Consider the following 72089-nt stretch of genomic DNA (forward strand, 5'->3'; position numbering starts at 1 on the left):
AATGTGAGACTGTAACTCATCTGTGATAAATTTTTGTGTGTACTTTACATGTTGCAGTTACAGATAAACAGCGATTGCCCGCCATTCTTCTTTCTGGTCTGTATGCAGTTTTTGCTCCTTTCATTACTTGTTGCAGGCAAGTATTTTATCTTTTTAATTCCCCCTTAATATCTATGTATGTGTTCAAGTCCTGGAAGAAAGAGCTATAGCTTAAAGTGCAATTCTTCAAGAACTGCTGGTATGCGGAGCAGTGGATGGGTTGGTGGGACTGCAGTGCTCACCTTCTGTTGCAGTGCCGCTGCATACTGGTACAAAGAGATTTGAGGGGACAGTGAGATAAGAGAGACCTCTGCCTTGTTCCTCTGTCCTGGTATGCAGCAGTGACACAACCAGAAGCAGGTGAGGGATGTGGACTCCCCCATGCCATCTGTTACTGTGTATGCGTTATTGCCATTGAGTTATTTTAGCTAGTAGATTACTCGAGAAGCAGTGCCACTTGCCACACCAGGAGGTGGTTACAGTGGTACCTCGGGTTACAAACACTTCCGGTTACAAACTCCGCTAACCCGGAAGTAGTACCTCGGGTTGAGAACTTTGCCCCAGGATGAGAACGGAAAGTGTGCCAGTGGAGCGGCGTCAGCAGGAGGCCCCATTAGCAAAAGCATACCTCAGGTTAAGAACGGTTTCGGGATAAGGATGGACCTCCAGAACAAATTAAGTTTGTAACCTTGAGGTACCACTGTATTTGTAACCTCAAGAGCACACCAGTGTGTTGGCTATTACTGGTCCCTGGATGTCGAAGGACCTGTAGAAGGATGGGTAGCGTTCTGTTTGAATGTACATCTTGGGCAAGTTCTGCCAGTGGTGTGGGGAATTTTGGGTTCCCTTGTTCCTTTGCCTTCTCCACAGGAGGAATCCTGGAGCTTGGTGTACTTAACTCCCCACCACCACTGCTTACAATGGGAGGGCAAGGAAAGACAAACTGCAAACAAAAAGGTACGAAAGAGCTGTCATCCCTCTCTATCCCCATGTGCTAGAAATAAAGTGGTATGAGGCATGACATTATGGAGAGATCCTTTATTGGAAAGGAATGTTCTTCCATTTTAAACTACAAAAAACAGTTTCCATTCATTCTGCCATAAATAAAAACAAAGAATAAGGCAGGACAGACACTAAATGAGCAAACTGAGAACATCTTTGTTTTCCAGAGGTGTGAATTTAAAATATTTCACAATTTTTATGCTATCCAGTTTTTAAAATAAAACTGTCAGGACCCCTGCAAGATTTCAAGTGGTAAGATGGGGATACACATGTGAAGAGCAACCAAATGCAATTCAGACATTCTGCACAAATTGTGTTCAAAACCTGGAGCTCAAATTTGCTTGTTGTAAAATTCACCTGCCCTTTTCTTTTCTGATGAAGAATCAGCTGGTAAAAAAGAGGCACCACAGTAATAAAACAACCTCAGTTGCAAGATGCTTGTTAGAAACTTCAATCCCTTTTAAACATTTGATTTTGTAGAAGGAAAACAATTGTTACAAAGTCCTTTAGTCTTCATCATTGTGACTGCAACATGTCTCATCGGATTCGCTTTTGCTGTCGTGCTCTGTAAATGTCGTGAATTGGAGGAACCACTGATCCTTTTTCTTCATCGTCATCTGAATCTTCATTTGGTCTTTTTACAGATTTATTAAGAAGGGCATTATTTTCCAAAGGTCCATTCCCTTCCATTGTTAAGTCTGGCAGTCCCCCAGTAATGATTCGCACAGCTTCATCCACAGCTTTAGATCAGGGAAGAAAAATAGTTGTTGTTAGAAAGAATTATGTGGGCTGAAGAATTATGACAGTGCCGACCATTATATGCTTCATTAATTTTATTATTTGTGCATTAAATTGTCCATACTAGCCCTCCATTTAATAACTCACAGGGCAATTAAAAAATGTTTAGCAGGAAACAGATGAGAATGGCTTTTGGAAAATATTTCCTTTTGAAATTCTTGTTTCAAATAAGATCACAGAAGAACAAGCCACTGGTGTGCTTTCAAAAAGTACCGTATTTTTCGCCCTATAAGACGCACTTTTCCCCCTCCAAAAATGAAGGGGAAATGTGGGTGCGTCTTATGGGGCGAATGCAGACTCCTTGGCTTCAGCGATAGCAACACGAAGCCTCCGAAGCCTGCGCTCCGGAGGCTTCGCGTTGCTTCCGCTGAAGCCAGGAGAGTCTGCTGTTTGAGGCTGGCGGTGGAGGAAAGCAGCGCTTCCCCCATCGCCAGCCCCAGAGGATGGGGGGCAGCAGGAAGGCGCGCGACGCCTTGCCGCTGCTCTCCAACCCGGGTTTGAGGCTGGCGGTGGGGAAAGCAGCGCTTCCCCCATCGCCAGCCCCAGAGGATGGGGGGCAGCAGGAAGGCGCGCGACGCCTTGCTGCTACTCTCCAACCCGGGTTTGAGGCTGGCGGTGGGGAAAGCAGCGCTTCCCCCATCGCCAGCCCCAGAGGATGGGGAGCAGCAGGAAGGCGCGCGACGCCTTGCCGCTGCTCTCCAACCCGGGTTTGAGGCTGGCGGTGGGGAAAGCAGCGCTTCCCCCATCGCCAGCCCCAGAGGATGGGGGGCAGCAGGAAGGCGCGCGACGCCTTGCCGCTGCTCTCCAACCCGGGTTTGAGGCTGGCGGTGGGGAAAGCAGCGCTTCCCCCATCGCCAGCCCCAGAGGATGGGGGGCAGCAGGAAGGCGCGCGACGCCTTGCCGCTGCTCTCCAACCCGGGTTTGAGGCTGGCGGTGGGGAAAGCAGCGCTTCCCCCATCGCCAGCCCCAGAGGATGGGGAGCAGCAGGAAGGCGCGCGACGCCTTGCCGCTGCTCTCCAACCCAGGTTTGAGGCTGGCGGTGGGGAAAGCAGCGCTTCCCCCATCGCCAGCCCCAGAGGATGGGGGGCAGCGGGAAGGCGCGCGACGCCTTGCCGCTACTCTCCAACCCTCCTTCGGGCTTTTGCGGGAGATGGGGAAATTCCCCCACCTCCCGCAAAAGCAGGCAAAAGCCACGCGCTCTTTAAAGGGGCTCCGCGGCTTCTGCTGGCTTTTCTACGAGGGGGGGAATTCCCCCACCTCCTAGAAAAGCCTGCAGGAGCCGTGCACCCTTTAAAGAGCGCGCCGCTCTTGGGGGCTTTTCCCCGAGGAGGGAGAAGGGACTGACTGGCCGAGTCAGTCCCTTCTCCCTCCTGCAGGCTTTTGCGGGAGATGGGGGAATTCCCCCACCTCCCGCAAAAGCCGTGCGCTCTTTAAAGGGGTTCCCCGGCTTTTCTAGGAGGTGGGGGGATTCCCCCACCTCCTAGAAAAGCCTGCAGGAGCCGTGCACCCTTTAGAGAGCAAGCGGCTCTTGGGGGCTTTTCCCCAAGGAGGGAGAAGGGACTGACTGGCCGAGTCAGTCCCTTCTCCCTCCTGCAGGCTTTTGCGGGAGATGGGGGAATTCCCCCACCTCCCGCAAAAGCCGTGCGCTCTTTAAAGGGGTTCCCCGGCTTTTCTAGGAGGTGGGGGGATTCCCCCACCTCCTAGAAAAGCCTGCAGGAGCCGTGCACCCTTTAGAGAGCAAGCGGCTCTTGGGGGCTTTTCCCCAAGGAGGGAGAAGGGACTGACTAGCCGAATCAGTCCCTTCTCCCTCCTGCAGGCTTTTGCGGGAGATGGGGGAATTCCCCCACCTCCCGCAAAAGCCGTGCGCTCTTTAAAGGGGTTCCCCGGCTTTTCTAGGAGGTGGGGGGATTCCCCCACCTCCTAGAAAAGCCTGCAGGAGCCGTGCACCCTTTAGAGAGCAAGCGGCTCTTGGGGGCTTTTCCCCAAGGAGGGAGAAGGGACTGACTAGCCGAATCAGTCCCTTCTCCCTCCTGCAGGCTTTTGCGGGAGATGGGGGAATTCCCCCACCTCCCGCAAAAGCCGTGCGCTCTTTAAAGGGGTTCCCCGGCTTTTCTAGGAGGTGGGGGGATTCCCCCACCTCCTAGAAAAGCCTGCAGGAGCCGTGCACCCTTTAGAGAGCAAGCGGCTCTTGGGGGCTTTTCCCCAAGGAGGGAGAAGGGACTGACTAGCCGAATCAGTCCCTTCTCCCTCCTGCAGGCTTTTGCGGGAGATGGGGGAATTCCCCCACCTCCCGCAAAAGCCGTGCGCTCTTTAAAGGGGTTCCCCGGCTTTTCTAGGAGGTGGGGGGATTCCCCCACCTCCTAGAAAAGCCTGCAGGAGCCGTGCACCCTTTAGAGAGCAAGCGGCTCTTGGGGGCTTTTCCCCAAGGAGGGAGAAGGGACTGACTAGCCGAATCAGTCCCTTCTCCCTCCTGCAGGCTTTTGCGGGAGATGGGGGAATTCCCCCACCTCCCGCAAAAGCCGTGCGCTCTTTAAAGGGGTTCCCCGGCTTTTCTAGGAGGTGGGGGGATTCCCCCACCTCCTAGAAAAGCCTGCAGGAGCCGTGCACCCTTTAGAGAGCAAGCGGCTCTTGGGGGCTTTTCCCCAAGGAGGGAGAAGGGACTGACTGGCCGAATCAGTCCCTTCTCCCTCCTAGTCGAAAAGCCCGCAGGAGTCAAGTGGGGCTCCTGTGGGCTTTTGCGGGAGGTGGGGGAATTCCGCCACCTCCCGCAAAAGCAGGGAGAAGGTCTTGGAGTAGCGCACAGGCTGCGTGCAGCCTGTCCGCTGCTCCCAGAGCTGCGGGGGGGAAAATCAGATTTTTTTCCTTGATTTCCCCCCCTGAAAACTAGGTGCGTCCTATGGGCCGGTGCGTCTTATAGGGCGAAAAATACGGTATACTCAAATTATGCAAGTGTCATGTTTTTCAAGTACAGCTCTTTACAAAGGCCAAGTACCGATGTAATCTTTTAATATAAGAACTAGAGCAACATCCTCTAGCAAACCAATTAGGTTATGAAATGATATTCCACTGGGGGATTGAATATTGAGGGTTTACATTAGATTTTGCATTGATGAAGAGCTATAATTGAAACACACACATTTGAATATACCTTTGATAATAGTTGTGGTATATAATTATCTGCTATAGCCCTTGCTTGCTGATTTATTCAAAGTATGCCCATCTCTTTGACATTACACACTAAAGCTCAAAGGCACATCTAAAGGCAGTGCTTTCTTTCTAAAAAAAAAAAATGTTTAGGGGTACTCTCATTTTCCTACTCATATTGAAATACTGCTCCTCAATGAGGCCAAACTTAGATTCACAAAATGTTTAGGGGTATGTGTCCCCCCAGAAAAAAGCACTGTCTATAGGGATAACTGGCTTGCATCAAGAAGTTACGTGTGTGTCCATTTTGTGTTGACAAATGTGGGCCTCAACTTCAAATTGTAGTATTTACCCTGCAACAGGTGCCAACCATGCAGAAACACAGTTGCTACTGAAAATGCGAAGTGGTTATTGTTGAAAATAAATAAAAAACAGCACAGTTAACAAAACTGAGTGTTGAATTAATTCCACAAATATCTTCAGTTCTGTTGATTTCAACAGGAGAATATTCCTGTGTCATTATGGGTGCAAAATCCTACTTTTATCTTTTATGGGGTGGTTGTTAGAACCATATAGCCAGCAAGTCACACATGTATTAAAAAAAGCATGGCTTTCTAATTTCAGCTTCCGTCTTACAGCCACTTCCTTTTGCTTTTAATCCTGTGGACTTCAAGACAGAGTTCTCTATTAACAGAAGTTACAGAAGCCGCTAAATATTTACTCACTGTCCTGAAAATAAGAAAAAATACTATACTAATAGTGTGATTGTCAATACCTCAAATAGCCACCCCCAAGACTTCAGAGTTTAAGTGAAGTAGTACAGTCTAGTGATGCAACCATGCATTTAAAAGGACAAAAGCAACTTACTGTCTGGGAGTTTGCATCTCCTGATAATCTCCATGAGTTCATCCACTTGCACAAAGGGGCCCTGCAGGAGAAAAAAAGATGGACCATTTCACAGGAAATGCTATGGTAAAAAACAGTGCAGCTAAAGAAAATGAAATGTTTAATGCATTGAAGCAAAACACAACCAGATTGCAAAGTCATTAAACCATTTCAGGATCTCATGACCAACCTGAAAACACACGGGAGGTGGGAGAAGCTTCATTAGAACTACAGCAGCAGGCGGGACTGGAAAGACACCACCAGGGACTGGATGCAAACCTGGAGCTAGTAAATAATAAAACAAAACACATTTAAGTCTTCTTGGCTCTTACAGCTAAGGAGAGTCAACTGCATGCTGATGGGAGTTCCTTTGGTTGATGTAACTGACCTTACAAGCACTATGCAAGAACAAACAAAAACCTCAAACTTTTGTTTATTGTACTTTGATTCCAATTTAGCAGAGAATTGGAAGGGTATAAAACATTCTAGTTGTGTGCCCAAATGAGAATGAACTGAATGAATTGAAGCTTTTTAAAGAAACAGCCAATCAGAATATGGTAGACTTCTATTTCACATTTACATGACTCGATATTAGCTTACGTGCTAAATGTCTTGGCTGAAATGGAATCATCTGCTGGGTATCTGGTTTTGGATACTCTGGTTTTCTGTCCGCTTCATCTTTTAGCACAGGCACTATTGAAGGAGCCACAACAGGATCTGGAATTATGGTTGACAGCTTTGCCCGAGACACATCCTGGAAGTTCACAGCATGAGAAGAAGCATCAATAGCATGAGAGCAGCTCTGCTGGATCAATCCAAAGGCTGATCTATAGTCCAGCATATTGTTTATCATTTGACCAACTGAGTGCCTATGAGAAGCTCACAAGCAGGAGGGGATCCCATAATGCTCAACATAGACTGGTCCAGAGTAGCATCTCTGTTTGCATAAAGCAACTATGGACACCAGACCAAACCCTGCCCAATTTTATGGAAGAGAAGTTTTCCGTCGGCTCATAATTTTAAAATTTATCAACCGCCTTTGTAATAAAAGTTTGCCTAGAATTATTTACAATAAACAATGCAAAATATTAAAAATACAGGCAATGCATTATTAAATTCCAATTTACAGAATCAAAAACTTGAAACATAACAGATACAGCAAGAAACTAGCTCCATATTGATTTAGGTTCTTGGCTAGGAAACAGTTAAGATCAATGCACCAGCACTTCTTATGTAAAGAGGCAGGCAGGCAACTGATAATCAGCTAAGAGTATTTTAAGCTGGGGTCACATGGGAAGGATGTGGTCAGTGATACTTTTTAAAGCAGGCAGCAGTCTAGAACCTGAATGGAGTAAAACTTGGAATAGATTTAATGCTGGCTTTTTAACATCTTCTGTTGAGCTGGACTTCACCTTACAGGTACCACATGGAGGTGGTTTATATTGTTCCACACAAGCACTGCTATGAAGTGTTAAACCATATACTCGCAACAGCTCACTATGCAGCTGGTGCGATTTTCCAAAATGGCAACCTTTCTCTTCTCGACATGAGAAAGAAAATCGCACCTGCCATGTGGAGAGTGGAACAGACTGCTTCAGGAGGTAGTAGGACTTTCTTGGCTGGAGATTATTTAAGCAGAGGCTGAATGGCCATCTGTCAGGGATGCGGTAGTTGCATCCTACATTGTATACCCATCATCGAGCAGGGGGTTGGACAGCATAATCTTCCAACTCTGTGATTCTGTGATGGGAGCTACTGCCCACAAATAGCTTATCATAGGGTAATAGCCACCAATTTGGAATAATATGAACTGTTTTCTACATGGTGACGAAAACAGTAAAAAAGAAACGGAAATGAATAGTAATTCCAAACAAAGAGAAGGTGTTTTTGCTTGTGCTTGAATGGACATCTAAAGGCTTAGGAGAGTTAAGGGGTTTTAACATTTTTAAAGCAGCACTGAAGGCATGCAAGTAGCAATGCTATGGAACTGCATTCCCTCTCCAACTAAACATCCTGGAATGTCATCATCTCCATACCTTGTAACCAAGAGCTTTGAGTTCACTGGCAGAGCAGGGGTACAGATCCATGAACTTGTATCTGTCTACTAGTAGAGCTGTTTCTTTGCCCTCATATTCTTCCTTGAAGGCTGTAAACCTCCGTTTCTCCACTTTAAGTATGCTAGCCAGGTCACCAATATTACTCTCAAAAGCTAAAAATCGGGCCCATATCTCTCTGTGAAAGAAAAGACAGAAAGAGAACAAATGTTCAAAAGAAAACATGCTCAGCAGACATGGCCGACAATAAGTGCAATCACTTGCAACAGTTACCAGCAACCAGCAGGCCCAATCCACTGCAAGCCAGCTGCTTGCCCACTGACTAAGGAACCCCCTCATCTGCTCTTTCCAGTGGCAAGAAAACCATTCTAGCTGATGGAGAAGGGAATTGTGGGCAGCTGCCAGTCAACTATCATGTCTTTATTCTACAACCAGAAGCCACAGCAGATACACCTGCTTTGTACCCAGAGGGCATCCTAGAAGGCAGCAATGGCCAGTCTGTGTACATCCAGGGCAGCAAACCAGCGACTCATAAGCTGCATGCTGATAGTAGGTAGGGTCTGGACTCCCTCTCTCCTGCTCCCCAATCTTATCCCCACTCATGGACACAGAAACATGCACAGATCTTTCCCCGCTTCCCTGCGCGCTCTCTCTCTCTCTCTCTCTCTCTCTCACACACACACACACACACACACACACACTTCCCCACTTCCTCAGTCACACACACACACACACACACACACTATGCAAGGAGCCCACTGGTTCACTCCTAGGTAGTTTACAGTGCCAAACAGCTGGGAATTGGCAAAGGGGCCTGCAGACCATCTGTATGCATTGTACATGCAGCCCTGGCAAGGAGTGCCAGGCAAAGGAACTGGTTCCCTGTTGCTGGTGCCGCTCACTAGGTGCTTCAGGTTGAAAGCAAGAGGCAACCAGTTGGTGTGCATGCCCCCTCTGCACCAAGGGCACAGGAGAGAGAGTCCTTAGAGGCATAATGTAGAAAGAAAAAAGCTGCATGCAAAAACCGCATGACACTGCACTGTAACTGGAAGCCGTGGTTGCTGGGAGAAACTACTACCTGATACTGACAAACAAAAATGGTAATAGCGGATAAATGTCTAGCTACCACTTACATAATTCCCAAATTCTACTTTTCCTGGAATAGGCTTCAGGCAGCACAGAGTTGGCTATGAGGCTGTGGAGGGCATTTGCCAAAGAGAGACGATCTCCGTGGGTAAACATGGAACGAAAGCAGGAGGGAGGTATAGATCTGAGCCCCTGTGTGTATGCATGCAAGCAAAAATGCCCCAAGTGCTCTGAGTCTATATTCTATATTGGCCAAATCTACTTTCCAACACTCCATATAGCGGTTATCTTCACAATGGAGATGAGAGCACGTTCTGGCATCCAAGGAATGAACTCCATAGAAAATTCTTACAATCTCTGGCTTCTCTCTCTCAGCAGCTGGCTCCTTATTTAGGACGAAAATGGCAGTACAGGCTGCAACAACCATCCCCTCATTAATCTGTGATAATATCTATGTTGTACAAGGGTTGTCACGTACAGCAAAGCAGACGACTTGGAATGGCGCTTTGGCGAAGCTTACCCAGATTTCTCAGGTGGGAGGCTCCCTGAGGTTAATACTCGTTCAAACAGGACTCTTGTATTATTATCCTCTATTTTAAAAAAAGTATTAAAAAAGAAAGATGAAAACAAGCTTTAAATATATATATTTAAAAAAACTGGAAATTAGGGGGGGGGAGAGACAATATCTTGACATAATTTCAATTCCTGTGAAAGATGAAAAACCCAGTTTGCGACCCCAATTTCATTATTGCCAAAGCAATCTCAGGGAGAAGAGACACATGGAGAAAAGGCTTTAGAAAAAGCTACGGAAGTCTCACTTCTACTCTGCAGAAGACACACCCGCAAATTACAACTGCAGCTGAGAGGTAGGTATAAAAACACACACTAAAATGAATTAAAACAACCAGAACCATAAAATAAGAATTAAATACTCTGTTTAAAAATTGATGGCAGCAGCAGCAGCAGCACACTTAAGTACTAAACAAGAAGCAGCTGCTTAGGACAATACTGGCCATTGGTTTTTTGTCCCCTTTGTGTTCTTGCAGGCTGCTGATGTTTCAATCTGAAGTTCTCACTCAAATTAACAGTCTATGGACTGGATCTGAGTTTCCTGCCTGCAAACAGCAAGACTCCATCCATACACAAAATGTTCCTCGAAAGGTGGTGGTGATGATTTTCACCAGTTGCCCCTTTCCCTTTCACCAATTGCCCCATACCTCCTGTGTTCCTCTGGAGGTTGCTACAAACCTCCAGAACAGATTTTCAGAGGGCTGCAGAGGGAAGAAGGAAAGCCCTGGCCACCTTCCCAAAAAGCAAGTGGAACTCCTCACAGCACAAGGCCGAAGCTAACCCAGTTGGAGAACAGTCGTGAGATTTGACTGTTCTCAGGTGTTTGCTTTTAATTTCACCCCCCCCCCCAACCCTCCAGAGGAGAATTTTGATATTGTGGAGGACTTCAGGAAAGAGGAGAGCAAGGGGAGTAGAAATCCACTCATGCAATGTTGGGTGTCTCCCACTATCATCCTGATTTTACTGATGGAGAGAAGAGCTGGGGAAATAGCAGCCTGCCTACAATTACTACTGAGTGGGGAGAAATTTGAATTGAAGGTTCTCGGCTCACATTCTTAGCCACAATTCTATAGAAATTATCTACATATAAGCTATACATTACGATGCATCAACATCCATCTACACACTCTTGAAGTCAGTTTTCCCCAACACATTATTGGCTAAAGACCTGACAAAGCAAGCAGTATGCAAAACAATGAGCAGTGAAGTCCCATCTGCTCACTGATGATAATATATGGAGGGATGCCGCCAATATCAGTGGTAAACGAATTCTGAATTTTCACAGGTCCGTTCCAAACAAACTGCTCAATTTCAGGTAAAGGTTTTTGTCTTGAAAAAAGTTATAATCCCAGAGTCCAGTGTAATGAATTATCCCAGCTCCCAGAACTTACCATTGAGATGAGAAAGATAATCAATATATGCCAAGACGTATTCTGGAATGTCTCCATATTTCTTTAGCCCCAACTCAAAAATCTTAAAGGCCACTGACTTGTCCTGCAGATTTCAAAACGTTATTAGTTGTAGACAGAAGAATCCAGAGGCTGAAGCAAAAGTTTCATTCACTGTGTTGCAATAATACCTTGCTGCAATAATACTCCATCAGAGCAGCCGTAACATAGACATGATGACGGGTCCGGGCATCTTCTCGTGCCTTCTTAAATATCATCCTGCCTGATTTTATGCCCTCTGCTCGCCTTGCAAACTTCATATACTGAATATATACCTGAAACAGATAGGTGGAAAAGGTAAGATCACCTTTTAGAAGTCAACACCATATTAAAGACATGGCTTCTAAACCATAGTTGTGACTCTTGATTTGTTTCAAATGAGACAAAACATGAGCCCAGGTCTGAATACCACCCTAAGCCAAACCATGGTTAGTTCTAAGTAGGGCCACAGCAGCAGAACCAGCGGAGGTGCAAAGAGGCCACACATTCCCCCCTCTAAGCAACAGAATGCTTGCTCATTCCTAAGTTTGGCTTGCTGTTATTTGTGAGCAAGGCCATTCTTATTGTCAACAACAGTTCTGCTCATAATCATTTTCAATTAAGTGGAAGGTTGGAAACAGATTACAACATGAAATCTTTCAAATTTTACCAAGTCACAAATTATACACCTCAGATATGGCAAAACAGCTGAATAATGTACCAAAAAAAATTGGAAGAAAAAAGGCAACTGATAACAAAAATTGAAAATGTGACTGACATTATCTATACGTTTTCAACTGGAATACTTTAGGAACTGACCAAAGAGAAATACACAACTTTTTATCCTATACAGTGGTACCTCAGGTTATATACGCTTCAGGTTACAGACTCCACTAACCCAGAAATATTACCTCAGGTTAAGAACTTTGCTTCAAGATGAGAACAGAAATCGTGCTCCAGCGGCGCAGCAGCAGCGGGAAGCCCCATTAGCTAAAGTGGTGCTTCAGGTTAAGAACAGTTTCAGGTTAAGAACGGACCTCCGGAACGAATTAAGTACTTAACCCGAGGTACCACTGTAGTCATCTCAACAAGGTGAAACAATGAAGACTAAACATACCAAAGTGGGATCAATATCTTCAATAGCTAAGAGCCGATTATATATGCTGTGCACCTTCTCATATTTCATCCGACTCTGAAAAAATACAAAAAAGCCCATGTTTAGTTTAACTAGTTTATGCTCAAAATTATTACCAGACCTGCTTATTTGAATTTGCCAAGATTAAGTTCTCCAATCAAGATTATGCACAAGAAAGAAGAAGCTGGTTGAACTGGAGATTGAAAGAATTTCACCTAAGGACTCACCTCTTCATAATCTGCATATGCAAAATAAAGAAGCATGTTCTTTTTTAGTAAAGTGCTGATTGCTCGTTCATAAATATTTGCAGCTTCATCACTAAACAGTTTAGCATTGTTCATGTCCTGGAATCGAGAAAATATGTGAAAATCAACTAACTGTAGGACTAGTATGAAAAATAAAGAGAGTTTTCAGTTCTGTGCTCATTAACAGCTCTACAGGAATATTGTAAACCCAAGTGGGTTGCCTTGTAGCAAGAACTCAGGAGCTACAATAATGGATCTTATTAGAAACATGCAATTTCACTTCACATGCTAATTGCAAAAATTGAATATAGTTTAGCAACATGGTAAGTTCAGAATACTTAATTACTTTTATGGACTTGGTATTTTTATTTTCTATTTTAAAGATCTCCCACAATTTAAAAATGGGATGATATATTTTTGCTTATGATCCCATACGCCTTTGATAGAATTCACCACTTCATTGTCAAATAACAAGGTCCCACAAAACAAACAAATGAAAACATAGGCTGGATCCAGATTAAATTAGCTGAATTTAGTCGTCACTGAAATTGTGACTTAACTTAATCATGACTAACTTCACACGGATCTCAATGGACCCAAGTTCAACTTACTTAGTTTAGTACCAACTATAGATATGTTTAAATGCTGTACATAAAATGCAGGATTTCTTACTGTCTTCTCTTACCCCTTTCTCAGCTAGTAGTTTGCTGGATTGCTCGAGATATTGTGCAGCTTCATACCAAATATCTGGATGATGTCCCAGCACCAGCAGGCATTGTTCATACGCAAACATCACTATGGGAAGACATTGAAACAAGATAAATTCCCAGTGGGTGGAACCTTACAAATTGAATCACTGATGCATTTCTACCAATGATTCACAAATGTAACCAAAAATGCAGGTCTCTTAAAGAGCCAGCCACATGATCTCAAGAGGCGCCCTCTTCAATTCTATGCCCTATCAACATCTTTAGAGATTTCCAGACATATAATTCCTGACCCCTCTCCAGCTAATAAAATGCTGACTTTGAAACTGTTGGTGGTCAAAAAACGCTGAGGACCAACATGATGTTCTCTTTATAAGATTCCAAATGTTTTTGCACCCTGAGCCATGGGAGCTTATGACTACTGTTTCAAGAGGCACCAACAGGTTCCTTTTGCAAATTGTGTACCTATGGAGTGCTAGGAATATCTAAGTATAAACTTTTCTTTCTGGAGAAAAGCAAAGTGCAACGAAGCCCACTGCAACCAATGGGATTTAAATACACAGTCCAGGCAGCTAGATTTGTGTATTTTGTAAGAGTCCTGCACCCCAAAGTAACATCAGCACAACTTAATTACTATGGTGATCTTTGCACTATTTCTAAGGAGCACAACAAAAATGTACAGTCACCTCTCTTTGTTATAAGGGTTTGGTCTTCAGTACGTAGAGGGTTGCTCTTTTCCCACTGAATATATTTCTTCCACATGTCTACCTGCTGAGCTTCTTGGGGAGTATTTTGGGGTGGGACCGAAGGAGCATTGCGGTCCAGACCTTTCATCACAGTTTCATATTCCTGAAGAGAAAGGAAGAAACAGAGAAGAGGTTTCATTAAGGTGGGCTTCGAAACAAAACTTTATATTTAAAGTTACTCCTTTTATCAACTCAACTTAGTAATCTGCTGCAGCTCAAGCATGCAACAAATATTCATGCTGTATTAAATCAAGACAAAGGGGGAACAAAACAGCCGGGAGCTTGTACCTTAGCCACACGTCTAGCGTTCATATAATCTCTACTGCGATCTTCAATCATTTTCTTAGCTAAGTGGATGTTTATTCCCTGGAAGACAGAAAACAAGAAGTGAAGCCCTGCCCAGAACCACTGTAGGCTTGCAATCCCATGCATGCTTCCTCATTTGTAAGCATCATGGAACTCGCTGAGACTTAGAAAGCATTAATCAACATAGAATTGCACTGGAAAGCTGTCACTTCGTACTTATACCCAAGTAAGTGGTGAAATAAAAGCTGGGCTGCTGTGGGGGTTTCTGAATGCACAGCACCCCTGTGTGGGAAAGGGAGGACTCCCAGGAACATTGAAGGGGGAACTAGCTGCCTGCTGCCCAGGGGGATTCCTGAGCTTTCTTGCCTCTGGAAGCCCTGACTTGGCAGCTCCCAGCAACACCTGAAACTTCACTCCCAGCTGGGCATTTAGCTGGGCTGGTGGAATAAAAGCTGGGCTCCCTTTGGGAAGAGCCACTTCAGTGGGAGAGCAAAGGCAAGGGATGCCCCCTTAACACCGTCTGCTGTGGGGTCGGCCTTACTCTGATTGTTTTTAATTGTTTTATCTTTTAAGTGTTTGGGCTTTTTTATTTACAGCACCAATCCTGGCCTGACCACACTAGCTGCCAATTGGTTTCTGGGCCCAATTCAAAGTGCTTGTTTTGACCTATAAAGCCTTAAATCAGGCTTCCTCAAACTCGGCCCTCCAGATGTTTTTTGGCCTACAACTCCCATGATCCCTAGCTATCAGGACCAGTGGTCAGGGATGACGGGAATTGTAGTCTCAAAAACATCTGGAGGGTCGAGTTTAAGGAAGCCTGCCTTAAATGGCTGAAGACCAGAATACCTCAAGGACTGCCTCTGCCCATATGAACTGACCCAGTCCTTGCAATCATCACCTGAGGCCCTTCTTTGTGTGCTTCCTCCACAAGAGGGCTGGAGGATGGAACTTGAGAACAGGCTTTTTCTGCAGTGGCTCCCTGTTTTTGGGATGCTGTCCCCACGAAGGCTTGCCTGGCACCTTCATTACGTATCTTTAGGCACGTGCCGGAAACATTCTTCTTCTCCCAGGCCTTTGGCTGATTAAGCAATCTATGACCTTTTCAACAATGTGCGTGGAGGGGTTATTGTTATTATGCTATGTACAATTTTATTCTACAATTTTATTCTGCTAGACAAAATGGGAAAACACTTGTCATTTGGATTAGGGTCCTGCTCAAAGAGGGTAAAGTTGCTGTTTCAGTAGGAGACAATCCTATGTTCTGCAGCCCAGTGGTATTAAGCATATACAATCATAGAATTTTATAGTTGGAAGAGATGCCAAGGGTCATCTAGTCCAACCCCCCGCAATGCAGGAATCCCAATTAAAGTATCCATGAAATGATAGGCACAGGTCTCCCAAGTCAGTGAACTGGAGCTCCTCGTTCTCTTGTTCCTGGAACTGGGAGATGGTCCTTCCCACTGTACAAAGAACACCATCAGATGAAGAATCTAAAGATGGCTGGAGGACCCAGCATCCTTAAGGCAATGGGAGTCGCCTCATCCACCTAGAATTGGGGCAAAAGTGTACCGGCAAACAAACAAAAAGTCCCAGCAATTTTGAGAGGCAGGTTTGTGTTGCTTACAGAAGAAGACTTTATTGTCCTGCTCCTTCTGTCCACCCTTCACAATGTTTTTCAGAGGTCTACACTTGCAATAGAAAGGGGCTTGCAGAGAGCCTATTCAAGTAACCTCACTGCTGCAGGTCGAGGAAAATAGCTAAATCTTGTTTGAACACCAGGCATCTTTTTATTTACCTCTTCATATTTGTTATAATCTCGCCAGAGTTGCTCGATGTTGATCATTGGGTTTACACAGCCCCGTTGATATACCCTGCGCACAGCAGTTATCCTCTGGTTTTCTGCATAGGATCCTACTGCTTCACTAAATTGTGAGGCAAGACAGTAACATACCAGCAATTACATACTGCAACCTGTACGAATATTAACACTGCATTAATTAAGAGAGAAGGCAGATTTTTGTACTTACACGCCTTTCAAAAAATTGATGTAATCCACCCAGATCTAATGTAAAAATATACAGAATCAGAGCAGTGAACATTTAGTTTGTAGCTATAATCAAACACCACAAATAAATATTTAATGAGAAAAGAAACATACCTGGTACGACATTATTTCCATGCCAATTTTATCCAGAGCAAAGTCGTATGCCTGAGCCATTTTTTCTCTGGAGGAAAACACATACACTATTAGAGCCACATGGTAAAATTACTATTAAAATTACAAAAAGTACAGTTTTAAACTACAATCTTAATAAGCAGTGCCCAACCTAGTGATAACAGAACAAATTATGCAAGGAGGGAGCTGCAGATAAAAGATAAAAAAGAGGTGGTAAGGGAGCATCTAGCTATTTTAGAGGAATTCAAATCTCCAGGGGTGAGAGAAGACCCAGGTAACTACTGACTGGTCAGCTTGAGGTCCTAGAACAGATAATGGTTGGTCTGTGAGGACTTAGAAAAGGATGCCAGATGAATCTCATTTCACTTGGTGGATCAGGGGAATACTGTGGACGTAATGTACCTTGATTTCAGTAAGGCTTTTGACAGTCCCCCATGATATTTTTGTGGAGAAGCTGGTAAAATGTGGGCTGGATGAGGTAAGTCTTAGGTGGATTTGTAGCTGGTTGACTTACCCAAAGCTCACTAATGGTTCCTTGTCATCCTTTTAATATTTTGAAAGAAATGCAATACATGCCTGTTTATATGAGGGGATACTATCCTGTAAATGTTGCTCTTCTTGTTCTTTCTCTGGGTTTATGCAGTTGGCACAGGATCCTAAATAACTGGTTTTGTTTTTAGTTGTACAACCCTTATTGTTGTTAAGCTTCTTACATGGGATGTGATTGGAAAAAATACTTAAAAGAGTACATAAAAATGGCACCAAGCATGGTTTGTTGCGGCACTGTGTTGCTCTGACTATAGAATTCTGTCCCTGAAAGTGCAGATGGTAAGAACTTAGGTTTCTAGTGCCAAGTGAAAGCATACTTGTATTTCCTGGCTTTGGGAGGAAATTAGCAGAGTTTACCCAAAGTCTCAGGTTTATCCTGCACTGGCTATGTTTTACTGACAATTGGCCTCTTAGTGACTGTATTTTATTGCTGTTTTAGGTTTATGATGTAATTTTATATTATTTGAGAACTTGCCCTGTAATTGCTGTGTGTGATGCAGAGCAGTCTAGAAATTTCGTAACTAAATCAAATAAACAAAACTTGTCAGTGGGAGGGGAATCAGAAACAGCTGTGACAATTACGCCTTCTTTGGATTAGTAGATCAGTGGAAAAAAGCAACAGATCTTTCTGATATCTTGTGTAAGGCTGCTTCAGAAGTGCCACTTTGTTGGCATATCAACTGGAAGGACTCAAGAGGCATATATACAATGACAAAGAATACCATGTAGGAGTCAGTGCTGACCCAAATTTATGGCACTAGGCCATCTAGGACAACATTCTATGTTGGGTGTCCCCACATGACCCCCACTGGAGCCAACACTTTTAAATGTCCTGCTGAACCTTTCAGGCATCAGTTCCTGCCTTTACCAACCCCTGTTTTGGTGGAGGTTGCTTCACCTTGCTACATGGGCAGGTCTACACTGGCAGAAGTTGTCTAATTATTACTTTAAATGAAAAGCTAACTTGGGAGACTGTGATCCTGCTTCAGCATCCTTAACTGAAAAAGGAATTAGATTGCAATAAAAAAAGAAGCTAACACAAACAGCATTTACTTACTTATAACTAGGTAGCTTCCCTTTGGTTTCTCGCACATACGAAAGGTAGCACTTCCATAAGTCAATGTGTAAAACTTTCATAAGGCACCTCTGAAACAGCTATTCACAATGAAGAAAAACAACAACAGGAATCCATGAATAGATATCAGGAGGCACTTTGGAGCTTGAACAAACAAAGGTTCAGTCTGCATTCCTTTTAAGACAGACAGGCACAGTCTCAGGAATAACAGCCAAGTCTTAATGTAAAGGTAAGGATGCTGTCAAAACTCTGAAATGCATCCATCCAGTACGAGAACCTTGCAATACATGCACCCTCTATTTGGCATAGTGGTGTACCTTTGTTTTGACATTGCCACTTTACACATATTGAAGCACAGATAAATTCCCTGAAAACCTCTGAATTACTGTGTGTAGGAGCAGTAAATAAACTTTGGATCACAGCTGAAAAGACTAAGTGGGACTGGGAAATATGAGCATAACAGCAGATGAGCATACAAGGAGGAATGACTTTACTAAGTGGTTCATCCATTTATCTGAGTGGTTTTAAACCTGTTCTGGAGAGAGTTGCACTCCCCCTAAAGCAGGGATTGAGGCAGGTAAAACTGCTGCTGCAAAGGAATGATCAGGAGCCTTAAAAGTGTGCTCCCAATTGTTCTTTGGTAAGTGGTGCTTTAAAAATTTCATAATAAATGCAAGCTCAACTGGGATTGGCTTCACTTGGGAGCTCCTGACTCTGAGTGCAGACAAAGCCTGTGGTAGAAACCTTTACAACCCCATCTTGAACTCAAACCAGGATTGGAATGAAAGAATAGTCCTTTTCAGCTCCATCTTAAGTGAAAGTCAGGCTGCAAAGGAAGAAGGGAAGAATCAGGAGCACACTTCTGAGTCAGCTTTGATTCTTCCTTCGAAATCTGAATCATCCAGTGTCATATATAACATCAGGTGATTGACAGGTAGGCATTCCTTCTACCTGTAAAAAGTGGCCCATGGAGGGCAGACCAAAGCCAGCTTCCGAGGCTTGTAGTTTGGGCTGCTCCTAGATCTATCATGTCACTGAACGCAGAGGTGGCCTCAGTGGCACAGAGTGCCTTTTATCTGCTGAAGGTGACATATCAACTGCAATCTTACCTAGACAGACAGCTGTGCTTTGCTAACCTCCCATTTGGATTACTGCAATATGTGAGGCTGCTTTGAAAAATTCTGCAAGATCACAAACTGGGAATGGTGATTCTGATCATACTATGCCAGTACTTTGCCATCTACACTAGCTTCCAGTCCATTTCCAGGCTTGATTCATAACACTGCTGTAAAACTTTGAGGTCCTAAGTGGCTTGGGGCCTGGTTACCTGAGGGATTCCCTCCACCCATTCTTACCTGCCTGGATCCTATAATCTTCTTCAGAGACTTTTCCCAGAATGCCCCTCGCCAAGTGAGTGAAGCAGCCTCATGTGATATAGTGAATGAAATGGCCTTTTCAAAGGTGGCTTCCCCACTGTGGAATGTCCCTTCCCTTCACGAGGGCAAAAATACAGACTCAATTCATACTTAATGGTAGTTCCCTTATGAGTGCCACAAGAATGTGAGCTTGCAGACTGGCATCACTCACACAGAGGCAGTGTCTGGCATCTCCACGTGGGAAATGTTTGTGTAGTTGCTACAATTTGCATGAGTGTAGTACAGGCACCCCCAACCATCGGCCCTCCAGATGTTTTGGATTACAATTCCCATCATCCCTGACCACTGGTCCTGTTAGTAGGGATCATGGGAGTTGTAGGCCAAAACATCTGGAGGGCTGCAGACTGGGGATGCCTGGTGTAGTATCTTGAAAAAGACTTGCCAGATTGCATTAACTGTGGTGGCCACATAGACAGCACCCATATGGAGGGCAGAGAACCCCATGTGGTTCTCACAAATGGCACCTGCATGTAAGTGGTTTTGAAGTCACAAGGCTAGGGGCGGCCTAACCTCTTTTTGAGGTACTCATGTGGGAGCCGCCACTAGGCCATGGCCCCAAAACCTTCTTGTGGAAAATGGGTCTTCAGGCAGATGTTAGAAATGGGAAGGGGTGTGCGTCTCTTCCTCTTTCCAAGTTTCTTGCCTTTTGCCACAAAGTGGCAGACACTGGAGGCAGTTTATACTTAATTTCCAAGGCAAATGCTAAGACAAATTAGCTGTTTGCAAGCTTAAGACTGACTTCTCCACAAGGGAGAATAGATGATCCATGTATTTATTCTTCCTTTCAAATCTATTTAAAATATAGGCCATACTTATACACTCACCTTTTCTACTTTGTCATAGTTTTTTGCTTTTATCTGTAAAACAAACAAAACTCAAATGGTTAGGTCAATCTTGCACTAAAGAATTAAAATCATTCTACATTATTATTTAAGTCAGGATGGGGAACCTCCAGCTCGTGGTCTCTTAAGACTCCTTTGGGCTCCTCCCTACACAGGCACTGCTCAGCTAACCCTCCTCAACTGGTTTTGTCTGGAATGTGTCATTCAATAGCGACTAATAGTTTAGGCGTGTGTATGCATTCCTGGCTTGTGTGTGGCTGATACGTAGCCTACTGCACCAAGTTAAGAATTTCATTTGTTGCCCCACACTTTTGCCTCTCCCCACTTCCCCTTCGAGCACTGGCCTGCCACCTCCAGAGATGGCCTATGAGAATGTAGTCCTTGGGGTGAGGGTTCTGCACCCTGATCTAGCTTCAGTAGGTTTGGTGTTCTAGGACTTCCATTTCATCATTAACTGCAAAATATTCTTCAAATAGATGAATCCCACACCGCCACCTTTTTAAAGGATAATACTGCTTTCCCTGAAACAACTGGAACTCTTCTTACGAACAAGACATAAAACATTAACATACTAAAAACCCTTTATGTGCATTTCATTCGGTATGGAGTTGGTTTTGATAACATTTATGTATGTCTAGCTATGTGTTTTGATGCAATACTTCTTGCACAAGCAGCCACCGAAGCTTGTCAAAAATGAATGCTTTACCTAAAGCTTACAGGGCACTCTGTCCTCCTGCAGTAGTTTTCAAACTTTGTTTCCAAAGAACAGAGTGATTGTTCTGAATGGTTTCCTTCATGAAGTAGATTTTCCATTACAGGTTTTCCCCAGCTGCAGAGCATAATTTCAGTGGTCATAGAACAACTGTGATTATGTCTAAAAGGCCTAGCTGGTGTTAAGTTTCCAACAGATGGGATTTTCTTAGCAAACAAATGTACATGGAATGGATTCCCTGAAGAAACAAAATTTGAAAGCCACTATTTGGGTGCTTTATTTTTTCTCCAGGTGACACTGTGGTCATATTAGTGATAAGCTTCCAAACAAGGTACATATTATATAGTGAGGGTTGCATGCACCCTGCAGTTGTGGGCTTCCATTCCACAGTGCAGGTGAACAATAACACATTGCTATGCACTGTCCAATTTAGCCACAATTCCAATACTGTCTTCGGAAGAGAGGAATCTCTTCTTATTTGCTTCCAAGCACTAGTTCCTTTTGTAAAGGAATTAAATAATAATAATTTAGAATCAGGACTCAAAAGCAGACCATGGGGACTGAAATCCAGTCAAAGAGCAGCTTGCTTAGGTAAGAATAGGGTGCCCAAGTCTCTGGCATTTGTGCAATGTCACATCTGAAACAAAGGTTCTGCAGTGAAGCCTGTACTATCTGAAGCAAAGGCTACATTGTAGATGGAACACAGCTGTAAATCGGGGTAGTCAACCTTTTTATACCCACCGCCCACTAATGCATCTTTCTTGATGGCAAAATTTCCTTACCGCCCACCAGTGCTCGATGGAAGGAGGATTCAGCTTGTGCCGTAGAACCCCCTACCGCCCACCTAGAATCCTGAAACGCCCACTAGTGGGTGGTAGGGACCAGGTTGATAACCCCTGCTGTAAATGAATATGAAGCACTAGGAACTTATGCAGCCTGCTCCTGATCAGCAATGAAATGTTCAAAGTCACTGTAAGTGCTTGTATTTTTTCACCCATGTCTCTGCATTCCAACTCAGTCTGCAAAGATCCCCATGAGTTGGTAAGTTTATATTGCTTTACATATCTGATTTCTAAAGTACACCTACAGAGCTGCAATATTCAGAATCAGTAGGTGCACTGTTTCAGTTCTTCTGATCATCATAGTCCAGACATGTGGGGTGCTTCTGTCTGTACTACCACTGACGGGCAAAGCTGGCACAAAACCAAGAGGGGCTGCAAAGTCTCTATTGAGCCTTTCCAGACAGTAAGACTTTTTTCTCCCTTAGCACTAAACCATTATTGCATCTGAACACTTCCCTGGCAACCACAGGTGACCAGGAACTGCATACAGGTGAGTTCATCAGTTGAAACAAAGAGTGCTCCATTCGTCCGCTGAGCTCAGTATAGTAGCCAAGTGGGCTGCTAGAGGAGGGAAGCCCCTTCATCCATGCCCAGCATTGACATACAGCTCTCTGCACCTTTTCTGACAGCCTCCCCTAGTAATTTGGGGTGGGGAGCAGGCTACCATCTTCTAGAGGGTATTTACAAGGTAACACTAAACGCTTGCTGCTCCTGATCCAGCACATGAAAGAATATCCCACTTATAATGGAAGGAATTGTTTTAGCTTCACTGTGGGGTGCTGCATAGCATAGCCCTGTTCACTAAATTGCTTACAAGGGTAGATGTCTAATCCAGCATCAGAAGGGAAGAGACAAGGAGAAGAGAAATAGCAAAAGGTTCATTAAATGGAAGGGTGTTGCTGTGGAAGGAAGGAGGAACTTTGATGATTTCTCCAGTTTGCATGTGGGATTAGAGCACAAGAATCTACCCTATACAGAATCAGACCACACATTGACTGGCATTGATTTCCCATGTTTGTTGCAAGACGCTGAAGATGCTTGGGGATTGATCCTGTGACACTTTGCATGTTCTATGTTCTAGACCCATGGTTCCCAACATGGGGCACACGCCCCAAGGAGGGCAATTTGATTTTTAAGGGGGGCAATTCGAGAATGAGTTATTAATAGTGAATGGCCTTTTAGGCTTCCTCCACATGAATAGGAGTTCACTTTTTGAATAAGAATTATATGTCACGGGGGGGGGGGGGAGATCAGAATCTTAGAGATGCTTATGTGGGTCATGGCCAAAAAAAGGTTGGGAACCACTGTTCTAGATGCTAGATGAATGACTCCCTGCTATAGTGATATAGCCACAGAATACTCATCCTCTGCCATTAATCTTTTAAAAACAAAGAATTAAACTTAAAAACAGTTTATAAAATGGTGCATGTAGCAGCACCAGAGATTTCTATCACTCACTGGATAGGTAGGCACTGTTTTGTACCAATGACACCAGTTAAAATATCTTCCACACTATATTCTCAATTTCATTGCTAGCTGGGGGAAGAATAGGCTTTCCCCAGTAACAAGTATTTGTCCACCACACAATCACCAGCTGCACATTTCTTCCTACAAATAAGGAGCTGTAAAGGCCCAAAACTTGCATGTCTTTCCTTGTGACATTTTCCATGCTGAATGTTTTCAACAGAGAAAGTAGAAAAGCCTTAGATTTCAACTGTCCATTTTAAATTAAATCCTTGCTCATTCTTGAGCAAGAGAGGCTGAATTAAGATGTGAAAAAAGAAAATAACTCAAGGAAGCATAAATTCTAACTCTCTTGCATCCAATTTACAGGGGCACAAAAAGATATCATTCACTGTTTTTTTATATATCTCTCTCTCTCTCTGGAACAAGGTGGAAGACAACAGGCCATTGACATGAATGGTAATTGTGCAAGACCATAGCAAGACACTGTTTTAAAACACACAGTGTCTCATATTACAGAAGTCCCTTTGTGTCTAACAGGCTTTGTAAGCCTCAGTGTGATTATACAATATACCCTTATACACCCCAAAATTTTCATTTTACAACCATAGCTGAGGCCAGTACAAATGTACCGTATTTTTCGTCCCATAGGACGCACCTAGTTTTTTGGGGGGGAAATAAAGGGGAAAAAAATTCCCTTTATTTCCCCCACCCCAAAAGCAGGTCGGGGAAACCGAACCAGGTCGAGGAACAGCGGGATGGTGGCGCTGCGCCTCCCTGCTGTCCCCCAAGCTTGTGGGGCTGGCCGATGTCTGCCCGGCGCGAGGGGCGCTCTGTTTCAGGGCGCCCTGCCCGCTGGGCGGCAGGCTGCTATCCGCAGCATGGGGAGCCCTGCGGGGAACTCCTGCAAGGCTCCCCACGCTGCGGATGTCTGCCCGGCGCGAGGGGCGCTCTGCTTCAGGGCACCCCGCCCGCTGGGCGGCAGGCTGCTATCCGCAGCCTAGACATCCCTGCGGGACCTCCCGCAGGGCTGCCTAGGCTGCGGAGGTGTTCCCGAAGCCCCGGGCACTCTGCTTTCAGGGCGCCTGACGCTCCGGGAAGCAGGCTGCTATCCGCAGCCTAGATAGCCCTGCGGGACCTTCCGCAGGGCTGCCTAGCCTGCGGATGTGTTCCTGAAGCCTGGAGAGCAAGAGGGGTTGGTGCGCACCAACCCCTCTCGCTCTCCAAGCTTCAGCAAAAGCCTGCATTCGCCCCATAGGACGCACCCAGATTTCCCCTTCATTTTGGGAGGGGAAAAAGTGCATCCTATAGGGCGAAAAATACGGTATTTCTTATGAACATATATTACACTAATATTTAGTTGAAGCATAAATGAGGGTATGCTATTTTTACCATTGAATTCCTTTGGTCTTTATAAACATGTCAGCTTTTATGTCATTATATATGAAAACTTTTCTATTTCCACTTTCTCATATCTTGTTTCAAACAGTGGAATAAGAAATATGTCGCATTCCACTGTTTAAAAATGCTTGTGGCACAATGACCTGGTTTGGATGACTGAGATTTCTGCCTGTACGTACAATCCTTTTGCAGTGAGCCATGATTAAATCAAGAAGTCTTCAGCCACTGCTTCCCATTTCATCCCAAACAGGAAACTATGGTTACCAGCTTTGGAACAAACCAGGATCATAAACCAATTTTTAACTTGGCTTGCTCCACTGAACACTTCCTGTTAAAAAGCTTTGTGTGTGGGAGAAAAGATTTCTGCATATTACAGCCAATGTAGAACAACCAAATGTAGCCATTTTTTTTTAGTGTTCATTTTTTAATACATCACGAGAGTTAGTGATAGACCTCAGACAGCTTATGAAAAAAGAATGAAGGATGCACCTACCAATGTCATAACTAAACTGAACCATCTTATCTGTCTTCTAATTATCAGATTCTGGGAACAAGAAACAGGAGCAGGACAGCTCTGTCTTGCAATGGCTAGCAGCTGCCTTGTGGATTTTTAGCCCCACCCCCAAACAGTAAAACCTGTATTACAAGCTGCTTTTGAAATTCTTTTCAGCTCCTAAAAAGAGTCTGCCAGGAGGCATGGGAAGCTACTGTTTGAGAAATATGAGACTAAAGTTCACTGACTAGTTTAGATACCTTATTTTAAGCCCTGAAGACAGAGGTGTTGTTTTGCTAACAACACCCCCCTCCCCATGTTATTAAAGCTATTCTGTAAAACTTAAAGGCAGCAGGAGTTTGATTACAAACTAACCAATATCTTAGCACCGAGTCTATAGATCATTGTTAACAAAGAGAAGATGCAGGTTCCTTTTGTTCAACATTATATTGGTTCCATCTCTTTGTTACTACAGAAATGTATTTGAGGCTAGATTTGCCAGACATGGCTTCTAATATTTAGCTAAATAGGTCAGGACTCAAATGGCTGTACCATTTTCTGCTTACACATTGGGGCTTTGTAAATTATATATACTGTACCTCCTTCCCGCACTGTCACCTCCCACCTCCCATGTTGTTCCTGAAGCTGCCCAGAGCAGAAGTCAATGTGGCAAAAAGTAAGAAGCACAAAAAGTAAGAAACAAGAACATATTATTTATATTTAGGAAGGTACTGTGATAGAAAGTCTGCCGTCTCAGGAAACAAAGAATTACTAAAGAGATCATGGCAAATTTTAGTGGAATGACAGTGGTTAGGGAAGAAGGTGGAGAGAGAAAATCCTCCATCAGAGATTTGGATACTTATTATTATTATTATTATTTTAACATGTCAGGAAAGTTATATTTGGATCCTTGAAAAGAAAATGAATTAGCAACTGTATCTGAAGCAACTAAAAAGCTGCTTTATGTAAAAATGAAACGCTATAATTAAAGGTAAACTTGTGGATCTAAATGTAACCAACTTTGCTCCCTGCTCGTAGTCTGAGTTACCTTCTTAATTATTCTTATTGCTTACTAATATTAATCCGGCTAGGAAACAAAGTACTACAGAAAAGCCCCAATAAAATAAATATGATAAATTAAGAATGATCAACACAGCCAGAGAAAAAATTGAAAGCAGTGTTAATCCACAGAAAGAAAATTCAAATACATTTCAGGTATGATTTGCATCCAGGGATAATATTATTAATTATAAGTGCAGGTATTTCCATGTGACCTGCTTGAAACGTATTCAAAATATGCAAGGTTTTCCTGTGCAAGTCTATATGTGTATATTCAGAAACAAGTCCCATAGATCAGGATGCAAAAGATAGCAGCCTCGCAGAACCAATTACAATGCATACATCTCAAGAAAAGCTGAACGAATGTTCTAGTGTTCCTCTTCTTTAGGCTCATGTTGATACTAGAATAAATAAGGATACTATGTAAACTGTGTTCACCTTGTGGCCTGAATCCATTCTTGGCACAGGCATAAAAGCATCTGTTCTGGGGAAAAACCTTATTCTAAAAAAAAAATATAGTTCAGAAATTTGATTACATTTTTTCCCAAACTAACTGCAATTCTGATAAATTATTAGACCTAGTTTTAGACACCTTTTGACAATTCACACTCAATCAGATTCATTGAGTTTATCAATGGAAATCAATTTCAGGCTACATGCAGAGAGAGTCTATTTTGATACACAGAAAATTTGAGGGAAATATAGCATTTCTTCCAACAACAGCCTCTGAGACGTATTAAAGATGACTTCTTTAGGACTTTTTTTAAAAAAGCAATGCAATCCAATAATGTAAGTTGTGAATACAGTGAATGTGTATATCATAAAAGTACACCTGCCACATAGCTGGGATTGCTTTGACTTCCCATTGAGTGGCTGCTACATAAATGGGTGAATTGAGCCTCTATATTTTGTTTTCAAATATTAACGTGTTACTGAAAGTCAGGATCCATAAGACTTGGATATGCCCAGTACAATTTGGCTTCTTCCTTTGAACAGCAGACCTACATTCTATGAAGCTCTTGAAAATCTAGTCATATTTACAGTTTGAAATCAGTTGGCCATGAAGAACAGGCCTATTGGACAAGCAAAAAAAGTGGCAGAGCAAAAATATGGTGGTAAAATCAGCAATCATAAATTTTAAGACAACTGCAACCGTTTGTCAGAGGTTGGCCACTGGCTGTGCTGTGCCATTTGCTTATGTCAAAAAGTTAGGCTCTTTCTCTGCTTCATCTGTAAAATACTTTGAAACGGAAGTTTTGGAAACTGCTTGGAGGTGTTTTAACCATCAAGTGGCATATGAATTTTATGGAATAATAAAAGGTTTAAAGTTAATCCTTGATGAAAATCTTGCTTGCAGCTTACGAAGGATAGTTGGGATGGTAGGACATTTTGGTTCACAGGCTAAGAGAGTAAGAACACAAATATACTTATGTATTACTAGTGTCTCAGTTGTTCCATGCAGAAAATCAAAGCCATGTAAACTGGCTTTCCCAGCATTTGTGCTACCTGGAGGTTCCGCACAGAGCATCACTATAAGGAAACACACAGCACTGTTGCTAGTCTGCGAACATGGCCACTGTTTTACCACCTGAAGAGTTGAGCTTGCACTTGGCCTTTTAAGAGTTTCTTTCTAGCCCTGTCAGAAAACAATGATCTGAAGGCACATGATGCAGAAACCTCACTGAAGCCAAGTCTGTTTGCTTCTGGTCAGCATCTTGAGGAGGAGACGATATAGGAACCCATGTATGGCGAGTTCCATAGTGGGGGAAAAGGGAGGGGGTGATGTAAATAAATTTCTAGCAGATTATTTAAGACTGATATATGATAGTCTGAATAAGCAGTTTTGTTTTCCAGTGAACAGATAAGAAGAGACAGGGGAGTATCCAAAAAGGAGGTTTTGTGTTCCACTGAACAGATGAGGAAGATGAGATGGTTCTATCTCACTAGCACCTACAAAATCCCACAAGTCTTATTGGTCTTCCACAACTTCGCCATGGTACTGCTTTGCAATTTGAAACCCACTAGATCGCTGGATGCAGTACTTCCAAAGCAATGTACTTCCAACTATGTTTAGCTAACAAAGGCAATAGACTAAGTAGATTTTCTGTCCTTGTTAAGACTATCAATCCCTCAGCGCTCATGAACCCAAAAGGATCCCATAAAGCTTTGAAGACAATACTCATCCACTTTGAAAGCTATTCAGTCAATAGCCTAATTGGCTACCAATATAGGAAGTTGGCTTATTAGCCACTGACATGATTTTTGCTATGTGTCCTTCCCCACCATTTTCTGATTAGAATTTCGCAGAGCTGGAGCCAGAAAATGGGAGTAAGAGTACCACTGAGTCTCAATTCATACCAAAGAGCACAGAATTCTGCATAATAATCTCTATAACACTAGCTGTGATAACAGCAACTCCTTCCCAATTGCTGTTGCTTCTCCAAAGCCAGCTGAATTGTTTTTAGTGATGAATGGTTTAATTGACCCAGGATGTCTTCATTCTTAGCAGTTTTCAGCTTTCTGTAATATTGATTTTCATTTGGGAGTTGCAGCTCAACATCAGCACTCTGGTTATGACTCATTGTCTTGAAATATTTTTCAGTCTCTTCACCCATGCACAGTGTAAAAAAATATGTACTTGGCTGTATGACAAGAACCATCTGAAATTTGACTGAATGCCACTTGAGTTTGAGACTTCATTTGGCCTGGCTAGAGTGCTGGCTACAAGCCATGATTTGGCAGAGTGGTTCTTTCATTCCTCTCAATAAGAACCAAGAAACTAAAAACTGTCAACCCACTTGCAATGGTCACTGTAGAATCCTATTTTGTTCCTTATCTTCTTCAATGTGTGTATGACGATTCTGGCCCGCTTTCAAGTGTGGGAAAGATAATCGAGAGCACATTTCACCAGTGCTCCAGTGTCTGAACTACTCTTTTTGGGCACAATCACAATTCAAGCTGATTACTGTCAAGTCTTAAATAATCCAGGACAGCATTTGATTGACTATACTCCCAGATAATTTTGGATGTCTTTCAGTAGCTGGGAATAGGTTGGTATGAGAATCTGCATAAATTTCACAGTAAAATGTGTCTCTTTCAGGGAACAATAGAATTATTATCAAAGGAACAATGATTAGTAGACAGAGATAGGATAGTAGTAGGATAAAGTTATGACAAGTTTCTAAGTACTTTATGGAGAGTTAATGAAAACCAATAATTTTCTCTACTGCAAGTTTTAAAAAGAAAAACCACCAAAAAATTATGCAACTAACATAGCACACTTGTTTATGAACTTGGCAAACAACTGTTATTCTGCATTCTCTACATTATGGTAGAGTAATGGTTATAAGTTACGGTCTGGCTGTTTTGGAAAAGTCTTCTCAGAAGCATTTTCATTGCCAATACTGTATTTCTGTGTGATCTTTTAAGTTTTCCTTGTTTCTTAATGCAACCTTCTATTCATTCTGCCAATTTGGGACACTTTTCCATAATAAGAACATGGTTTTCTTACTATAACTTCACCTACATAGCATCTTGACTTGGATTTCCTTCCAAATTGTGCATGTTATCTCTTCAGTTTTAATGCAAATGTCATTTTCTTTGCAGCATCCAAAACAAGCAAAAAACAAAACACAACAACCTTTTCTTTATCTTTTACTGAACCATGGAGATTAATTTTATAATGGAAACTTCGTCCATTTTTTAAAATCAAGTCTACAGAATTGTGATATGGTCAGATGGCTTGCCCTTCTATCTACCTGAGAACAGCATCAACTTCAATCTCTCTGTTTGGATGGAACACTTATCCTAAAGGTGTCCCAACTCAAGAGCTTAACATCATGTCAATTTGGACATTTTTGAAGTGGCTGACTGTTATTTTCTGGCATTCTCTATTTTTGCTGGAGCCATTTTTTGGAGCCAGGCCAGTTAACTTTCTAGGTCTTCTCTTCCTTTGGCAGTGTTCAACACCACATTGTACAGGCATAAATTTAAGAATTCTGTCACTACAAATAGAATCCAACGTTATCTTACGAACTAGTCAATCGAAAAGGATGGCGGAGATTAGTGTATGAATCTGTATAAATTTCACAGCAGCATGTGTCCCTTTCAGGAAACAAGAGAATGATTATCTAAAGAATAATGTATCTTGGGAAGACCATTTAAGGACTTTAGTCTGATGGCAATAGTCATCTCAAACAATAAGAGAGAGGCTTGACGAGAGGGGGGGGAGAGAATGCTTATCGTTATGATCTGTATCAGAAAATTTCCCACACAAGACTCTGTTTTCAGGCAATTTAGCACTCACTGTAAACAATATTATAATTTAGAGGGTCTGAGCTTCTTATAGATACTCATTTTCAAAAGCATCCAAAAAATAGTCTGCCATTTAAGGAGTTATAGGCTGGCGATAACCCAGTCAGGAATACTGGCCAAGGGAGAAAAGTGAAGGGTAAGTTTTACACACCTAGAGTTTTAAAAAAGCAAAATGACACCAAGAATGACATGCTATTTATTTTGAGGGAACTGTGGAATTGTGTTGTTGTATTCCAAACTATGTGAGTTCAGCACAAGTAAAATTGTTTACCAACATAAAAGCTATTTATGCTTAGGCTCTGCATGTGTAATGTATATGCAGGTTCACAGACTGGTGGGGAAATTGTTACATGTGTTTAGTCCTCTTGTGGTAATTCAGCAGAAGACAAGGGGGCTGCCAACCCAAGCCCGATTCAGAGGCACATATACGTACCCTCAGCAGCCAGGGAAGGCAGGCATGCCACTTACATATTCATGCACTCAACAGGAGATAGACAAGAGCCTGCACACAGAGCAGGGGAAGGGTGGACTCAGCAGGAGACAAAAACACACATTCACTTAGCAGTGCTCTTGCTCTCAAGAAGGGTCTACCCCTGCCCCAGCACTTTCCTGCCTCTTCTTGCCATTGGAGAAAGGCCCCTTCTTTGGTGTGACACCACTGTTAAGTCTTCTTCCTGTTTTCTAGCCTTCTAAGACCTAACAATGGCGACAACCTTTTAAGAACAGTGCCATCCCAGGGGGCAGAAGGGGCCCTTTAGTAAAAAGATAGAGGTGCCACCTTTCTCCGCAATGGGGGGGGGGAGAACAGCACCACCCATTTACTTTTTTAAAACTGCAGCCAGGTTATTGGTGACTTTGGACTACTCAAAATGACTTGGGATGTGTGGATGAGCCATGTGTCAGCCATGGCATGGAAGATCAGAAATGTCTTCTAAATGAGAAGCTTGGAACCCATCTGTCAACACTGGTCAAAGGCTCCACTAATTCAACACAGAGAGACAATAATTTGAGCAAACATTTAAAGGCACACTGAACATTTGTTCTTTTATATTAGTTTTGTTTCTCTTATGAAATGGGCAAAAGGATGAGGTTACTACCTACCTGTAGTGGTTAACAATGCACCTCACATTGGCAAAACACATTTTTGGAGGGTATATGGTAGAACCCATGGTAGAAATCAACATATCAGGGCACCAGGCAGGCAGTGTGATGATTAGATATATGCTATTATTTGTGAAGTGCTATAGCTACAAGAGTTCAAGGTGAACAGAAATTCAGTAGAAATTTGTCTTTGGAGCACAGGAGCAAAAGACACAAACATGCTCTATACCTTTCACAAAGAGATCAAAGAAGATTCAAAACGCTTTTGAGAGAAGGACCAAAAGCAGATGGAGAAGTGAGATGTTGGGAGTCAGGGAGAGAACAAGTTCAGTAGAAACATAAGTCTATAAGTCTATTGTGGCTCTCAGTGTGTGTATTTAGAGCTTGCTATTGGTATAGAATACCTCTCCCAGGTGAAGACATACCCTAGAATTCAGAGGTACACAAAGGGGGTATTCAATCAGGAAAATCTTAGGAATACAAGTAGATATTAAACCAAAGGAAGCAGAAGCCTTCAACATGCTTGGAAATGAAGCAGCTTTAAGCACAGCAATGAAGCTTGGTAAACAGCTTCACATATACAGCCTATTTTATTACTGGGTCAGAAGAAGTAATGATCAATTTACACTTTAGGGGTCTGTATCACATTTCCCCATACACCCTCCCCAATCCTTTCCCCTTTTGGATGCCTTTCTGTATACTGAAAATGATCCTTTCTCCATTTGAAAGCACCAATAGAACTATGTTTCTACCTTTTCCAAAAAACGTCATCGGACATAGGGACTAAACCCCACCCAACTTTCATTTGTATATTAAGGATTCTGGACTTTTATCAGAAATTCACTGCTCCCACTCCCCCATCTTCTATCAAACTTTTATATCTGAAGGAGAATCTCCACCCCCATCGTTCGGCTCAGACACCGAGGTCCAGTTCCGAGAGCTCCCTCACTGCGAGAAGTTACAGGGAACAAGGAAGAGGGCCTTCTTGGTAGTTGTGTCCACTCCGTAGAGCATCCTCCCATCAGATGTCAAACTGATAAACAATTACACAACTTTCTGAAGACATCTGAAGGCAGTCATGTAGCAGGAATTGTTAATGTTTGACGTCTTACTGTTTTTATATTATGTTGGAAGCCACCCAGTCTGGAGCACTCCAGTCTGATGGGTGGAGTGTAATTTTTTATTATATCATCATCATCATCATCATCATCATCATCATCCTCAAGCTGCTATGGGTGTGGGGCTTTTACAGAACTATGAAATGTATTATTTTTGGAAACCACTCTTGAGCTTTTACTACAGCCAAATAAACACAATGGAAATAAATGCTTGCTGCTCACCACTTTGTATTGGCCTTGAAGAAATGCTTTTCCTCCTGTACCTTGTCCCTGCAATCCCTTTCCCTTGTGTCTTCTTAGTTTCTAAGTCCTACAGCAGGACACCCCCCTCTCTATTTGAGGAATACTTACTTAATACTATAAAAACAAAATGATTTAAAAAGCTATTTTGTGTTTACACTTTAAAAAGTTATGCTGTTGAAATTTCATTGACTTCTAAAAACCTTGTTTTAAAAATCACATTTCTGCTTTTTCACAAATAAATATTTGCCTCTATCGCCTTGGCTATTCAGAAAAGCAATACAGCAGGGGTAGGCAACCTAAGGCCCAGGGGCCGGATGCGGCCCAATCACCTTCTCAATCCGGCCTGCAGATGATCCAGGAATCAGCGTGTTTTTACATGAGTAGAATGTGTCCTTTTATTTAAAATGCATCTCTGGGTTATTTATGGGGCACAGGAATTTGTTCATTTATTTTTTCAAAATATAGTCCGGCAACGGTTGAAAAAGGTTGCTGACCCCTGCAATAGAGTTTGGCCAGACTAACAAACCATGCAATTAATTCTCTGTAGCTAATGTGCTTTGTGCATATGCTTTCTGAAAACGGCATGGTGAATGAGTGCATATGCTTTCTGAAAACAGCTCCATGGTGAATGAGTTAAAAGCTCCATGGTGAATGAGTTTTAAGTACCAAGGGGCCTTCCCAAAGCAATTTGTAATTTGCCACTTGGGGGAGTGGGGGGTACTGTTAAAAAAAAAATCCACCAGTGTGTGCAAACCCTTGCACTCACCTGTAAGCAGTTCTTTGGGTCCTGCTTCTTCCCTGAAATATTACACATATGCACTGATTTTCAGTTGGACATACAATATAGAACTTTGCAAAATTGCAGTCCCCATTTCCTGCAAGTGTGTTAAATGTAATGTCCTCTTTTCAATGTGGCTGGGATTCAACTAACTAGTCCCATCAGCAAAATTCTGTGCAAAGACTTCCACCAGCACAACGGGCTTTTTTCTCTTTCTCCTCTTCCTGTGTGCCCTGAAATTTGCAGGGGAGGAGGGGAAGAATTGGGCGAATCTCCAGAACAGCGTACAGGGGGAAAGGGGGAGTGTGGATGTTCCATCTGCAAGCTGAAAATCTTGGGCTGACAGGATTGCCATAGCACTATGCTGAATTTCTCTCCCCATTTCAAAGCACAGCTGTACTCCTGAACTAAAGCAACTTCACATTTGGGCATTATGCAAAACAAGTTAAACCACCTGGCTTCTGAAAATACTATTATTTTGATGGCTAGATCCCTTTCCGAGCTAGCCTTCTCTTCTCCCATTTCTGGCCTTCTCCTTCTCTTCTGGGTACACGCTCCGCACAAATTCCAAGTTTATTGTTCTTATATTTAACTTTATCTACCCTTCTGAACTAGGCTACACCTGTTGTGGATTCTTCCTCATGCACATTACTTTTCTGCTGTAGTTTTCATCAAATATCAGATTTCTCCCCTGCCGTTACAATTCCTGTGCCTTATGCTATACCACTGTCCCAAGTCTGTAAAATCTCCTCTTTATAACTCTGTTAGAGATAGCGCAGGATAGTACGCACCCCAGAAATTATCTCTTTCAGCTTCTGCGTTCTGGAAGAAGGTATAGGGTTATAAAGGCCAGGACTAGCTGCCTGAGAAACAGTTTCTACGCAAATGCAATTCTGGTTCTAAACGCAGCATAAGGGGTCTTTATAGTATAGTGTATTTTAAAATAGGGTTCAGAGTTTTTAGGGGGTTTTGAATGTTTTATGTAGTTTTTCAATTTCATTGTTCTGCAAGGGACAATGACAATAAAGATATCGTATATATCTTATATCGTTGCCCTCTCTTCTGTCCACACTTCTTACTGCAACCTGCTTCAAGTTCAAAACATTAAGAGGAGAAAAAAACAACTTTCCTCCCCCCATGTGAATGCAGTGTAAAAGATGAATTTGCTGCTTATGCCATTTTATTATTACTTTATTAATAATAATTATTATTGTTCTTATTATTTTGCTTTTATCATTGATTTGTTTTTATAATCTTGTAAACCACCCAGGTAAGATTTACTGAAGTCAAGTTTATAGAATAACAAACACACACATCCCACTTTCACTCCATTAAGCAGATTTTGTATTGTTTCAAAAGCCTGCTAATCTAGTTTTACCAGCTGCGATAACAGGGCTGAAGAAATGTGGGCCGAGCATGTACTAAAGGAGGAAAAGATGACTGCAGAGAAATTGAATGAATTATTTGCATCTACTTTCGCTACAGAACATGTTGGGCAGATAGCTGTTTGTCTAAAGAACTGAGGAACGTGATGGCAAGAAATGAAGTTATACGCCAAGAATTCTTAAAAGAATCCAAATGTGGAATTGCTGATCATCTAACCAAAATAAATTGGTGCCAAGATTGAGCAGTTTCTAGTCCTCAAATACGGAGACCAATTATTAGCAATACTAACAATAAACATCTTTTTTTAAAAAAGAAAAAGCAGGGACAAGGAAGAATTTTAGGCCACTTAACTTAATGTTGGTCACTCCGGGGCAAACTGATGGAAAGCATTAAAATGACCAAATGTACAGAACAGGGGTGGGGGAAACCTCCAAGCTCATGGGCCAATCTTGGTCCACCCTTGAATGCTCTTCAAAAAGTCTGTGGACAACGTGGAGTCAAGAATCCCAGATGGTTTTAATATTTGATAGATTTACTGCAGATTAACCAGAGATTTTAAAGGCAACACACAAACCTTCCTCAGGGAATTTTTTAAATATTATCATTGAATGGATGGGGAGATTGATAAACATAAAGACAACTGACATGATACCCAAAATATATTTTTTCATGTTAGAGAAAATGTTGTAAATTCAAATATACAAGCAGAAATTGATGGGAAGGAGACTAGAAAAAGAAAGAAACCTGACTGGCTCAGAGTTTTAAAAACCGGAAGAGTTGAAATTCCAAAGGCAATCAGCAGAAAAATTTAGCAGGCACTTTTTTCTAGAAGAAGTGAGACAAGCGATAAACAATTTAGAAAATGTATATGTATTTATATGAAATGCAAATGTTTGTGTTGGGAGAAGATGTGGCCAAAACCAAGATTATGCTCATGTGGAATGCAGAAAAGTATACAGGGAGAATTTTTGTAGCAAAGAGTAAAAACAGAATACTCTATGGACACAATAGTTCTTAATGTAATATTGAGGAAGCAGGGAGAGAAACCAAGGAATTGATTAGAAACAGACTGACAAGACATTAGAAGGGTTACTTTCTCTCCCATTTCTCTTTCAGCTCCAATTCTGGCAAACTACACTGACTTCCAATTAATTTCCAGGCTAAAATTCAAGGTGCTGGCTTTGACCTATAAAGACTTTTTGTGTCTCAGGATCCCAATACTCCAAGGACTGACTCTTTGCAACATAAACCAACCCATACCCTTGGTCCTTCTTCATATACCCACTCCAAGGAAGGTGCAGGAGGTGTAAAAACAAGAGAAGGCCTTTCCAGTGATGGTTCTCCACTTATGGGCTGCTTTCCCCAAGGAGCTATGCCTGGTGCCATCATTATGTATCTTTAGGTGCCGGAGGAGGGGATTATTTCTTGTCAGGCCTTTGGTTTTGATTATATGTGGCCTTTTCTGTGTGAGATATGTTAGTCCTACTCTCTTATACCATGGTACCTCTAGTTACGAACTTAATTCATTCTGGAGGTCCGTTCTTAACCTGAAACTGTTCGTAACTAGAGGCATTCTTTCACTAATGGGGCCTCTTGCTGCTGCTGCGTCGCCAGCACATGATTTCTGTTCTCATCCTGTGGCAAAGTTCTCAACTCGAGGTAACTCTTCCAGGTTACTGGAGTTTGTAACCTGAAGCGTTTGTAACCTGAGGCATTTGTAACTCAAGGTACCACTGTAAATATAATATTCGGCTTTTACTGTTTGAATTTTATACTGTTTTCATGCTGTTTTATTTTTTACAAGTCTCTTAGAGTTACCTTCTTCTTTAAAAATGCAAGTAGTAAGTTCAAATAATGAGAAGAGCTTTTCAAAGCTCAAATTAATTCCACTGGACTTTTACAAAGATCCCCTGGAAAAGCAAAGTGTGCATTCAAGTTGCCACTTTCACTGACTTTTGGGGGTGGGGGAACAACCGATCTAGGGAGAGGAGTGTGAAGTAACCAGAGAGAGGGGTGCCTATGGCGTTTGCTCAAAAATACAAATGTGCCCACAGGCCAAACAAGGTTGATGTCTCCAACACAGACCACTGTTTCTAAATCTGGACCAACTAATTTCTTATTATACCGTATTTTTCGCACCATAGGACGCACTTTTTCCCCTTCAAAAATGAAGGGGGGTGCATGTGCTTCCTATGGAGTGAAGACAGCATAGCCCCGCGACCCTCTGCTGGCTGGAGGTGACGCGCGGCTATGGCAGGAGCCTCTATAGCCGCGCGCCACCTCTCCAGCCGGGAGAGCGCGCTCGGGGCTAAAGAAGCCCCGCTTACCCTCTCCCAGCTGCAGAGGTGACACGCAGCAATTGCAGCAGCCTCTTTAGCCGCATGCCATCTCTCCAGCTGGGAGAGCGCGCACGGGACTAAAGAAGCCCCCCGCGACCCTCTCCTGGCTGGAGAGGTGACATGCGGCTACGGCAGGAGTCTCTATAGCCGCGCGCCTTTGCGCTGCTCCCCGACCTGCTCTTTGGGGCTGCTGGTGGGCTTCCCCCCGCCAGCCCCAAAGAGCAGGTTGAAAGGAACCTGAAGACTGGAGAGTGAGAGGGGTCGGTGCGCACCGACCCCTCTCACTCTCCAGGCTTCCAAGGTAGCCGCCTGAAGGCGTCTGAACGCACCTTAAACGGCACCTTGTTTTAGAGGGGGAAAACAAGAGGGGGGAAATTCTCCCCCTCTCTGCACAGCGCCTTCTGCCGCTTCGCTGAAGGGGCGCTGGGCAGAGGGAGAGAATTTTTTTTTCTTGTTCTCACCCCTCTAAAACAAGGTGCGTCCTATTGTCTGGTGCGTCCTATGGTGCAAAAAATACGGTAATTAAGTTTATTTTTTATTGTATTTTATGTAAAAATGAATATATTTGAAGTCTCTTTCCAGCCATGCCACACAAGGAACTTGTTTTAGAAAGTGGTTAAAAGGATTCAATTATTTTGATTACATATAATATTAAGTTTAGAACACTAATAATTGCAATGGTGGTTGACAAAGAAAAAATAAGGATTTGAACAAAAAACTACTTTGGTATTAAAGTCATTTCTGACAAGAGCTTTTTCTGAAAATATATCCACACACTCTCTCATCAACCTTTATCTGAAGTAATTTATTTGGAGCCTATTTTCAGATTTTGAAAATACACTGGACAAGGTGCTACATGGACTTTCTACATGTGAATACACACACACACACACACACACACACAGAGAGAGAGAGAGAGAGAGAGAGAGAGAGAGAGAGAGATATAAAAGTATGCATACACACACACACACACACACACACACACACACACACACACACAAATGGTCTGACTAGCACCTCTGAGGTTTTATGATAGATGTTGATAGCAGCCAAGCCTACAGATAAAAACAAAATGATGTAATGGAGCCAGTATATGGTTTAGTCATCAACTGAGGGGGGGGAGGTGTAGGAAAGGAAATTGGAGGGAGGAAGAAATGGATCTCCTTGAACGCATACAGCTAATATTGAGTATCCTAGAAGAAGAGGAGGATGGAATATATGCTATGAAATTAAAGGAAGAATAGGAAAAAAATGACACCTTTTCCCATTTCTTCTCTCCAGAACTCCTTTCCCCCCAGAAAAAACCCTCCTTGCTTATGTAGCCATCAAGTGTTAAGGTTCAGGTCTAGCAGCCCAAGGCAAAGTTCTTGGAGCAAAGAAGTCTAAGCTGATGAGGCAGGAGAGAAAAAATTACGAATGACAAATTATTTACAAATAGTTTATGTAAACAAAACTCACAAGCCACTACAGTCATACCTCGTTGCAAATTTGATCCGTTCTGGAGGCACGTTCGCAACCCACAGCGTTCGCAGCCTGAAGCGCTGCGTCTGCGCACGCGCGATGCAATTCGGCGCGTCTGCGCCGAAACCCAGAAGTAACCTGTTCCGGTACTTCTGGGGTTCGGCGAGGTCCACAACCCGGAAATGCGCAATCCGCAGCGTTCGTAACCCGAGGTATGACTGTATCTGTACTTAGAAAAAATAACAATATCCTAACTATTTCTGGAGACTTCTACTCTGCACCATAACAAGCAACTCATAGGGAGCAGTGCAGCTATAAGCCCCTAAATGAATTGTGTGGCATGGGAAGATGAGAAATTTCATTTGCTCCTCTCTGGATAGAATCACATGACCAGCAGCTGAAAACAGGATAAAGACAAAAAAGTGGGGGGGGGCGCTTTGGACTCAGAACAATTCTACTATTTTGGTAAGGAGTGTTCAAGGGACACAGACAATCTGAAGGCACTGGATAAAACGAAGCAAGCTGGAGCCCAAATGAAAGGCCACTTAAGAACACAGCGTACGAAAAAGAAAGTTTAGTTTCCCTTCCCCATGTACAACTGAAGAGCTTTTCAATTTTCATTTTTCACATTGCTTTTAAAGCTCTGCAAGTTTAAATGAAAAGCCAATAGGCCACTTCTCATTTATGTGTTTAGGTATCATACATGTAAGAAGTAGCAGTGCAAAGGGTGAAATTAAAAATGAGTTATAATTTCAGCCCCATCCTTTAACTAGGTATTATTCCAGATATGCTTAGCTCAGAAGAGTTGGTCTCCAATACTGAATATTATTAGCTATTAGCTTTTAGCTCTCTACCTTTAGTGGCAAAGTATATTGCAAAGATATATTATATTGGAGTCCAATGACAGGGTATTTGTTTTCAGAAATATTGGGTTGAGGGGGGTCATCTTCTCACATAAATTTCCCTAAGGGAGTAATTACAGACACGTGTGGTTGTTTTGTATGGCTTGGTTCATTGTTTGAGCTAACAGCATCCCTTTCGTGTTGTGGACTATTTCCACTTGTCACATACAAAGTGAATTATGTGGGTCTATAGAATAGCTTTTTGGATTAGGGGAGGGTTTTGATTGGAAGACAGATTCATTTCAAGCCAATGAATAACTACTGTGAAAAGAGTGGATACAGAAAATAATAATTGTTCTTTTAAAAATGCCTCTTTATTCTGTATTTTTGTGAAAGGAGAGTTCAGTCGCATTCACAACATTAAGTATACTTTGTACAGCTAAATAAGGCATACAAAATCAAATATACATATGGAGGAAAGGAAGAACTTTAATTATGCTCTAACTGGTATTTCATGACAAGACATGCATTTTGTGAATGTAAAAGGGCACTGGAACAGTAAAACAAACAAACAAACAAACAAACAAACAAACAAACAAACAAACAAGCATTAAGTATTTCAAAGGTTTATCATTAAAAGGTACTTTAGAACTTCCATTCCTTGCCCATGTATACCTCCAATATGTGCTCTGGAAGGTTGTGAGCCTCCAGAGCAGATTTGAGGGTGGGGAGGAAAGGAGGGGAAGTGGACTTGCACAAGCAGAACTTGGCTCATGCAATGCTGGGATTCAACCCAGTTGCCCAGGTCCATACATTTTCCAATACTTTTAGGAAATCCTAGAGAAGGCTAGGAAATATTATGATGTTAGAACACCCTGGAAAGGGGAAGGATAAAAGGGCTGGCTGGCTGGCTGTAACATTTGGCTGCCCAATATTAGAACACATTACCAATTGCCTCATAACATAACCATTATTTTCCAAAAATGAATTGTGCAATAATTACCTTGCTGGATCAGACCAAGGACTCAAATATTTAATTTTGAATATTGGCCAGCTAGATGTTTCTGGGAAACACAGAGGATATAATAATAATGGGCCAACAGTCCATCCCAGAATCTCCTACACTATGGCAAAATGACTTATTGCTACAAAACTATCACATACACATATTCTAAGCTGAAAGATTTGCACAGAGTGAACATGCATTACCTTAATAAAGGTAATTTGTTATGATGGGTATAACCATTTGCAAGAATGTTAAATAACAGCACGAAACACAATTGTCCAATCTCATATACTGTAAACTATTTCCCTCAAGCTGGGGGTTCAAATTTAACAGTCTGTCGTGGCAATCTTTTAAAATTATAACTACTTACTTGAAGTAGCACCTATTGTATTTTTTCTTGCAAGGGAGCATGTTGCAAGATCTCAGGAGAAGGCAGTTAATTACTTGGGTTTAAAGGTTTTAATTAGTTATGCATTTTGCTTCATCTTTGGCCAAACAGGAGCTCACAACAACGGTCTCATTGTTTCCAAGGTATATTTTCCTTTAATCTGGAAGGAACATATCTCTAAATATGCATGAACCTGCTAGTTACATATGAATTCATCTCATCTCTATCGTATGTCAATGATACAGCATTAGGAAAACATTTTTTCTATGTCCACCCATTTATTTTGCAGATCTTAACTCTCCTCTGTTGCCCTTTTAAGCTTGTTTAAGTCTTCCTTTTATAATGGAACTCTCTCTTTAAAGAAAACATTTGGAGGATAGCTTTGCCATCATGCTTTTTCATTTGATCTTAATTCTAAATTCACTGCAAATGGAATCAATGGAAGAAGACACTCCCCTAAGTATCTTCATATGACTATTTAAGGGCCGGCACATTGAACTGATCATGGCAACAGACTGGCAACCCTATAACTCAGACAGGGAAGTACCTGGGTTATAGGACGTTCCATACTAAAGCAAAGTTAGCATATTCTGAACCAGCTAAGTTTCCAAGCTGCTTTTCAAGAGTTACACCATACTACAGTAACCAAGTTTAGAGGTTAGCAGCTCGTGAAAAGGACTGCCAGACCTCTAGTTTATGTAAGGGTTGAAGCTGCAATCAAGCAAAGCTGAGAAACATGGTCTAGGCCAGAGATAGCAGAACTGGGTGCAGCAGCATGGTTAAATTGAGTCCACTACTTAAGGGGTATAACCCCATGAACAGCACTTGAGAACTTAAGGCATAACCTAAAGCTTAGAACATGAAAATGAAATGCAATTATACTCCCCAGTAAAAGTATTTCTGGACTGTGTCCATTCCATAGCTGTGTGCAAGTCCCAAATTTAGCATTTTGACCATTTTTCTATACCTCCATTCCTACCACCACCACTTCTAAAGATTCTAACCCCTGCATATTGAAAATATGTGAACATGCTTAGTGACATCTCAGAAAGCTGGACCAGGGTAAAGTATGATTTCCAGTGAACAATGTGTTGTACTCCACAGATCCTTTGCCTCCCCATGACTAGCTTGAATAATTATGCAAAATGTGAATGTGTGTAATTTCAGTTTGTATATGTAGTAAAACTTGTTACCTCGACAGAATCTGACTATTACATGCAGGGTATAAAGTACACAATACTGCGTATAGCAAATAGAACTTTTTGCATTTCTGCAGCCAAAGAACTTGACCCCCTCCCAAATATTTTCTAGTTATTTAACACATGACACAGAATGCAGGCTCCTGAACTAAGATTGTGTACTTAATACCATAAATTCTGAAAATAAGCCTTAGTGTGCTTTGCAGACTGTATGGAGACACACACAAGCATGCTTACATTACATTTTACATTACATTTAGCAGCTACGTTCTTCAATAACAGCCTTAGGCTTCTGAAATAGCTCAGGAAGAAGAAAGTGAATAGCAGCCTCCTTTAGCAAATCATATGACCCCTCTGCAAGTATTTTTGTTCCAAGTTTAAATACCTAGAGAAGGGGGCCGGGGAGAAGCTTCTAATTTTATTTTATTGTATCGTAAGTTTTTAATTTGCTTTTTCTTTGACATCTGAAAACTTTTTGTTATTCAACAGTTGACAAAACAAAAGAAACAAAATGATAAGCCATGATAAGCAAAAAGGAAACCATGCCATTCTTGTACTTGGTGAAAATAATTCTACCATGGGTGATACCCAGAAGAATTATATGTGACATCTTATTGTGTCAGCCTGTTTGCTTCCCTTTCCACCTTCCTGCAACTGCCCATTACTCCCAAAAACATCTGCTCCAGAGGGTCTCCCAAACTTCCAGAGCAGATTTTGGAAGCACACTAAGGCCTGCAGGGAGGAGAGATGAAGAGCGCCTTCCTGACCCAAGCTGGGGTTGGATGTCACTCAATATGATTCTGTACTCCAAAAATAATTGAAAATAATTGTTTTGCCTTGTTTATGTCCAATGTTCCCGAATGACTTTAGGAATAAGTCTCTTGCATTACCTACAAAAATCTAATATTTAGGGGGGAAATACAAGTGTATGTGAGCACACATAAGAGAAAGAATGACGCTTTTTAAAAACTATGTACAGCCACTATACTAGAAAGCTCGTATTTCAAATCCTAACTTCTTTTTGCCTTGTATACCAGGTTATTGGAATTGCTTATTATATAAACTCATGACATACGTGGGAAATCCCAGCTATGTAGTGTGTTTCAAAGGCAAGAAAGTAACATCTTCTGTGTTTAAGTTGCTGGTAATTCCATTGACTGTTACACTTGTACTACAATAAATGATGGGCCAAAAATCACAGACACAATTGCATCTGATTTCTGATGCAAAGCTACAACAAGCATATAGAAATTAATATTTATTAACAGGTAAGGAGCAGTATACAAGTACATTTCTTAAAAAGGTACGAGATTCATGAGGTGTTTCAAAGTCTAGTATAAACAATTGCTTTACAGAAAACCACATGCAACTTTGTAAAAAATTACCGTAGTAGGGTATTACATAACTGTAGCAATAGCATCAGATTAATTTCAGAGGAAATTTTAGTAATATGTAGGTATTTCACATTAAAGAACTCCAAGCACATTCTCAAACAATTATATTTTCAACCATATATTTCTAAATATGTCTCTCAGAATGTTTGTATCAAAATAGATTTAAAAATCCTATAAGAAAAAGATTTATAATCCTGAAATCCTACATTTTCTGTAGCCTCTATACCTTTTGAAAAAATCCTTCTTAGTCTATGCTAAAGTGCAACAAAGCCAACACGTTAGTTAGAGTTACACTCTCAAATATAATGGAAATTCAAATTTCCAATACTAGTTTTTAAAAAGAAAAGCGCCGATTTTCATATCAAATTTTATATTAAGTTTTTGGAGCCTAAGAAGAGCTTTGTTTATGAATCTTTGACAAATTGGAGGGGGGATTACACACTGCATTGTTACTTAATGCTTGTTTAGCGTTAGTTTAATGAAAAGCAGCTCAATGATCCCACTTCAATGTGAAAACAAGACCCTGATAATTTGTTCCCTCATAAGCCTTCGTAGTCTACAGTCTGCTTCTTAACACTGAGCAGCTTTCCTGACATGTTTTTAAGGAAAAGTGTGGAAACCTCTTTATCCCGGCTGGTTTTGTTTTGTTGTGGGGGGCTGGGCAGTGGTGGAGAGATCATTGAATTTTAATTATAAATAGTCTGTTTTCTCAATTCTTTCAGTGTGTGAAAAAGTGACCTTCAACAGGCAACTGTCAAAATTTTGGACTCGTATATGGAATTGTCTGCATGAAGTACACAGCCCAGTGGGTCATGTTGAAGCCCATGTTTCCACTTTCCTTCCCCATCCCCTTCTTTGAATGTATAATAATGTATTAAAGTTGTTTTTAATGAATGTTGTGTAGTACACATAAAAAACTATGTGTTTTGACTTGAGGAATGTTTTTAGACATTTTTTAAAATTCGTTTAGGGTTTTGGGCTTAGCTCCTTTTTTTGCTTTTATTCTAAGTTGCTTATTATTTGATAATTTGTAACTCATTCTGGGTCCTGTATACAGCTACAGCAATAGGATTAAAATGCCTAAGTAAAACTTCCTTCTTAGTTATCTACAACTGTACTATACTGGAACACTCAAGCATATTATTATGAAGCTAGATTTTTTAAAAATACAAACTGCAGTGGTGTGGGACATTATTCGAGAATGAAAATGTAAATTCCCTATTTTCTATTATTTTATTTATGGTGTTTGATAACATGAAGTTCTAAGTATCAAAATTGTTAAACTTTAACACACGACTGAATTCTGTTTATTTGGAAGGAAGTCTCTCAGGCCGAGTTAACAGAAGCCATAGTTCCCCACTATGTTAACAGATCAAGGAATTCCCTGCTCTCTTTCCTTCATGGCTGCAAGGATACCTGAAACTTCCACTTTTAACTACAGTTCTCCACAAGATCAAAATCTAGCACAATGTGGTTTGCGTAAGCTAGGGGTGGGGAATATGTGGCCCTCCAGGTGTTGCAGCATCCAACTGTCAACAGCCACAGCCAACATGGCCAACCTTCCGGGATGATGCAAATTTAGCATAACATCTGTAGGCCCGCAGGGTTGCTATCCTTTGTTTAAACTAAGCAGCCAAATTTCAGGGCAAATCTCTTCCTTATGGCTTTAGAAGGCTTACTACAGTTCATTCACATAGCAGAAAACAAATTTATCTAGTAGGTGTGTTTAGAATTGTAGCCTTTGCCACTCAACTGCTCGTTCCAGAAAATTAAATCAAAGGGATATATTTTGTCAATTTATGTTGTTGTTGTCGTCCCTTGTGTAGTACATTCCTAGAATAGTACTTTGTAACATTTCCACACTATTATTGGACCTAAAACATTTAATTAAGCCTCACAACAACCCTGTGAGGTAGGTAACAGTATAGCTATTGGATGGGAAGCTGTTTAATTAAACTTACCAAAAATGGCCCAGGATATCAGAAGAGGTAAGAAGAGAAAGCTCAGATCTAGTCATCGGTATGTGCCATGAGGATTCACCAAGATTCTGTGTTTCTTTAGCTGTGGCATAGTACTATTTGTAGAATTTGGCAGCAATCATTAATTTTTATCATGTTCACTTAGCTGTTCATGTTAGATATTCTCAAGTTAAATTGTATCACCATCCTTGTGCCATAACTTTTTCCATAGCTAAGCCTCTGTACAACTTTGTACGTTATAAAAGCATGTTACTGCATAATTGTATCCATATGCATGGCACTGTCATAAGAGCTGACGCTCAAATTTTCAGATTCGCTAGCATTCAAAACTTATTCTGTCTTCTAGCCCAGCACCATCCACATGCTCACTACTGAGAAAGACCAGATGAATAATCTGGGCTCCTGTTCTATTTCCTCCAATCTACTCCCTGACACAGTATCCTGAACACTGATCAGCTAACCAATACAGTATTATGCCTCGCTCTGTGGAGATGCAGAATCCAGGTGAGTGAATGTTAAGAAACCACAAAGAAGGATGATCAAACATGGGATGAAGATAAATAAGGCTGCAATAAAAATGCATCTGTACCTTGCACTATGATGTGCAAGATGATGTGGCAAGAGAATAAAATATGGCAACAAAAAGACTGTAAGGAAGGGTATTTTCTGGATGAAGAGGTGGAAGTAAAGACTCTTACGTTTGAATGAGTATAGGAGCAATACAAACACCTTACTACATTTTAGAAGCAAAGGATTGCCAGGCAACAGGTAATGCACCGAGGTAAGCATTGCTGGGACACAATCCAGGCAAAACGGGATAAGATGGAAGAAGAGGAATCTTCCATGGCCTAGCTCTGTCCTGGATTCTCTCTATACCTAGCCGATGCTGCTTCATGGACAATAGACATAGATGGAGCTAGATGTTCCCATCTCATTTGTCCCATAGCAGTAGCCTTGAAAGTTATAGTCTCTATCTACCTTCAAGCTGGCACAAACTATCCCTGGTTATGCAGGAACACATTTTAACTACCTTGGTGTCAAACAACCAATTTTTAATTGGACGGAGATTGGCACAGCCCAATATTCATGTTCCTTCCCAATCAAATACATCATCACTCCTCAACTCACACACACAACTTTTCATAGATGCAAAATCTGTTAAATACACATAGGAAGAACTCTATCAAGCAGTAGTGACAGAAAAGGGAATGCCATGTACCTATTTCCTGACAAGACAAAGGCAGAATGACAAACAAAAATTTTGTTTGTGTGCAAAGTTTTGGAGTTGACTTACAAGAAATTAATTATTTCTTTTCATAATGTTAGAAAATCAGAATATTAAAAGCAATTTTTCCAACAGTAAATGATACTACGAGTAGTAATATAAAGCTTTAGGGGACGAAGACAGTGCCTGTTTCCTACCTACATCCTAATACAACTTATAACCACTGAGTGACACAGGTAGGACTAAATAAGCCCAGAGTGTATTTTTCATTTCGGAATTGACACATCACATAATTTTTAACATAATCCTTCTAGTGTCACTGGCACAGCAGAAAACAATGTGCCCAAAATTCAGTCCTTTACATGGTGACATCCAGCAAGAACCATTCACCAGTGGAAACAACTTCCACTTATGCAATGGGAATACTAACCCTCTGGAGTAGATGTGGAGGTCAACAAGGGGGTGGGGGAGCACTCCTGAGGTGGAGGAGAGGAAGGATATATCCTACTGCATTAAGTCAATTGCATACTGTTGGGTATCACCATTTTTAATGTGACTAGCGAAGTAATTGGGCCAAAAGGTATCTCAAGAAATCTGCTGATTTTTGCCTGGAAAGTACTGAAATAAAAATATCCTATGGGTTTTTCAAATTAAAACTGATTAAGGACATTTTTAAAGGATTCATTAAAAGCAGTAAGGCTTACTGTCACACAATGTGTTTAAGACTATAAACAGAAAGATAGTAACAGTATAGGAGTTAGAGGCGCGAAATCAGCAGAATAAGACACACAATATTTCTTATAGTCTTAAAATTTAAAGATATTTACAATCTGCATATGAACTAAATTTGACAAATTCCATTACTTCTTTTAAAATACTAATTCATTAACATGTAACCCATTATAATTCTACGGCAGAAAAAAGGACCAGGGCAAGGTAATATTTGTGGATAAGAAGTTTGTCAGACTTAACTATCATTTTTCTCTGTAATTATATGCTTATGAGTGAGTGGACAAGACAATGCTTTAGTGGCTTGGACAATGCTTCTGTAGTCATAGGCATGGGAGTCAAAAGAAGATTTCCACAACCTTAATTCATATGGAGGCCGGCACTAATGGCTCAAGAAAACTGGGGACATACAAAATACTTGTAAAGTCAAAATCCACTATGTAAACCAACAGCTTATAAATCCTATTTTCAAGTACAAACATAGTGAGTACTTTCTAGCCAGTTCCCCTCTGAAGAAAAGACAGAATATACATTTTATTATTATTGGGTGTACCTTTGGTCTGACATGCATCCATGGGTTGAGCATCCAAAGGGGCCCAAGAATGAAAAAATGTCCTGTCTTCTTTTCCATTGCCAGTCTCCCAAGTCTCATGGGAAGTGATATGGGACGGAATTTTTTGTTTTGTGGGTTCATTAGTAAAAATGTACCAATTACAAATATAATATTAAGGAAGCATGGGAGTTTCAAAGGTTTTAGCTTTATTTACTAAATACAAGTAAAACAAGTATGCTCTCTAGGGAAACTAAACATTTTCTGATACAAATTACCCATCTCATTGCTCATGGGTGTTGCTTTTAAAAGGCATTCAGCCCACTGAAGGGAGATTTGGGGGGGTCACAGGGGGTTGGAAGGAGAGAGCTGAAATGCATATGAAGACAGTGATGGCACACTGGAAGGAATTCAATGCTGTGCATTTTAAAACATTCTATCAGTAGAAGCATTTTTCTTCCCCAAGGAAACAATCTCTTTTCTCCTCCCGTCTGCTATTCAGAGGCGGGGCATCTTTCACACACCCCCAAGCCAATTTGAAGGGGGTTGTGTGGCACGTTGGGGAAGGAGAGGGTTAAAGTTTTGAGTTGCTAGCAGACGTCCCTATGCAGATTTTCGCTAATAGGCCCTGGTAGTTCAATCAGGCCATTGGATCCTGGATATTGTCCAAATACTAAAGGTGAATGTTCCAGCTTATTCTACCATAAACTATTATCTACAACTAGGGTTGCCAATGTTGGGCAGTATCCAACTACAGTGGTGCCCCGCAAGACGAATGCCTCGCAAGACGGAAAACTCGCTAGACGAAAGAGTTTTCCGTTTTGGAGGTGCTTCGCAAAACGAATTTCCTATGGGCTTGCTTCGCAAGACGAAAATGTCTTGCGAGTTCCTGCGGGGGTTTTTTCCTCCCCCCCTTTTTCTAAGCAGCTAAGCTGCTTATCAGCTGATCCGATAAGCCGCTAAAAGCGCTAATCCGCTAATCCGTCAATGGGCTTGCTTCGCAAGACGAAAAAAACGCTAGATGAAGAGAATCACAGAACGGATTATTTTCGTCTTGCGAGGCACCACTGTAAATAGTTCTGCCAGTGCAAGGACTTTTAGGTGCACAATAAAACTTCACTACCTTGTCCTCTCCTTGCCTACTCCTAATAATGTTCCGGGGTGGGTGGATGGGAGGGGTTGTCCCACAACACGTCAAAACAAATTTACAAAATGAGCAGGGAGTGTGCAGGGAGATGAGAGGGCAGGAATGTTCCAAGATTCCAGAAGAAATTATAATAGTATTACTGAAGATTAAGACTTTAACAATGCATGGGATCCCTATCTACTTTTGCCCTTCACAGTTATGTCTAACAGTTTACAATGTGTGAGTACTGGCCACTAAGAAAGGACAATATTGCCTACTGGATGCACACAGGCAAGTGTACTATTATAATGAAGTTTTAAATCCAGGGTTCAAGGGTTCTTAAACCAACAGCTCTTCAAGCCTTCTGAAGACAAGTAGAAGAACTGGGACAGTCCACAGCCTAAAGCTATGACCAAGCACATCACATAAAAACAAGAAAAATAGGGTGGCATTCAATGTTTTTGCTCTGTTAACAGAATAAACAAGAGTAGCATTCATGGCACAGATCTTTCCATGAACGCTCCTTTCATTTGTGGAACAAACATGTCAGATACTACCTGTGGATAAATCAGCACAGATAAAAAGAGAAGCTAATCATCAGTATGGATGATCAATATCCCCACTGCCTCTGGTATGGATCAGGACATGCTGCTGGCAGGGTGTAGAGAATACATCTCTAAAAAGGCTGCCTTACATTTGAGAACCTGCATTAGCAGAGAGGGTGCTTAAGGTCTGTTCTGAGAGACTAATCTCTCAACATTTAACACACTTAACATTCAACTGCATATAGTCTGTGCAGTCTTACAATAGTTATATACTTGAGACTCTCTTGCTAATATTATATGCCGCATACAACACCTTATTTTACAACTTATTTTACTTACCATTTTAGATAAAGAGTTAAGTTTACTCTAATTTAACATAAATACTATAGTTATTATAGTTAAAAACCTATGACATCCATCTCCACATGCCAGGGAAAGTCATATTTATATAAAGTATTATTATGAAGATGTTTTTCTGAGAATGCATGCTATCTATAATTTCAGCTCATCCTTTGCACTTTTAACAGAGCAGGATAAAAAGCTTATTCATTTTGGTTATGAAATATTTTGTTAGGTACTTGAAAATGTGACTTGCATAATTCACATTTATGTTTTACCGCATTCAGTGATTTTCAAATAAAAATATACATTTCCAACCCCCCTCTAGCAAACATTTCAAAAACTGAAACAGCCTAGGAATAATAATAAAAATGTTAGAGCCCAACAAATCACAAAGCCATTTGTTAATTTTTATGGGGGAAAAGGAGCTCTAAATAAATGACACAGGAGGCAATAAATTGACACGACAAGTAAATAAAAGGCTAAAGCACTCCAATACCATTGAAACGGTTTTAATGTTGTTGCAAGTCCATAATGCAACAATCATCAGATCAAAGAGAGACCCAAATATTTAGAAATAATTTTAATTACCCCCTTTCACCTGTTATACAGAATTAAGAAATGCTCAATCCCTCCTTTACCTGAGTTTGTGTATGTGCCTAACAAGTTATGTTTCAGTGCCAACTTAAATTCCTATTATATGTTTAAGAAAGAAAATGAAAATATTAACCTCAGCTTCAATGTACAGTTTCCAGAATCTGCCAGAACTTGGGAACTGGGCAACAAGGCGTTCATAGGTCTTCCGTGCTTTGTCTATAGGTTGATTCTAAAAATTGAAAACCAATAAATATTTACAATATTTATAATGTAAAAATGTATTGACATTTACTTCAGAACCAATCACTGTGAGTGGACCCATTGATAAGGAAATGTAATCCTATGTCACTAAACCTGTGCCTCTCGAATGAGAATGCTCCAAGCGTCAAGGTCATATGGATTCTCTTCTAGTTTCTTTTCAGCTTTCTTTACTTTTTCTGGGACATATTCAGCAGCCTAGAAAACACAAAGTAGTTGGTTAAAAGGGTATATAAATATGTTAATAAAATCAATGCCATCTGCTAGCTATATCATCAATGTTCACATATCCATAGCAATCATTAGATTAATATATGCCAGCCTACAAGTTTTTCCATAGTAGTACTTTTATGCGTATGCACAAGAATCACACATCAAGTCCACAGAAAAGCTCTCCATTGCAATGTAAAAAAATGGCTCAAAATGTTAGGTTTAAAATAACAGAGTAAATTGAAGGTTATTGTAATAGGCATCAACAGTCTTCTGCATTAGTACCAAGAATAATACATGCATGTTTGATTCAGTCTTGGAATACAAAACATTTGAATAGCTCCTTCCCTTCTCCCGAACAACAACAAAAACAGAGTATCACTAGTTAAAAATTATTTTAACAAGTTTCTAGTCTTTGAGAGAAACTTTTTAAACTGTTGGTCTACAATGCAAACTGAGGAGGAAAGGAGGAAGAAGACAAATAAAAATACAATTTAAATGAAATATCTGCAATTCTACACTATTTTATTATTTTCTGCTTTACATAAAGCTGTTGCCCATCTTGCTGCCTGGCAGTACTCTCTTAATGGTACAGTAATTCCTTCTATAGCCTCAAAATAATTTAGGATAACAATAGATTTTCACCCTGACACTGGATTCCAAAGATTTAAGAGTGCTCTTCTTATAAATAAAGTAACAAATTATCATCAAATAAATAAATAAATTCTGATTTCAAAGAGCTTGCGTAAGGTGACTGGACTGGACTTCCTCCCAATCCCATGAATCTAGGATCTTCTGAATAAGCTATGACAGAAGGTAAGTTTGAAGACACGGGACTTATTAGTTGTAGTAATAACTCCCCGTTCTTTTAAAGAATGCAGCCCATTATTGTGTAACTAAAAAAATAAAAATAAAAATGCAACACTTCAGATACTACACACAAGCAACCCATATTAAACAAATGAGAAAGCTTCCTTCTTCATATGCCTAGATATTTTTTGAAATTAGTATTTTATTTTATAATCTAAAATATTAAGCAAGTAAAAGAGTTTGTCTACACTAGCTGTTACACAGTGTGTATGTAAGTGCCAGGTTCAGTCATTTGGGAAGACTCCAAACCTTTGCATATTTATAGTTGTCTAGCTATATATGGAATTTTGAAAAACTAATAGTGATAGTTAAAGACTGAGTTGAATCTAACTTTGGAAAGGGTGCAGTATACTGATACATCAAGTAGCGCTAAGATTTGGCAACACTCAAGAATGCTAGCAACTGTGGTTGCAGTATAACCTTAAGGCTGAGCTACACAACAAGAATGAAAAACTAACATTCTAGTTGAGCCTATTTATCTTACATTGTGTATTAGAGGACTGCAGTCTTGCAGGCCAGTATCTATGAGGTAGTTGACAGTTTCCCATCATCATTATTATTTGCCTAAAATACAAAGAGCTGCTCAAAGGCAATAAAATCAACACAAGGCTGTGTCTCCAGGATTACAAAACATGGCAGTACCTTTTCTCAAAAGATGAGAGCAAAAGAATCATGGGCTGCCATTGGCTTAATCTAGCAGGCTCTTCTTGCCTTCTCCCAACTCCTACTTTTTCACATTCCATTCCATTCAAAGCAAAAGGGTTCAAATGAGCAAAACTACTAAGAAGAATAATGTAAGTATGAGCATAGTTGGTTTGCAGGACTGTGTCATGACTTAGTCCTCTGGCTTTTAGCTTTTATTCAGCAGACCATTATACCAGGATGTTCGAATAGGTAGAGCATTCAAACAGGTAGAGAAATCCATGAACGGGACTTAATACTTTACTAAAATAATAATAATAATAATTAACACCCCCACCCTTAAACTTGAAATAATCAGTTTATTAAATTTATTGATTTCTGCAAAAATATGGGGTCTACGTTGTTTGCGCATGTAATTCATGAGTGGTTAATGTTGTTGTTGTTTAGTCGTTTAGTCGTGTCCGACTCTTCGTGACCCCATGGACCAGAGAACGCCAGGTTAATGTACAGTGGTTAGTTAATGTACAGTGTACAGTGGTTAATGTACAGTGTATCTATTTTTTTGCATGGTTTATCTCATTCTATATAAAGGTATCTTTGCAAAATAGTAACTACTACAACAACCAGTCTGACTTGACTTCAGCAGAGGTAATGAAGGTAAATGCAACTTTGGCATAAAACAGAATCCCAATGTCACAATGTACTGAGCTTATGAGACTCAGCTACAAAAAATCAATATGGACTCATTCACATAAGCTCAAACAGTCCTATGGCTAAGATTTCTAACAGTATCCATTTATTAATTAGATTTATTATATTGTTAACTATTATTATATCCCTAACACATGCAGTGACAACCATTAAGTTAAACAAAATAACAATAAATTTAGATTTACAGCATGTAATACTTTATCTGTTCCTGCCACAATACACCGCTAAACTCACCTTCACTAACAAAGCCCTGGATGAAAAAGTATTAATTAGCATCTAAAACAAAGCAGAGTTGGTGTCAATTGCAATTTTGTGGCAGGGCATTCATTCTAAAGGCCCTCTCCCAAAGGAGTCTACATGGAATAGCAAGGGCATCTCCAGTAGATCTTGCAGCCAAGGTAGGATGAAATGTTGCAGCTGCCTTGGGAACCTTCAAGTTGAAGGGAAAGGTTTGTTACCCAATGCTGTCTGTGGCTGAACAGAACAGCAATGGAAAGTGAAGTCCTGTTGTCTGAGCAGAGGTCTATTGGCACAACACTAGCTGCCATCCAGAACAAATAACACAACCACCTTGAATAGGGCTTGGTGGCATATAGGCAGCCAGTGCAGGCTGGCGTTACTTTGTTCTACTTGGCTGAACTAGTCAAAACTGTGGCAGGAATGGTCTGAACCAGTTACAACTTTCAAACCATTTCCAGTCCAACCTAGAGTACGTTACAGTAATCTGATAATTGTGTGGGTATCCCAATTGTGCAGAGCCACAAAATCAGGTACTTTCACACTGAAATTCCTCTACAAACAGACACCATACAGCTGTTACAGAAAGTGGTAGTAACATCAAGGGTGGGACTAAAAGCAGGGCCTCTCCTATATTCACATGCCTACGGGCTACAAATGAAAATGCATGATCTAACATGCAATGCTTATTACAGCACTCTCTGACTAGGGAACCTGCATTTCATTTTCAGATTTGTAGTAAGAAAGAAAAAAAGATGACAGGCATGACAAACTTCATGGGGAGAGGCATGTGATATGTGGAGCTGAACAGTGCAGGGTGGTTAAAATAATTCTAATTAAACTTTATTTGTAACATGCGGCGTAAAAAAATAATAACCTGCCTAAAAAGAAATTTGATTTAACACCCATATGTCTACACTTACTCTGAAAACTGAATCATGACCAACTATCAAAAACAAAATTCAAGGTCCTTAAAAATGAATAAAAGATAAAGCACTGGGAGGGGTCCACTGAGGATAGATATATAATAATAACAACAACAGATTAATAGTGTTGTATTCTATTAAAAGTACTGTATATTTATAACTGTGGATTTCCTAATGGACCCAGTATAGCAAGTTGTTATGTGTACTAGAATTCAAGAGTTGTCATAATGAATCCCAACTTAATCATCCACTACATGCTATTGTATCTCTATTATGCCTCCCACTATTTCAGTTTGCATTTTTTTCAGTTCTTTAGTTATGAATATATGAATACCAAAAATGAGAAACAATTTACATCTATGATTTAAATTGGTCTTTTTTACAATTTAAATCAATCAACCCTATGATAATTTAAGTGTGAATAGCATGAAGCAAAAGAATCTCACTGAAAGAGGTGCAGTAAGCTACTTCTTATTATGAAAGAACAAATCTCTATCTGCCCTTCCAAGCCTAAGAAAGCGATCAACAGATATGAGTTCTCAATCTCAGCTGCACATTGCTGCCTCCCATTGCAATACATGTGTGGCTGGAGGACTGCCCTTGTATTCATTCTACAGGACAGCAAAACTACTTGGACATTCACTATTGGTCTTTCTTCTCAGTCAAGAAAGACAGCTCCCTGTCTACTGTCCTAGTTAATGAACACTGTAGTAAAATAGAACAAGGTTAAGCAACCAATGATGCACGCACAGACATTTTCCAAACTGGGGAATATGTGAGAAGTAGAAGTGGGTGTGTTTGAAATATGAAGCTTCAATGAACCAACTGATTCAAGATATGGTAGAGAAGGGACAGTTATACAATTAACAAAAAGATGCAGTCATAAAACCTCTTGTGTAATTTCTGAGCTTCAGATATTTTATACAATTCTCCATTTCCTTAGAAATGGGAGCAGCACATACTGGGACTGATGAAATTAGCTGTCTGGAACAACACAATAAGGAAATGGTACACATAGCATGTTCTTACATTAATCTACCTTAACTAAGCACATTATGAAACCTTCCTTGACTGGTTAACTGTTGCTGCTGGGTTGAGAGAACGGATAGTATTCAAACACAGGCTCAAGAATTGAGTTTTAAACAAGTCATAAATGTATTACAGCTGATGAAAATGCAAAATGTTAAACCCAGCCAGGTGACAAAAATTATGTCGAGTGTTACCATTCTTAAAATTTATGTGGGAATGAGGTAAAAAATGACTGTGCTTTGCTGTAAGATCAATTAACAACATTTATTTGATGGCAGTGAAAACCAGTGAATGAGCCATTTACCGTCTTCCTTCTTTCCTCTGATGTTGTACTGTTGAACTGGTCATAAGCAGGGAGGAGAGCAGAGCACTGATAAAGTGTGATGTATACTAATACTCCTTCCACTTGCCTACGGGACCATATTAAAAAGTTTGAAAACCACTCGGTTACAGAGTGGCAATCTTCACCTAAGTCTTTCCTCATTTATTGTCTGTCAAGGAACCTATACACATTGCAGAGGATTCAGACAATAGTCAGATGCAAACTCAATTAACATTGAGGTCTGTTGGGCTATTGCCACTGCCTTACATGAACTGTACTTTAGAATGCATCCCAAACTCCCATGCATTCCCATGAGTGATCCACTCTGACTGAATTGAGTCTGAGGTCAGGAGCCATGCCCCTTGATGTGAGCCCATAGATGGTTGGGAAGGACACCTGTCCAAATTCTAGCCTAGATAGAGAACTTTCATTTCAATGGTCCGTTCAACCCAGAGTGATATGTGAAACCACATATAGTGCTAAGAATACCAATGCTGGAACACCAGTGCATGTTTGCCTTATTGCACTGATTTATGGCAGACCTACGATGGAGATTATGAGCCTGAGGCCTATGTAGCAAACATGCTATCCAACATACACGAACAGTTTTTGGCTGGTGAACATTGCTTTGGATTAGACAAAACTGTAGTGTTTATGTTTATATTAAGCAGATTCCACACTCATGCAAGTTCTGAGACAGATAGCCTGATAAGTTCTCCTTTTTATTATAAATTCTGCAGCAACTAAAATCATTTGCACATTTATTAGCAAGGAAGTTCCACTGGACTCAGTAGGACATGCATCTTCATATAATTATTCTTAACTTTTTTCTTCCTAAACTGAAATACAACCAAGACATTTGGAATCCTTTTCCATGTAAAGGTATTGCTAGCAACTACCGTTTCACTTCAGTTTCCCAAGCCTGTGATACTATGACCAGGGATTTTAAACAGTTGCCTGTATTTTTACAGCAGAGCTTTCCAAACTGTCACAAAAAATTACGTGTGTCGGCTGCAGTGTGTAGGTGTGTTATGTGAATATTCTTATAAGGGATTAGTTTAACCTCTGGTTTGCTAGTAAAATTGAATTACTGTGTTGCAAAATGATGCATGTTTAAAAAGTGTGTCACCAATGTGCAAAGTTTGGAAAGCTCTGCTCTACAGAAAAGAACTTCAACAAGATTTGAAATTGTCTTCCAACACTTTGGTTGGCAACTTCTGTCTCTTAAAGCAAAAGCAACAGTGTGCTCCAATATTTGCACACATTTATTCCTTGAATGGTTTTAAGAATGTTCAAGTTATACTCAACTTCACTCCTGCCCCTGCTTAATCACGAGGCCTACCCCTCCCATGCTAGTGAAAAAAATAAAAAAAATAAAAAAACTGTGGCTGGAATAAATAACTGCACAACAGGAAGACATCCCAACATAGCTCCTTCTGTTATCCAGGCTGCAGCAGTCTAAGCCATGTCTCCAGCTTCACTTCTCAGCTTGTACTACTGAGGCAGCAGGTTGGATAAAATGAGGTTCAGATGGCTTAAAAGATAATCCCCCCCCTTTAACAATCCTTCATCCAGACTACTGCATCCAAAGATACTTGGATTTGTTTTTATTTGTTGCAACAGTAAGTGAAAACCAGGGATCCTTCCAGTTTGGAGGCAGTATGTTCTGTGGGAAATGCAATGGACTTTCAAGTAACAGAAGGAGGGTTCTTCTTATGTTTGTATTATATAAGAGCAGGTATGCCTCTCCAGAAACTCTGTCACCTTCGCAGAAGCAAAGCAAACTATAGTACCATCTACCATCCTGGTTTCATGCACTCTGCCAAAATAATTTACTTCCTCCTATAGGAGACTAGACTAGTGAAATTTAGCCTGCCATGTCCAATATTACGATACCTTGATGTACCCAAACCCAACCAAAGAGCACTACTAACAAGAAGGAACATAAGCAAAATTTCACAGGCAGAATAGTTGGTGGAGAAAGATTTAGTTTTTCCCCAGCTGACAAAAAAGGAAGCATTCAGGAAGGACTATCCATATGCACATACAAAACTTTTATATCTGATCACCAGAAATAAATCCAACAGGAAGCAATCCTTGGCATCCACTTGGTTCCACAGAAACCAGTGGCATATGTTATTTAAAATGTATTGAAGGAATTATTAACTGCAATCCTAACTTTAAAAGCAGAGTTATGTTTGTTTTGTGATCTGCAAATTTAATGTGAATACCAAATAAATAAAAATAAGCCAAAGGGCTTGTGGAACCTCCTTCACTTGAAAAGCTGTGTTCTATTTGTTTTATATCGTATGTTTCTAACCTCAACAGTAATTTGCCACACAGTTGGGAGGCGGCTTCTGTTTTAAGAAACACAAACTGGCCTCACAACTTCAGTGCATGTGATGTTTGGATTCTGGCTAGTGCCTTCAGTATATGTCTACCTTGGATACAATTATAACCTTAAAGATACCCCCCACACACAAAAGTAGTGTCTTTCACAAAGCACACCATAATATAATATTTCTGTAATATTAAACTCTTTTATTAAAAATAAATTTTAAAGCAGTTTCATTCAACTTTTGAGCACATCCACACCCACTTTACTTTGAATACACAAAATCGGGTACATAGAACTCAACAGTTTTTTGCTAAAACAAAACCTGTACAAATCTTTAAACCTATCTTCATGAAACCGCAGTGCGTTAAATAACGCTTTCCTGCCTTCTAGTAATTTAAAGTTGTAAGCATTCGCCTATTATCTCACACGTGGAAATTTGAATGGGAAGACGCCCCCTCAGCGTCCGAGCAATTAAGTCCACGAGGGAAAATACATTAAGGCCTCAACGCTATACACATTCTCGTAAGGGCCGCTGAACAAAGCGGAGCTTGCTCCCGACTAAGTGCACACTGGATCAGCTTTAAATTAAGGCCTTAATACTAGGATAAATCTCAATCTTAAATACCCTTACCGGGCACAGGGACCTCGAAAGGGCTGGGTTCTAAACAAGCATTTTCGGTCATGGTTCCAGCCAGCTACTGAGTTGAATGGGGAGAAATAACTGGGGCGAGTTGGAAGATAGGGAAATATTAAATTCTGAAACTCAACAGGCTCTACGAACTGGGGGAGCAGGGCTGAAAACTGAGAAGAGGCCGCAGCACAAAGGCGCGCACGTTACACAGGCCCGACCCCGCACCACCCTGAAAATCGCCATTTTCACCTCTTCCAGGCCTCGGTCGTCCTACCAGGCCCAACCCTATTCCCCCCGCCCTCGAAACAAGTCCCCCGCCAAGTGAGACTGGCTCAGCTCGGGAGGGCCCTGGTCGCTCACCTGGTCGCCGGCGGGAGCTTCTCCAGACATGGCAGGCTAAAACAGGGGTGGGAAGAAGCGGCCTCGGGTATTTAACGTGTGCACTTGACCCACGCCTCTTTCCTCCTTCCCCTCCCCAAACCCCCGCACACCTAGCAAGCTAGCCGGCCGGCCAGGCAGCCCACCAAATTGCCCCCTGCGTGCCGCTCCTGCCTAGTTCCGAGGAACAAAATGGCGGCCCAACCGCCCCACAACTCTTGTCTTCCTCAGTAAAGGGTGGAGGCGGGGCCAACCGGGAAAGCGCGATGGCGCAAGGGCTGCTGGGAAAAGGAAGGAAGGAAGGAATTCGCGGCACAGTACGATAAAGGGGGCGGGGGACAGCGGCGCGCGAAGGGTTAAGCCAACAAACAGACCAGAACTTGAGCGAAGAGCGGGCGAAGAGGATGCTGGGAAAGAAGGCGGGGGAAAAAAGAGGCAGCAAGGAAAGCGCCCACAAGTTGAAAGGATGGTTAATCGTGGGGGAAGGAAGCCGCTGGCGCTATTTGACGCCTCGGCATACCGTAGGCGGAGGGGAGCCGGATGTTGTTGAACTACAACTCCCATCAGCCCCGGGAAGCGTGGCCAACGGCCCGCGTTGATGTAAGGTGTAGTTCATCAGCATCTGGCCAAAGGTTTTCTACACCTACCATGTAGTACCTGCGAGAGGTGGTAGGCTGGCGTGGTCTGCGCCTTTCTTCCTCCTCATGGGCGTAGCCAGGATTCTTGGGGGGGGGGGTGCAGAACCTCAGTTTGCTATGTGTTTTTAATGATGGGAGGCAGCTACGCCCATGTTGCTCCTCTTTTTTTTAAGAGACCCCCCAAGCCGGATCCTGGTACATGAGGCATGGACTTACTTAAAAGCACGCTGAGCGCAGGAGTTGGCTTTGACCGAATGGAACAGAGCTTACAGTTCGTTCTCTCAGTCGCCGATTCAGTCCGTTTTCACAACCTCAACCAATTGGGAGCCTCGCTTCCTTGCCAAGCATCTCTCTTCTTCCCACCCCCCGCTCGCTCGCTGGGTAGACCTGGACGCCGGGAATTCCAATGCTTTCCAACGAGTAGACTAGGAATCCCCCACACGCTACGTTTGCAGACACAGCTAGTTTCAGGGTATTGAAACTCCATCCCAGAATAGATGTGTACGTGATGGTGACAGGTGTGTGTGCACGTGTGCCTGCACGTAGAAATTTTGTGTTTCCAATTTCTAGAATGGAGCTGGGTTCAAGGACACATTCCAGCAAGGCAAAGGCATTCAGGAGGGATGCTGAGCAGGCCCTATGAGGGTCATGACCTGGTGAGAGAAGGGGATACCTTGGGGAGAATCCCAAAGGACAAATACAGAGGACTGGAAGTCTGCATTCAGTATTTCTTTTGTTGTAAGACTTATAATGCTTGAGTAATACTTAGGATTACCTGAAATGTAACTGCTGGCACTGCATGCTTTTCTGAATACAGTACTGTATTATCTTCTACGCAGTTCTCAATCTGTGCCAGGATAGGTGTGCGGTACATTTGAGCTATCTGAAATGTGATTGGCACCAACACTGAGCTTTTGGTGTGAGGCAAAAGCTTGATTATTCACCCAGGCTATTACTGAAGTGTAACGTTTGAATTAGATGGTGGGGCAGGGAGAGGTTGTAACTTATCTGCCTAAATATTCATGTTGTTTTATGTTAATATGTATATCATTGTTTTATTTATATGTTATTATTACTCGCTCTAGAAGTCCTTTTTTAAAAAACAAAAACAATGAAGAGCAGAATAGCAATAAATAACAAAGCGGAAAACACCAAGCTTTCATCTCAAGCATACTGCTATATGACAGGTGGTTGGGCTGAATGTTCTTTGAGTGCTTTAATAGGGAGGGGCTTCTAAGTAGGGAGGGATGAATCTGTCAATTTCGGTTTCTCACAGTCTCATTTTTAAAATCTTAAGCTCAGTTCCCCAAAATTCCATATCATTTATGATTTGTTCTTGTTTTTTATATAATTAAAATTCATTAGCAATTGAGTGCCAATATCTGCTTATACAAACATAATTTTTTTATTATGTCCATGACAGGAAGGACACCCTTCCTATACAAACATTTCTAATGCAATTTTGATTAATACACGCACATCTTTGGAAAGCAATTATCCCTATCAAAAAGCATTTTTGTATGTTATTTTTACACACATTTTACTTCATTACATGTATTTTTGTACATCTTACTTGTGTGGTGAACTGCATTGTAAAATTCCAGAGATGTGAAAATTTTATAAGACAACTTTGTTTCAGTTTTTGTGTTGTTTCAGAAAGCAAACTTAATCACATTTCTCCAGCATCCCTACTTCCAGCCCAGTGATTCTTGACACTTAAGATGCCTGCAAATGGGTTTTATTATCACTGCAGGCTGCCTGAAGCATACCTTGGACTTTAGTAGTTCTGGCAAAGTTGTCCACCACCTTCCTTCTTTCAGTTAGGAGGATTAGGCTGCTTTTGCCCTCTGAGAACCCACGAACAATTAAAGGTAAAGGGACCCCTGACCATTAGGTCCAGTCGTGACCGACTCTGGGGTTGTGGCGCTCATCTCGCATTATTGGCCGAGGGAGCCGGCGTACAGCTTCCGAGTCATGTGGCCAGCATGACTAAGCCGCTTCTGGTGAACCAGAGCAGCACACGGAAACACCATTTACCTTCCCGCCGGAGCAGTACCTATTTATCTACTTGCACTTTGACGTGCTTTTGAACTGCTAGGTTAGCAGGAGCAGGGACCGAGCAACGGGAGCTCACCCCATTGCGGGGATTTGAACCGCCGACCTTCTGATCGGCAAGTTCTAGGCTCTGTGGTTTAACCCACAGCGCCACCTGCGCCGCTCACAAACAATTAAGGAATGACTATTTTTGTATAAAAGACACAAAAGTTTGTTGGACTTGATTCTGGAATGGCAATTGTCTGAACAGTTCTGTTTTCTTCTGTTACCTAAAAATCAGTAAAAATAAATTCTTTTGGGAAAAGATATTAAGTCAACGGCTGCAGTAGATGGGCTAACAATTGTCCAAGTCTGCTCTGCAAAGGGGAATATCTCTTATCTTCCCTGCCCAGCTAAGGAATTTTATTTATTTATTTATTTATTTATTTATTTATTTATTTATTTATATGCTGCCAATTTGACTGGGTTAGTCCAGCTACTCTGGGTGGCTTCCAACAAATTGAAATACAATACAACATCAAATATTAGAAACTTCCCTGAAACTTAAGATGTCTTCTTAAAAGTCAGATAGTTGTTTATTTCCTTGGCATCTGATGAGAGGGCATTCCACAGGGCAGGTGGAATGACCCATTCACAGCCTTTTCCTGAGAAAAGGACATTTGCTGGGATTTGGAGGGATCGGAATGTGCTATTGGGCTTAGTTAATTTTGTGGGGCATTGTACCTCATCTATGCTCAAGTAGTAAATGACTGCATATGTTACAAAATGGCAATAAAGCCTCCAGTGATGTCCTTCCAGAGGAAACCGGACCCGAGGAGTAACTGCACCCCTGAAATGTATCCCCATTTGGAGAAGTGGGACAAGCATACCAACGTAATGGACTCCTGTGTAAGGAAATGAGGAAGGAGGGACTGTTGGAGTCAGAAGTGTTCATGCTATGCTACTAATCTACGGCCACATATGAGATGGGAAAACCAAGTACAGAGTCAAAACTGGAGCAAGCTTCAATATAAAGTGACAAGTTTGGGGGACTTTTAAGAGACTCAACATAAGTGAATTCTTGGCTCTCCACAGGTTTGGTTTTTTTAAGATCATCCTGCAGGCTTTGTACTAGATCTGCTCCACTAGATGGCAGACTGACACAAATCCAGCAAGCTTTCGCTTACTGGACATGGAAGCAACAACTTCTTCCGTTGTTTGTAGGCAGCTCTTAGGTAAAGGTAAAGGGACCCCTGACCATTAGGTCTAGTCGTGATCGACTCTGGGGTTGCGACACTCATCTCACTTTATTGGCCGAGGGAGCCGGCGTACAACTTCCGGGTCATGTGGCCAGCATGACTAAGCCACTTCTGGCGAACCAGAGCAGCGCACGGAAACGCTGTTTACCTTCCTGCCGGAGTGGTACCTATTGATCTGCTTGCACTTTGACATGCTTTTGAACTGCTAGGTTGGCAGGAGCAGGGACCGAGCAACGGGAGCTCACCCCGTCGCGGGGATTCGAACCACCAACCTTCTGATCAGCAAGTCCTAGGCTCTGTGGTTTAACCCACAGCACCACCCGCGTCCCAGGCAGCTCTTAATAGTTCCTAATATCATAAGATGCACTCTAATCGAGCTGGAGTCTGAATTGCAAGTTGTGGTTGTTGGGTTTTGCTTTTTTTACACAAATGTTTGCAGAGCTCAAGAGGCTACTTTATGACTGCCAGCTTTATGCTTCTGATGACCCCAGCATATTGTGTATATCTCGAAAAGGATATTGCCAAGCTGAAAAAGGGCAATGGAAATTATGGAGGAAAGGCTACAGAGTTTGGATGTTTTCTTTTGCTTTTTAGGGCAGCTAAGTGTGAGGAACAGGATGGAGGTTCAAACAATTTTGCAGGGGGTGGAGAAGCTGGAATTGAGAACAGAAGCAACAGCACAATACTAACCCCAGTCCCCTTTGAGTCAGCTGAAAACAATGGGGATTATTCCCAGGAAAGTGTGGCTAGGATTGTAGCCTACTTTATGGAATTCTTTGCCTCAAGAGGTGGTAATCACTCCTTACCTAGATGGATTCAAAAGAGGATTAGACAGATTCACAGGGGATAAATCTGTTATTGCCTGTTAGTTAAAACAAGTTGGGGCCCTCAACAAAATGTTGTGTATGTGTGTTGGATGTATGTTTTGCATCCTGCTAGCACATCTATGTAGTTGAATCCAGCCTTAAATAACTAAGACTGCAATCCTAACTTCACCTATCTGGGACTCTTTATAGGATTGCATAAATGGGTTCAGGATCATCATGGCTGGGTAGCCCTGGCAGCTAAAAACAATTGCACTGGCTGCCAATTAGCTACTGGGCTAAGTTCAAGATGCTGATACTAGTATACAAATCCCATTATAGCTTGGTACCTTTGGAACTCCCTCATGGTGTATATCTGTCTATTGGCAGCTTGTATTTTCAGCACCTATTGAAGACCTTCCTTTTTCAGCAAGCCATTTAATTAAAAATGGTTATCCTAGTTTGCGTCTGTATTTGACTTGACATGGTTTTTAATGTATGTTTTTATTGTTTATGTTTTATTATTAATCACTTTGGGGTGTTTTATGAGAAGTGATTCATAAACGAAAGAAATAAGCGGCAGACCCAGCCGAATTCTCTCACACGATCAGATCAGCTGTTGTCTGCTTTTTCCCAGCTGTCTGTCAGAGTTGCTATTGTAACATTTTCCAAAGGAACTAGTGAATGGTTGCTTTTTTTGTTTTGTTTTTGTATTTAATGTCAGTTTCCTTCGCCAAGTAACACTCTCCAGAGCCAGCTGATTCCACAATCTTTTGGGTCTTGGATGTAGACAAAGCTAAGTCTGAGCATTTGTCAGGGCTACTAAAACCAAAGCATCTATATATAATGCAGTCCACGAGATGGATGAAATGTCTTTTGCTGAAGGTCACTGGCTAATTTTTAAATGTGCCTGTTCGCATTTAGGGTAAAAGCAAGTGGCTATTTGCATTTAAATCTTGCTACCTGAATTTCTTTCATTCTCTTCTTATATTTAGCCATTTTCAGAAAAGCTACATACCATAGCTGTGCAAGGAGGGCTGTGTCTCGCCAAGAGGGGTGTATCTAAATTTTTCTAAAAGGCTTGCATGGTATGCTTGTGGAAATATAAAAGGCTGGCTCTAAATCTTCAGCTTTAGTTGTCAAAAAATGCTGCGATTTTAAAATAGCCTTTAAAGCATTGCGAGGGTCGAAAATATGTGATCAGACAACCCTGTGCTCTGAAATCAGGGGTGGAGAACTCTCCCACACACCCCACCAGAGCTAAATTCCCTTGGGGGGAAATGGTCTGGGGGCACATGTCAAAAGAGGGCAGGCCCAAAACAAACATGTCCCCTATTCTCCCTCTCACACACTCGCATCATGTAGACACCCACACACCCTCTTCTGACGTCGGCTTACGCACATTGAGAAGGGGCTCTTCTGTTCTTCACACAGTGAGAGGGCTTCTTTCTCAGCACACAGAAAATAAACAGAGCAAGCTGGCCATGCTAGAAGAGGTCTCTTTCTGCATAGGCAGCTCACAACATAATGAGACAGTTGGAGGAGGGGCATGACCTGGGGGAAAGGGGTGAGGGCTTAGGGAGAGAGCTGAGAGTCAGATGAAAAAGCCTTGTGGTCAGATTAGATCCCAAGTCTGGAAGTTCCCCATGTCTGTCTTACATACTTGAAGCAAGTCCTGAAGCTGCTCCTAGTTCTGAAATATAAATATATTTTTGCCTGCAACTGGTTCCACAACAAATTTAAAATAATGGGCCAGATTCAGCTAAATTGTGGCAATAGTGGAAGCCAGTGCAAGGTGTCCTGCTAATGCCATGGGACTTTCCCTCCTTTTCTAACCAATATATTCAGCTCTTTCCCTCTCACATCAGCCAAGGCATTTCTGACCTGAGTCCATGGCAAACTATAAAGCTTGATGAGAGAGTGTAAGCTAGAACAAATCATCCGTTTCTCCTGACCCCTGGGATATAATGTGGGCATGACTGGCCTCTCCAAAATTACAAAACTGGATGTCCCAGTCACTGAGTCTGGTTCCTTTTAAAAAATAATAAACTCATGAATGTATTCATGTATACAGCTGCTTATGACACTGAAACAAGATATAACGCTCTATAATCTCCACTGGAGTTGCTATTTACAGTGGGATGTCTAAGGTGCCTTTTGCCCTACATGTCTTTCCAGATGATTCATTGCTTGGTTTTTCAAATATATGTTTAATTTTTACTGCTCTCAATATCCTCTTGCTCACTTTATAGGCAGCAGTGCTCTAGAAAGGAAACTAATGAAATACTCTCTTCTAGACCCACTTGTTGGCAAGGCAAAAAATACCAGGCTTTTAGATGTGATTCTGTGCTGTACATGGAAGATTTCTCAAAATTGCAGTTTGTGTGAGTTTTTGTCACAACCACCACAAAACAACTGAATGCAATATTGAATGCCCACACAATCATTTTGAAGGCACTCTGCCACTTGATCCAGTGCATCTCCCTACCACTACACAAACACACACACAATTTTCATGTGGTTGCGCTAGCATAGCCTAACTGCCAAAGCAACATGAGAATGAAGAACCATTTCATTCAGATAACTTCCCATGTGATATGGCAGTTCCACATTTTCCTTTTTCTTCATGGTGGCCATAGACATTATAAGTTATTATGCATCAGTCCCTAGAGTGGCCACATGCCCTATTTCACAGAGGATTTGCCGTCCTCTGTTTGAAGGGTTGTCTGGTCCAAGTCTAGTTTAAATATAAAAATTCTGAGAACAGAGGCTATGAAGCTGCTCATCAGTGGTTTTCCACTTTTCTTTCTTTCTCCTTTTCTTTTATCAGTTTATTCCTTTATAAATGAAAATCTTTCAGTATAATGTCAATCAATCAATTAAAAAATTGATGATTAGAACCTGGACAGCACACTGAGCAGATACACAAGCCACCTAAGTCACATGGGTTTCCACTATTTGTATTTCTTTTTAAATGATGCTAATGGGCATAAGTATGAGGTAGTTTTAAGTTTTTCAGAGCCAAACTGCACATTACAAGCAGCCCAAAGCTGTCTCTTAAATTGTGATTTCCAGTGGACGGGTTGCTAGAAGGAGGGCTTCTTAACCCTCTCCCCACTCAAAATTACCTGCTTTTGCTGTTGTTTGCTCTGGTGGAGAGAAAATGAAATGGGGTACCTGTGTCCTGGATACCTGCAAAGTGAAACACATATTGGGAGCGCAGATGAGAGAGCTGTGTTCATGACTCCACTGTCTCACAATTCATTTATATGAAATATTTTCACTCCACTCTTTGGCCAAAAGAAGACTGCCAGAACGGCATGCAAATATTATGAATAAGATAGTTCCTGCCCTCAGACTTACAATCAAAAGGACCTCACACAAAAGGAAAAATAATTAGGAGGAAGAAGAAAAAAAATCTTGGGCACTAGTTACAGAGTTACACATAACACAGATGGTTTTCCAACCTTCCATGTTGCACATTGTGTGTTGAATTGATTTGTCTTCGTTTCTCATAGTGCAAAGAGAGAGTAGCTTGATCGGATGTAACAACATATCGCTGTGCCCATTAACACTGCCCAGTGTTTCCAGCACTGTCCTGTTGTTTCCGTTTAATTACTTTTATAGCATAGCAATTAGTATATCCGAAGGTTAGAGTTCCTAGATCTGATTACCGTAGTGGAAGTGACTGCTAGTTAGATGCACCAAGGAGAGCACTGGGTTGCTATATATAGCACCATCTACGTACATGGTGCTTGATAAATCCCTACCCAAGGGACGTGTTTTACCATCTAAAAATAAAGAAGAAAAACAAGAGAGGAAGGGAAACAGAAGCAGGAGTCAATGGGGAAAATACATAATTATTTCTTATACACGTACTTCAGCTTTTTTGTAGTGGGACTAAAAGGTCGCTCTAATGGCTTCCTAGAAAAGGCAAATGTTAAAGTGGGATTTGAAGGTGGTATAGGATAAGTTCTCACAAAGACCTTCTAGTAGGGCAGTCCCAGGGAAATGCAGGAGAAAGGGCAAAGGAGAAAGGGTAGAGCTGCATAAAAGAGCATGAGATCTTTGGAGTCGTGGAGCTGGACAAGCAAAGGTTATTAGATAGGTTGTGTCGATATATAAAGCTGAGAATTTAAATTATTATTAACACTAAAATTTGTTATTGCTGTTATTAAAAAGAAAACAGATTAGACGAATTTAAAAGAAATAAGGGGAGTGCAAGCTCGTGAAGGGATTTTGAAAATCAGGAAGAGAAGCTTGTGCAAGGCACAAGAGAAGAAAGGAAGCCAATGTAGGGATTTAAGAAGGAGAAAATTGCATCATCAAGTTATGAGAAAGCGGTAAAGAATTTTGGCAGAAGAGTAGTGGATGGGCATGTGTAAGATTAAGGTGGAAGACCAGAGAGAAGAGAGGAGGAAGGCAGGGAAGGACAGACCTGAGGCTTGCGGAATCAGCATGGAGATTGTCAACTGAAGCCAAGTTCAAAAGACATACGCTTAAAGAACATGGTGCCACTGAGCAAAGGACTGGGTTACAGTACCAGATCAGTGAAGACAGCGACCCTCACCTCGAGAACCTTCATGCTGAGGTTGGTGATAATATGGTTAGAGGCAGCCAAACTTGTGCCAAAAAAGGCAAATTCACACCAAAGTCACATTTGAATCAAATGATACCCAGCATCCAAACATTGATGACAACCGTCACTCCCACATTGGGAACCCCCATGCCACGTTTGGTAATGATATATTGAGAGGCAGCTGAACCTATGCCAAAAAAGTCACATCCAAGTCATGATTTGGTCCACCATCTTGATTCACGATTGCACCTGCCATCCAAATGGTGACAAAGTTTGCTGCTCCCACCTTGAGATCCCTTGTGCCAAGTTTGGTGATGATATCTTGAAAGGTAGATGAACCTAGGCCAAAAAATGGGCAAAGCCACACCAAACTCACATTTTGGCTTGCCATCTTGTGTGAAAATGGTGTCCTGCACCCAAACTTTGATGATGACCACCTGCTCCTGGTCAGGAACCCAAGTTTGGTGGGGATATCTCAAGATGTGGCCAAACCTATGGACAACCACGTCTATGATTCTATTATTCTGTGAAATGGACAAACCACTTTCCAAAATCTACAGTAGAAGATAGTTATTTCCAAATGGAGATACTCAGTGGCTAATAAAAATATAAAAAATATTAATAGTAGTAGTAGTAGTAGTAACAATAATGATCACTGTTTTTCAAGGTTTCTTTCAACTTTCCTACTAACCTTGCATACATAGATTTTAATTCACTAGTATGTATAATTTTAAATATTCGGGTATAGAAACCCAAAACCTTCCCAGGAGAAAAACTCAGCCAAAAACTTCATTTGGCCAAGAATAAAGTACCCTGCTGATGACTCCAACACAGTTTTAATTGGACAAGAAATAGGAATTAACTGGGTCTGTTAACTCTCCTGAAGGTGGTATGATAAGTAATCTTGTCAATTCTAAAAATAGAGCCAAGTGGTGGTTAATCTGAAACACAGGATGAATACAAATTGTGATGAAATAGATTCTGAGAGAAGAAAAATGCAGGAAAGTCAAGAGAGAACAAGGGGAAATGCCGATCATAATCTTAAACAAATACCAATTTGAAAATGAATAACATTTTGATTTATTTTTTAAACAGTAAGGCAATCCAGAAAGGGGTGGCAACTAAAAAAATAACCAAATCCCTAATCTTTCTTGCAAGTTTACGTGGGGGAAATATATGGAGAAGGAAGGCAGGTAAAATAAAAATAAAAATTATTTTCTCTGTGTTTTTATTCCTCCTTTACATCTTCATTTATGCTTCCTTACTCCTCAGAGCAGCTTTAGGTAGCTGCATCCATATCAGTCTCTGCTTTAGGTTGGAAATGTATGACACCCCCCACCTCCCCGCACTTACGACTTGTGGAGAAGCAGATGTCAGGTTGCTTCCCACCTCTCCTCACTGTTTCAAAGCACTCTGAGACTGGATCCTTTTAACTGTGAAGCACCACAGGATCTAAAGTTAGCACTGCAGCCCCATCTACTCTCTACCCCCCTCCCTTTTGTTATTTCCCTTCACTGTTGGCCCAAAGCTTTTCCTGTACATGTGCACATCTCCAAAGTAGAAAGCTATCCTCTCCTTCCATTGTGGGATACAAGGGACCAAGTACCTGGCATATAGCTTGTTCTGTGCGGGGTTGGATTCACCCTGAATGATAAGGTATGTAGCCTTCAGTTACATCTAACCCTACAGAGGGATGCCTGAAGGTCACACTTGAACCTGCATCAGTTGGTAGTAAACCACCAGTGGCTCTTCCTGGGTAAACATGAGTTTGCCACAAGTATTCATGCCCTGTTAACACCCAGTTAGCAGCCTGTGCATTAGAATACCTGTGTAAACCTTCAGGAAAGCAGTCCCATACACACTTTTAGGGACGCGGGTGGAGCTGTGGTCTAAACCACTGAGCCTCTTGGGCTTGCCGATCGGGAGGTCAGCGGTTTGAATCCCCGCGATGGAGTGAGCTCCTGTTGCTCTGTCCCAGCTCCTGCCAACCTAGCCATTTGAAAGCACACCAGCGCAGGTAAATAAATAGGTACTGCTGTGGCAAGAAGGCAAATGGCATTTCCGTGCGCTCTGGTTTCTGTCACGGTGTTCCTTTGTGCCAGAAGCGGTTTAGTCATGCTGGCCATATGACCTGGACAGCTGTCTGTGGACAAACGCCGGCTTCCTCGGCCTGAAAGTGAGATGAGTACCACAACCCCATAGTTGCTTTGGACAGGACTTACTGGTAACTGTCCAGGGGTCATTTACCTTACCTTTTATATGTATTTTCTGGGAATGAGTCTCACTGAACTCAATGAGTAGGGGGGGAGTAGACACAGAATCGTAGTGCAGGGATGGGGAAGCTGTGGTTCTCCAGATGTTGCTGAACTACAACTCGTATCAGCTTCAGCCAGTATGTCCAATGGTCAGGAATAATGGGCACTGGAGTACTGTGCTGATGCAGCGTGTTAACTATTATATTGTATTTTAACTGTTGCAGACCTATAATTAAGCACATGTAGCATACAAATATTTTCAGTGAAGAAAATTAAGAAGTGAATGTGGCCCTTGAGATACTCTGTTGTGTGTATCAACTATTATTTTTAATTAATTTGGGAAAGCACTGCTGCCCATTATTCAGTACAATGTCCCCCCCCCCTTTTTTTGTAGATTAAGGTTGATTTATTTGCAAGAGGGAGCCATCAGAGAGTCTTCTCACATTCCCAGCTGTGAGGCTGATTTTAAACTGGGTGAGCTCTGTAGTTGAGTGGCAAAAAACGATTGGGTGGTAGACGTGTGCAGGGTGGCTTCAAATTATTGGGCAGTGACTTCATATCTGTCACCCACTTTATTTTTACATTTGTCCACGTGTTTATCCTACTGGATATATACAATTAATCCTATAATGGACTCCTGTTGACTGTGGTTTGGATGACTTTCCCTAAGCAGAAAGATAGCAAAATAAATAAGCAACACAAATGATGGTGCTGGAAAGCACAGCTAGACAGAGAGCACTTTGCTGGGCTGCCAGAGTGAGTAAAGAGATTTTGTGTTTAAAGAAGGAAGGCCATCTGTGCATATCTGCCAACTCTTCCTGTTTACATAGAAGACCCCAGATCTTAAGGCTAATCTTCATCCCTTTGCACAATGACCACCTGCTTGCATTATTTTGCTTCCCCTCCCCACCTGTCTGTGGAAAGCTTTGACTAGAATGTCCTACTGATTAAGAATGTCCCACTTTAGCTTCTTGTACCAGATAACATGCACAGGGGATGGCATTCCAGTAAAATACATTCTCCCAATGAAACATTAACTTGGGTATGGAAGTGCTGTGGAAGGAACATGCACAATGGTCTGCGCAAACAAATGTGTGGGTGTTTTTCTTTTAGCACA

The 72089-nt window shown here is 41.5% G+C and overlaps 2 protein-coding genes and 2 long non-coding RNA genes across 7 annotated transcripts in view; 3 read left to right on the forward strand and 1 right to left on the reverse strand.

Moving 5' to 3' along the window:
• TCP11L1 (t-complex 11 like 1) overlaps window positions 1–84 on the forward strand; it is a 22031-nt gene extending 21947 nt beyond the window's left edge. For 3 of the 4 annotated variants that reach the window (XM_081198587.1, XM_081198588.1, XM_081198589.1), the window contains exon 11: window positions 1–84. This exon is cut by the window's left edge and continues 5813 nt beyond it. Coding sequence is in view for 1 of the 4 variants with exons in the window: in XM_081198590.1 (XP_081054716.1) it covers window positions 58–67 (10 nt within the window). In the remaining 3 variants the exon portion in view is untranslated. The other variant, XM_081198590.1, reaches the window with a different exon arrangement.
• Window positions 85–1062: 978 nt separating this feature from the next.
• Window positions 1063–59699, reverse strand: CSTF3 (cleavage stimulation factor subunit 3). The gene is made up of 21 exons (XM_081198326.1): window positions 59387–59699; window positions 51207–51308; window positions 50986–51081; window positions 20205–20237; window positions 17927–18024; window positions 16303–16369; window positions 16172–16206; window positions 15940–16066; window positions 14127–14204; window positions 13779–13941; window positions 13071–13180; window positions 12368–12484; window positions 12123–12197; window positions 11158–11301; window positions 10970–11072; window positions 9529–9598; window positions 7905–8100; window positions 6469–6622; window positions 6059–6153; window positions 5851–5911; window positions 1063–1781 (listed from the first exon to the last, which is right to left on the reverse strand). Exons 1-21 carry the CDS (start codon window positions 59414–59416, stop codon window positions 1579–1581), a joined length of 2157 nt encoding a protein of 718 aa, XP_081054452.1. The 5' UTR covers window positions 59417–59699; the 3' UTR covers window positions 1063–1578.
• On the forward strand, window positions 30676–35452 carry LOC308589587. The gene is made up of 2 exons (XR_014009396.1): window positions 30676–33555; window positions 33603–35452. It is a non-coding gene; the product is annotated as an uncharacterized lncRNA (long non-coding RNA).
• On the forward strand, window positions 48101–49611 carry LOC308589548. The gene is made up of 2 exons (XR_014009376.1): window positions 48101–49004; window positions 49323–49611. It is a non-coding gene; the product is annotated as an uncharacterized lncRNA (long non-coding RNA).
• Window positions 59700–72089: the final 12390 nt, after the last annotated feature.

This window comes from Podarcis bocagei, assembly GCF_964188305.1.
Source record: "Podarcis bocagei genome assembly, chromosome: 1".
In the NCBI taxonomy this organism is placed as follows: Eukaryota; Metazoa; Chordata; class Lepidosauria; order Squamata; family Lacertidae; genus Podarcis; species Podarcis bocagei.

What these genes read in the sequence shown, in the direction of transcription:
- CSTF3 (XM_081198326.1), bottom strand. Translation starts at nt 59,416, where the DNA reads ATGTCTGGAGAAGCTCCCGCCGGCGACCAG. An exon ending in AACTACTAGCTGAGAAAGGG is followed by an intron (nt 12,485 to 13,070) that starts GTAAGAGAAGAC and finishes TCTCGATTCCAG; the next exon opens with GACATGAACAATGCTAAACT. An exon ending in TGGAGTATTATTGCAGCAAG is followed by an intron (nt 11,073 to 11,157) that starts GTATTATTGCAA and finishes TGAAATCTGCAG; the next exon opens with GACAAGTCAGTGGCCTTTAA.